Source organism: Lygodium microphyllum, unplaced genomic scaffold (assembly GCF_053477565.2).
Source record: "Lygodium microphyllum isolate KBCC unplaced genomic scaffold, Lygodium_microphyllum_v1.1.10 scaffold_161, whole genome shotgun sequence".
NCBI classification, from domain to species: Eukaryota; Viridiplantae; Streptophyta; class Polypodiopsida; order Schizaeales; family Lygodiaceae; genus Lygodium; species Lygodium microphyllum.
This window is the reverse complement of record NW_028229644.1, coordinates 79689-146460: the sequence shown is the minus strand read 5'-3', so window position 1 is coordinate 146460 and position 66772 is coordinate 79689. Positions and strand designations below refer to the sequence as shown.

The window sequence follows — 66772 nt, the reverse complement described above, 5'->3', positions numbered from 1 at the left end:
AGAAAGAAAGAGAAAAAGAAAAAAGAAAAAGAAAAGAGGCCATTACCAGGAATGAAAAGAAAGAGGGCACTAGAGAAAAAAAAGATGTAAGAAAGAGAAAAGCAAAGGTTTGAGCTCCCCATGAAACATCTTGAGTTCCACATTCACTGCACCTAAGTTTCCACCTAGCCCCTTCCCCACCTCACGATTAGGGCACATCAAGGGGAGGACTACCAGACCTGTCACCCTAAGCTCTGCAGCACCGTACCCATGACAATGCAGCAAGTGGGTCCTCAAGTGTGGGACAACACCGTGGGCTTGCCCAAGCGACCCAACTCCCAATTCCACTGCCACGTGCACTGCATGTACCACGGAGAGGCAGACACACCCCTTAGGAAATGCACAACTTTGCCTTGCAGATTAAGATCAGGCCGTATCAAGGAGAAAGCACATCAACCAATGGATCCGCCCCAACACCATTTTCAATTTTAAGGGAGAAAGAGATCTTTGTTAAGACACCTTTCGGAGGGACCCAATTCAACCCCATTTTCAATCTCAAGGATGAATCCCTCCAACACCATCCTCGACAAGGGCATGTTTACAAACTCAAAAGGCCACCCAGCCACCAACACTACCACCTTCTAAGCTACCACCTATCAGTGCCATGGGACTGGCACTAGGCTAGGAGGGGGGTAATGTTTACTACAACACCAGCAACATGAAAAAAGCGGGAAAATAGAAAAATCTGAGAAGCAGGAAAAGGCATAGGGCAAGCATGGAGAAGGCACCCAGAAGAATAATAAGTCTGGAAAAAATCCAAAAGCATGGGAACAACCATCAAAAGTCCAAGGTGCAACCACCGAAGTCTGGAGGAGTTAAAAGCAAGAAAGTGCACTTTTAAATGCAAAGGCACTCTCAAATCCTTTTAAAAGAGCGTCAAGCTCCCTCCTGTGCAAATTGTAAACTTAAAGGGCTGTAGGACTAGCTAGGAAGTGAAAGAATGGAGAAAAATGGCCTAGGCCATGGCTAGCCATGTAAAAATCGAGGATGACCGCCGATGGGAAGTAGGGCATGTATATAAACTTGAAAAGTGAATGAGAAACTCATTCTGTGTGTGGCAAAAAACTTCTTCTTCTTCTTCTCTTCTTCTTGCCTTCTTACTTTGTGCTTGAGAGAGGGAGTGAGTGAGTGTGAGGGAGTGAGGGAGTGAGTATGTGAGAGTGAGGGATCGAGGAGAGGAAGCTCCCCATCTCCTCTCTTCATCTTCTTCTCTTCTCTTGTCTCGCGGAGCTATGGAGGATGGAGCTTGTTGGAGAGGGATTGAGGTTGCTTGAGCTTGCCTCAAGGATCGTGGAGCTACCGGCGTGCACGGGAGAGGAGGGTACTCGATCAGGAATCAAGGTAAGCTCACTACACCCCATATGTAGAGAGGGCACATCGACTATGTGAGAGGTAGCCATGGCTGCTCGGCTTGAAATGTTTGACCAATAAGCGGTCCGTAGGTCTTGGTGGGGGTTGAGCTTGTAGCTCCCTTCAATTAGTGACAGTCATATGCCTCTTTTTTATTGCTTAAGCCTTTGGTCATTTGGTTATGTGTATGGCAGTTCTCTGAGGGACTTGCGAGACATGTCCTGCGTGCAGTTTATGCCTATTGGGGATATGGTCTTTTGACGTAGGTGGCTATGTTAGACATGAGTATGGATGATGGCATGCCTAGACCAATTGCTCAGTTTTATTCTGACTTGTTTGCCTGTGGGAGATTATGTCTCCTTTCTCAGTTGCCTACACTTGGTTATGCTGCAGTTGTGCTAACCTTACATGCTTATGCATTCCTATTGAGGGTTGTGACTTGGATGTGGAAATTTATTACCTACAGTTGGTGCGCAACACCCCAGCTTGGTTGTTTTCCAAGCCTTCTTGGACTTGGTTGGCTCTACATGTACACTGCTTGACGGTGTTTTTTGTTGCTACTAGACTTGTGTCCACTGCCTTATGGCTTTTATGCATTGCCATGCAAGAGGGTGTTGATGCATATGCATAACCCTAGCTTCCCTATGCCTTTGGTCGCTTATTGGGACCTACCTTATGCGGCTTATATGCAGTTATGCCCACTTGCAGGTTTGATGCTTATGCAGGTCTTGTTTCCGTGCCTTCACTGCATGATGTTGACCTTTATGGTCTTGTTTGTCTATGGCATGTTTATCCCTGGGTGTTCTGGCATGCAGGATGTCTTGTTTACTCTACTCTTGCCTAGTTTAAAGACCCTAGATGTAGTCACCTATACGGTGTCACATGCCTACGATGACAACTTGGCTAGGAGTACTCTATGTGTTAAGATCTCAACGGGATTTCTGGCCTTCCTGGATGGGATGACATCTTTCCTCATCTTGTTGTCAGGTTTGTCATGATTGTAATGTATGTACATGTTGTACTATTGTTTTTTCTTTTTCTTTTCACTCCTCATTGAGGCACGTTTTCCTTTAAGTGGGAGGTTGTTGGGGATAAAGGCATATGTGCCCAATGCCCTGCCCGAGTGCCCATTTGTTACAAACCCTGACTAATAAAGGGAGGCCCCTGACACACATTGTGTTGGGTCGGAGTTCCTATTTCTCGTGTCTCTCTTTCTTGCTCTTGCTCTCCCGCCATAGCTCTCCAAGTGCAAGCTTCAATCCTTCTCACCTTTCAGTAGCAACCTAGAATAGTCCATTTGAAACCAACTAGAAATAAGATCAAAGTTTAAAGGAAGCATTGACTCGGGATGTAAATGAGATGGATGCTTTGTTGCTTTTTTATGGGAAGAAGTCAAAATGCTTGTAGGAAGTTGAAGATGCAAATTATGCAGGATATATAGTCTGTAGAGAGGTTAAAGATGTGTGTGGCAAAGCAAGGGTAGGAAAATATCTTTTACCAATTTTTCTTCTATGCAAGGTAAGCAAAGCAGGATGATAAAATGTAAACAACCATATATTTGTATGTATGATCATGAACAGGTTGAATGCATGTTTGTGGAGGGTACATATATTCAAGTTTATGATCCATGTAAATGCTTTCATGAGGTCAACTTATGCAAGAAGATAAAGTAGACTTTTGATCTTGGTGGTCTTCATGTGTTGCTATGCATGATATTTAGGACGTATGGACTAGGAGAAATTGCATGGTTTATATGTATGACTTATAGGAAAATTATGATGTGAACATTTGACTGAGAAGGAGGTTATGGAAACATGTTGATGCAGTTGATAATTTAGAGCAAAGTTGATATTTTAAAGCTAGTGTTAATCAAAGATGTTATAATGGTAGTTGACATATCTAAATTGAGCTTTTACACCTAAGGAACAAGTCTATCAAGTTTGGTCACTAACCAAGTTACTATGTGGAAGATACAGGGTTCAAAAGGTTGATGTCTACAATGGACTACATGTAGGAAAAATGAGTGGTGTTATAGGCTGCATAGGATTTTTTTACGTGTGAAACTTTCATAATTTGATCATGCTATCTCCATAAAAACTGTAAATTGGAACCTAGGATACATTTTTCCTTCAAAAAGCTCAACGATCTGAGTTATGGATCCAAAGTTATGAGTAGTTTTCTACATGATTTTCTTGATAGACAGTTTTCAGAGTAAAGAGATTCTAATCATGACAGAGGCAAGGTATTGATTGAGGATACCCATAGTATCATTTATTCTTTTTATAAATCATAAAGCTTTAAGCTTTGGCTTTAGAGGCTAATCATGCTTTTGAGAAGACAAATCTGAGAATTGTAGGGAACATCTATAAATAAGGGTAGAGATCATCTATGCAAGGTCTGGGTGATTCATTTTATGAGTTACTATAGAGATATTATAGGTATACAATGATTTACCATGATCTTGGGTACCTTATGCCTAGCAAGGCTCACTTGAGATATGTAACTTGAGTTGATAGATCATCTTGAGTTTGCCACATCAATAGGTGTCAAGAATAGGGATCTTGGACATCTTTGGAGTCTTATTTGACAAGTTTTGCATGTATCTTGGTCTCTACTTGCAAGAGAGTGGGATTAATGTATCTCAAAGAGAGAGAGAGAGAGAGAGAGAGAGAGAGAGAGAGAGTGTGTGTGTGTGTGTGTGTGTGTGTGTATGTGTGCGTTTTACGACTTCTTTTCATTATATCAAGTGTGTAGTAGGGTATTTGCTTGGGATTATTAAAATCATTGTATTGAAAGGTTCTTGTATCTATATTGAGGTCTAGGCAAGTATGTCTACAACTCCAAATTTTGGTAAAGGTGGAATGAAGAAGATACTTGAGGATATGCCTGCATGATTAGCTTTTATCATTAGGGACGCTTTGAGTTATGGGTTGTGGATTCAGAAAAAGTCAGAGGGAAAGAAGATTGGAGAGGAAAAGTCAAAGAGAGATAAAGACGATACAAGTACTCGGGAGAAACCGTCTAGAGGGGGTGAACAGTCTCCTCATCTTGCTAGACTTAGCTCTTTGAGAAAATTATGAGAGATATGCAGAAGAAAAGAGTGATTTAGGATGATGTAGACATTACAAATTCAAAAATCCTTGCAAATATTTCACATATGCTAAAAATTGAGATGCAGCATAATACTAATCGACAAAAAGAGTTGGATACTAATTTATTTCAACAAATAGAGCAAAGGGCTAATTTATTTTAGCCAAGAGAATAGGGGGCTGATGTATTTCAACCAATAGAGTTACAGAGAGCTGATGTATTTCAGCCAAAAGAGTTTGACACTGATGTATTTCAATGTACATAGTTTGGGGTTGTTCTCATGCAGTCCAAAGAGAAGAGAGCTAATTTATTTCAATTGAAAGAGTTGGGTGTTGGCCATTTGCAGCAAGAGTCGTGTTTGACAAAGAATGTGACAAAGGCATTGCAAGAGAATACTGAAGATGCAAAGATTTTGATTGAGAATATTCATGAGTTCCTTGAAGATACACAAGCACTAATGGTAGTTATAGATGCACTATTAGTAGATGGAGCTCATGACATATAAGATGCAAAATAACTTGATTATGCAAAGTTTTTAAATGCAGAGAAATCTATGAAAGAGCATGTAGATGATATGAAGATTCAGGATGAAGAAGAGCTGGAAGATGACATAGAGTTTGTGGATGCAGATGTTACAGAGTTTGATGATGCATATATGCAAACTGAAGATGTAGATGCTACAAATTTCAAAGGAATGAAAAATACTAAGAAATAGAATGCAGATAATATCAAGGGTGAATAGATAATAGAAGATATAGGAGAGACATTGATACAAGTTACAAAGAGTACCACTGTTCGAGATGCAAAGAAAGGTGACCTAAGCAGATTAAGTGGGTTAATAACATGGATATTTGATCTTGGCATATTCCATGTGATATAAAGGTTACTTAAAGCCAAAAGGGATGTCTTGCATGTATGTATGGCTTATTGGTCAACTATCCAGTGGATGTTTGACCCAAGAGGGCGATATGGTTGTAGGAGAGTGGGACATGCAGGGTTGAATTGAAGATGTCTAAAATTGTTTTAATTGAGAGAGGATTAATGGTGACTCGAACATCTAGAATGGTCTTTGATACATTGGGAAGGGTCTTACAAATTTTAGTTAACATCCAAGTTTGTATGTAGGAGATTTAGAGCCGGGAAGGTCGATGTTTGGCCCGGGATTGCATTCTGGTGAATAGTTGTAGGTTTTGTGGAAATATATAGGGGCTAAAATCTTCGAGAGGGGCTACATTTTTGCTTTTTAAATCTTGGTGATCCGAATTATGGTTCAAAAGATACAAGCAATTTTTTGTTGGATAGTCCTATAGGATAGTTTTCTGGACGAGATAAAAGTGAATCCGATGAATGTAAATTATTGCATGTGATATATGCTTTGAGACAGATGTTTGAGACTGATGTGAGGGTGCCAAGGATAGGAAAGAGGATCAAGATATATGAGAGAAGAGATGTAGAAGAGGCTATGCCATGGAGAACCTAGTGGAAGATGAGCAAATTGACACAATTGAAGAAGAGGAAGAGGAGTATAAATTGACATATAAGTTTGTGATGCCATATGATATGGGAGGAATTACAGGGATTGGGATGGTGCAAAGGATTGATGAGCTATCATTGCTAGGGTTGGATGCAAAGGGATGCATGTTAGTTGGGATCTTCTTCAACTACCCCCCAACTTGCCTTAGTGTTTCCAATACCTCTAGCTCTTTTCACCATCAACTCCATCCTGCATTTTTGGTGTTCCATATGATTTCTACCTACTCATCATCATCAAAATCAGTTGGACTCCCTCCTTGACATCTTCAGCACATGTATTTCCTTTTACAGTTGCAACCTTGCTAACTATACTTTGTGAACAACTACATTTTGCTCCAAATCAAGACCTACAACTATCATCTTGCTCATCTTAGACCATCCTACTCTAACAATTCTCTTGGTTGTTGCATTTTTGTTGCCTACCCACTTCTACATCATTAACTCTCATTGGTGGTTACTGCACTCCGATAGATGGAAAACTTTGACACCACCCTCAGTGTTAGTAGATTAGTCAATCTAAGTTTGTATTAGTGGGCTAGGCATTTATGATGCAGTCACATGATTTACTAGGGCCTGTATGTGGTTGATTGGGCATTTTTATGCTTAGCTGACTTGATTATTTTATTATTTTTAGTTGGCCAACTTTTTCATATTTATGGCATGTTTATAGGCTGGGTTCCCTCCTCAATCATTCACTTCCGTTACTTTAACATCTGCACGTCCTATTGCAGAGATGAAGCTAGTGACAGTGACTATTCAACTGATCTTTCTCTATGTACTGCTATTTGGGTGTCCTGTCCCCTGCCAAAATTGGCATGTTTCCAACCATGTGTTGTTTGTATATCTACAACAATCTACAATTTCAATTTATGCATTAGTTTATTCATGTATTGGTGCATTTAGTGCCTATATTGCTTGTGTTTTCCTAACAACTATATTTTTTGCATTAATTGTCTCTATAAGCTAGGATGATTGCCATTTTAGGTCATGTTGGTTGCAGTCTTCATTTTTTGGTTATGTTTGATCAAATTATGTCCTTTTGCATAGCAATCATTTTCTGATTAGCCATTCTCTTCATTGTGTATGAGCTCATGCAGTATGCTATGTTTTGGTTGTACTCTCTTTCTCTCTCTACCTCTCTTCTTTTCTTCATCTTCACATCTTATCCTCTCCAATGGCACCTCCATGTGTTGCTCAACTTATGATAAGCTTCATGGTCCTAATTATCTAACCTAGAGTTCGATCATGAAAGCTTGGTTTGTGCAAAAGCACATGTAGTACATGGTTTCAGGAGCTATTGTGCATCCCTAGATTCCAACTACTCTTCTAGAGGATTGGGACCGTGACAACTATGAGGAAGTAGTTCTTACTTGGGATACACATGATGCCTATGCTTATTCTACGCTTCTCTGGTGCATTTCAAAAGAGGTCTTTTCGGCAGTTACCTCCTACAATATAGCTTCACATGTGTGGGAGAAGTTACAGATATTGTACAAGGCTCCATCGACCATGTGAGCTATGGCCCTCTATAGTCAGCTCTAGCAAATGAAGTTTGAGGTGAAGGATACTATTTATCCTTTTCTACTTCATGTTACAGCAATCTAGGATCATATTCAACACATGCAGTCTGCCCTTCCAACGGCACATCTAGTGGAGACTATATAAGCTATATCCAAAATTTGATGGAGTAGCTAGTGCTCTACATGCCCAAACATCATCAACATCAATGAATTCGACACATATGTCTTCCATGTTGCTTGAGCATAAGGCATCTTTGAGGTGACAATAGAGGCATCTTTGATGTTACAATCATTCTCTCTACTATTGTTCCACCTCAGCATATTTAGTCAACAATTGTCAGCTTTGAAAGAAATAAACTGCAACATTCACAATCATAATCAGAAGAATACAAGCCACTTTACCTCCACAAAACATCAACACATTGGCTAGTCCACTAGAAAAATAAATAGTTTGCACATGCTTGACACACTTTCCACTTCTCAAGGAAGCTCCACTATTTTCATTTTCTAACACTTAAGACTTCATGGTGGAGAACACATTTTCCATGGTATATACATAGTATCCTAACATATAAGATAAATTATTAGTATAGCTAAACCAACCACACTATGGCCCTACTAAAAATAAGTCAAAAGCAATTACTTTTTTCGTGGAAACAAATCATGTCCCTTCATAACCAACATAGATTTTTGAAAAGCTATAACACCTAATGGATGGAAATTTTTCAATAAGGGACCATTTTCTTACCTTGAAAACCTCACTTTCTTCATCTTTCTTGAATAGATTGGTGAATGGATGACTACAAGCTTAAACCACCAAAACCCAACTATTTCATGGTCAACAACATCCACATGCAGCCATAACTAGAAATACCTATATAGCGATGGAATAAAGTTGTTATAATGAACTAGTAATCTTACCATCAAGAATAAGAGCTCGTTGATGTTCCGCTTATACTAGTATTCTACCCTTTATCCAAAAACTTGTAACACAGCTCCGCTCGTTAACAAATCAAGCATTGAGTAAAACACCTCTTCCCAAGCATGACTTGGCATTTGTACAAATACAATTTCTCACATCTTAAGGTGCACAAAATACCCACTCTTGAGACTACAAATTAGAAGAGATGAGCAGAATGTCAAAGCTAACATTAGTTAAGCACAAGAAACATAATAGTTTTAATGTCAATCACAAGTTGTAGCACTAATTTGCTGGAGATGGCTTTACCTAATGTTCACATGAAAGTTGTAATATAGTCATGGAAAACTCATAATATGAACACTATGCTTGAATCAAAACAGATTATATGCAAGCCAAAAAAACCTCATTTGCATTCTTCAATTTATTTCATGCTCCTTCAAAAAAGTAACATGGATGAATATGGAAGTCTTCCTAGTGTAGACTTCGCTATGCTTGCACATGATTTTCTATAACACACATGAATATTAGCTCAAAGCTATTGCAACTCTTTGACATTGTATCAAGCATAATTACAAAAAAACCGAAAAGGCATGCAACATCTTCAAGAGCATGTGCAATTCACTCTTTCCGATCCTATTACATTCTACTAAATCTTCAAATTTAATCAATGATAGCAGCAACATTCTACCCATATAATAAACATGTCTGCAATTTTCATGTTTTCGTAAGTTTCAACCCCTTATATAAGTTTGTAAATCCTTGAGTAATAACTATGTGCTCTTATGGTGACTACAATGGATGTTTGTATCTGAAATTTCAGCAAAAGAATTGTTGTACCATTTCCAAGCTTGCAATTTCAATAGCAACCTTTTTTTGAGGTGAGCTCTCAAGATTCTTTACAAGACATGTGAAAGTGGTGTTGTTGGCCCAACAAACTACCTAATTTTCAATAAAATGATACGAGAATTTGAATTACTAGTTATGTGCAATTTCTTTAAGATTATAAAAAAAAAACACACTCCTTTCTGCCACCCTAATATCTAGCACATGATGGACCAAAGGTCCATGATGTCTTTCTCTATCATGCCACCTTGATCATACTCTGCTACTGTTGTAGACACTGATGGTTTTCTAAAGATTGTTACCACCTACTCATGTGTGTTGGACCTATTGTTTGTAACCATAGGCTTCCCTACAATAGCACTCTATGAGGTTTAGATTAAGCACGTATCCAATACCCGTGAGCTAGGATAGAACTCAGTACCACATGTTCATACCGAACAATGTGACTTGAAAGCAATCAAAAAGGTAGTTGATTTGTTAGTGCTCTCACCAAAGTTTTTTTCCTCTACTTTGGTTGCAAAGCTACAATAACTAGCATGCATCACTAACACCCTTCATCACTGGAATCCCAAATCTTCATAGATGACCTGAGCAGGATCCCATAGAATCAATACTCCATCCTTTCCTCTACTAGCACAAGAGAGATAGTAACACGGTTCACATAGCCTATGTAGGCTAGGTGATTCAAAGTCAACTTGCCAGCAATTGGTAAGGTTCCAAACCTTCACACTCGTGTCCTTACCTGCCAAATCTATAGATACATCTTGAAAATTCCTACTTTCTTATTTGATACTAGTACTTTAAGAATTCCAATGCCCTTCCCGATCTCTTGATTGTGGGAACCTATTTGCTTGTTGGCACAATTCTAATGGCACCACTTGATTTGTACCGTCCAAGATTTTACCAATTCTCTGACATAGTTGGAGTCTTATTTCCAAAAGAAATTGAAGGCCACACCAATTTCTCTAGCCCTTCTATCTCCCCCCATTTAGTGAACATAAATAATCTTTGACACCTATTGGAAAATAAAAAATGATGACAACATTTATGTCCTTCACATCAATCCCACATGTAGCAACACCTGTTGCAACCAATTTCAACAACCTTCTACCTTCAAACTAAGTAACACATCTTTCAACCTAAGACCTCTTCATGATGATGATCCAAATCACCCCTTATACCAAAATCTTTGCCTACCATATCCCCACCTTTTGTAGCAATCCTAGCATGCTGCTCTCTCAAACACACCTTTCATACTATAGTGCTCCCTTTTAGAAGAAGCAACAGCCCTCGATCTCTTGGCTTAATCATTTCCTATCTAGTAGAAACCTAGTTCCTTCTTATCACTTGTAAAGCTCCCAATAAACAAATCAAGCATTGGGACTATGATGTACATCAAACTAGTGAACATGGACCATCAAAGTTTATAGAGAGTGCATGCCAAAATTTACATAACCATGCAACCTCTTGTCCAACGTGAAAGGTCTAAGGAAAATTGTTGCCCCTTTGATCATACCTTACCAATCTGCACAACAGGTTGGATTGTTATCGCCGCATGACAGGCTAGAGACCATCGACAGGTTGGATTGTTATCGCCACATGATAGGTTGGAGACTATAAGTAGTGACATGACTCAGTTGGAAGCCCCTCTATGGGTTCATGATGCTTTGGGAAGCCAAATGCTATCCACCACCAAAAGTCCAGCCTTACCAATCACTCGAAGGGTCAGCTAGTTTACACCACAAAGTGTGCATGCATTCATGCTAAGTTTGATTCCTAAGGGCAACTCGGTCTTAATTTGACTCACGCATATGGGGGGGTCTTTGCACCTTAATAAATCAATCACATTACAAAAGAAAAGGCTAGTATTTCTCTCCTCAAGCTTCTCTCCTATGTTCCCTTCTCTTGAATCACACGTGCAAGCATGTCTGTATGGGCTCCCAACCACTTCTCAAACTGGTTGGAAGCCATTTTGATGGTGGAGATAGGTCCAATGCAAGCATTCAATCAGCAAAAGGCACCAATGTTTTCTTCTTTTGTGTATAGGTAGGCTTCAAAAATTCTAGATTGAGAATTGATGACTCAAGATTGGATCGGGAGTATTAAGATTTCTAACCTATGATGATGTAAGTACTAAGTAGCTACTAGCTACTAGGACTTTAAAATTTATGGCCCTTATGAACTTTTGAGTCATGTTAAGTTGATGTGCATTTGGTTTGTGCAATCTAGTGCCACTTTTCTGATACTCCCTCTTGGTGAGAGCTTAGCCTATGATCCAAATTATGTTACATAAGGATGCAATTCTCCATTGAATGCTTTAGTCAAGCAATGTCATAAAGACATAGGTAAATAAGTATATATGTAGATACAGGTCAATTGCTTTCTAACCATGCATGGATTTTGGTGTATTAATTTATCAATCCCCTCTCCTAGGCCTCTCCTATAAAACTACCTATCATTTGGAGAAACACAAGGCATGGAAACTACCTAAGAATGACATGTTATCATTGAAAGAGAGAGAGAGAGAGAGAGAGAGAGAGAGAGAGAGAGAGAGAGAGAGAGAGAGAGAGAGAGAGAGAGAGAGAGAGAGAGAGAGAGAGAGAGAGAGAGAGAGAGAGAGCCAAGTCTAGGTATTAACTCCCCTCTCCCCACCCCACACCAACCTCTGTAGCCCCTTCTTCCCCCCTTCCCTCCCCAAAAGTGTGCTTTTGAAAATTCTTGAATTAAATTTTTCTTAATGTAAATTTTACATGATGTACATTTATAAACCCCTTCTATTTTTGGAAATTTGTAAGTCAACATAATAGAAATACCCTTTCTATTGAACTCATGTGGTACATTACATGTTCTATAAGGTGACCCCCTGAGGATGAAAGTCATGTAGTCAGATCTCCCTTTTTTCAAAACATTTATTATTAACTTTGAGTCTCATTTTCTCATATCTTTTGATAGCCCATATCTTTTGATAACCTTTATCAATGAATAGGACCATGGACCCTACCAAAAATATCAAACTTTTGAGATTTTGGCTAAAAATGAGGAGAGAACCACAAAACATAGGCACCAAAAAGAAGTCATGTAGTCAAATCCCTTGATCTTCAAAACATATAGTATTAGCTTTGAATCCTATCTTTATCATATCTTTTGATAGTCTTTGTCAATGAATGGGACCATTGGCACCACGAAATAATGAAATTTCGGGCTAAAAAAGAGGAGTGAACTATGAAATGGGCTCTACTATCTCCAATGTGGAGGAGATCAGAATACCATATTCTTGTAAATGTGGCAAACCTCTTTAACTCTTTTCTTAATCTAGGGATTAAGAAATTTCCCTTTTATTAAGCATTTTTCACCCTAATGAGGCATTGCTTGTTGCATTTCTACTAGGAGTCTAGAGAAGTGTTAGTTTTCTCTTGGATAATAGGTAGAAAGCCTTGTACTTTGTGGTAAACATCCATCTTGTGGCTTGGAGCTCTTTGTTTGATTCATAGCCACCTTACATTTACTAAGTGCCTCATTATTATGCAATCTTAAAGGTTTGTTATTCTCCCAAACCTCCACAATCCAGCTAGTAGGAATCTAGAATTGGCTCAATAGCATATTTTTGTGGAATGTGTGGCTTTGTAGGGACAAGGTTGTTTTTTGGTAGGTAGTTAACCTTGTTCTTAACAAGTAATTCTTGCTTCTATACATGGTTTTCATTCTAATTTTCTAATGCACATGATAACAGTGGGCCCCAAAAACAAACGAAACTACAAGAAGATGCAAAAGAAGAAGAAGAAAAGGAAGGAAGATGATGATGAAGAAGAAAGCTAGAAAATTAAGAAATTTAGGGTGTATGAAGAATGGAGACTAAAGATGGAGATGAGGGAAGCTTTCTTTGAACAGCAATATGGTGTTAGCAAATTAGTCAGCTCACAAGTGAGTCTGTATGTGGCTTAATGGGTTGGGTGTAGAAGTTTATTTTGTGCCTATTTTTGAGGATTTAGCAATTAGTTTATGGTCGACTAGCTTTTATGATTATTCTATTTGTTGACTGACTAGTTATCCCTTACTGACTTCTAGAGCAACTTCTCTTTGAGAGACACGTTCTCACATAGTCCATGACTCACCATTGTATGTGAATGTCTCATATCTTGGTATATGGATTTCATTTCCCTAGTATATCTTTGAGTTCTCCCTTTGCAAAGTTTTTATGCTTCTCTTTTCTCACAATCTCTCTTTCTTCTCTCATGTATTGTGCAATTTATTACAACAATCTTTTATGCTTCCATTGTTGCACCCACTTATAACATGATATCTGACATTCGTGTTCAAGCTCTAGGTACTAATTTTTATTGCTTCAAGTCTACTATCACACTACTCTATTGTTGACTAGTCCTCCTCGGTTTGCTACAATCCATGTGGCCAGTGTTTGGGTAGTTTTACTCTATTTTCATTTTTCAATATAGTTTTCATTTAGGTCTTTTACCCTACTTTTTTGTTATAAAGCTATACTTAATGTAGCCACTTCTTTCATTTTTGCACTAACTACCTACATTTTTGTTCTTTTGGCCCTTTGCAAGCTGGTCATCAATCTGCATTTGCTCATCAATCTGCATTTGCTCATCCTCTAGCTAATTATGGATGATTCTCACCTATCTAACTTGATTTTACCTTCATTTAGCAATCATTTTGGGATCAATTGTCTCAACACAATCTATGAACTCACATCAAGTGTAGCTTGTGTTGTGTTTTGGTTGTATTCTCTCTATGTCTCTCTTCTTTGTGTTATCTTATTATCCTACCCTCTCCAAATGGAACCTCCTTGTTGCTCTAATGATGATAAACTTCATGGCCCTAACTATCTTGCATGGTCCGATGTCATGAAAGCTTGGTTTTTGCACAATTGATTATGATACATTCTTTCAAGAGCTATTATGCATCCTTGTATTCTAGATCCTCTTTGAGATTATGGGATTGTGACAACTATGAGAAACCTATTCTCACATAGGAGTCCAATGATGCTCGTGCATACTTAGCCCTTCTTTTTTGCATTTCTAAAGAAGTTCTTTCGATAATTACCTCCTACAAGACCACTTTAGAGGTGTGGAACAAGCTATAAATGTTGCAAAAGGCTTTGTTAACCATCTTTGCAATGATCCTCTATGGACAACTCCGATAGCACTAAAGTTTGAGCCTAAAGATACTATTCAATCTTTCTTACTTCATGTAACACAAGTGTAGGATTGTACTCTACAAACTCCCTCTGGGGTTTGATAGAGTAGCCAATGCTTTACAAGCTTAGACATCCTCAATACCAATGAGCTTCCCTCATATGTCCTTAATGTTTTTTGGGCATGAGGCATCCTTTGTTAGCAGAGTATTTGTCAGCTCATGTGTGAGTCTGAGCTTAATCTGGGCTGGGCATTTTTATTAGGTATTTTAGGTATTTTTCTGGTGTGGCATTTTATGCCATTGGGGCATTTTTATGCATCAGTCAGCCAGCATTAATGCTGTCCGACCAGCATTATTGCTCCCCACTTTTTCAGCATATTTATACTCAGTGGCTCCTCCTCAGTCAGTCACTTCATCTTCACCATCTGCAGACTCTGTGGAGAGAGGAGCCAGTGCCAGTGCCCACGCAGCCAGTGACTCACTGTTGTATGCGACTGTCTCGTGTTCAGATATATGGATTCCATTTCCCGTGCATACATCTGAGTTCTCATCTGTATCGTGTTCTTTCTTTTCTCTTTTTGTCTTGTGTTTCAGCACTTTATTTCAGCACATGTTTATGCTTTCACCACTGCTCCACTTCTGACATGGTATCAGTTTTCAGGATTTGTGTTTCTGCTGTGTTTTCTTGCTGATTTCAGGACTGTTTTATACCCCTGCTGATCAGACGACTGCTGTCGCAGCCAAGCGACCTATTTTGGGGCTGTTTTCGGCCTGCGTTTTTTTGCAGTTTTGCCATCGCCTGCTGCCTCCGCACCCTCTGCTGCCTACGCACCCTCTGCTGCCTGCGTTTTTCATCTGTAGCTGCTGGCGACAGTTTTCTACCTGTTTTTCTCCAGTTTACAGCCTGCGTTTTGCTGATTCAGCATCTCTCGTGGTTGGGTGACTGTTACTTCAAGCCGTTTTCTCTGTTTTTGGCAGTTTTGACTGATTTTTTGACTTTCTGCAGCAGATTTTGTCTTCTATTGATCAGATTTTGGGTTCTATTGCATGTGAACTCTCTTTTTTTGTAGTCTGTGCTTGTGTTTTGGCTGTGTTTCCTCTCTAAATTCCATCTCTTCTCTACGTCTCTTCTTATCCTCTCCATATGGCTCCTCCGTGCACTTCCACTGATGATAAGTTACATGGACCTGATTATCTCACATGGAGTGCTGTCATGAAAGCTTGATTTGTGCAAAAGCGGCTATGGTACATCATATGTGGAGCTATTGCTCGACCTCTCCGTCCTTTTCCTCTTCCTGAAGACTTTGATGAGGACAACCATGAGGAAGCGGTGCTCACATGGGACTTGGACGATGCCCGTGCTTACTCGGCGTTGCTTCAGTGTATTTCTAAAGCGGTCTTACCGGCGGTTACCTCCTGTAGGACATCTCCTGAAGTATGGCAGAAGTTGCAGCAGATGTACGAGGCACCTTCCACCATGAGGGCCGTCACACTTTATGGCCAGCTCCAGCAGATGAAGTTTGAGCCGAAAGATACTATTCAGTCTTTTCTTCTTCGTGTTACGCAGGTACAGGACCAGCTTCGGCACATGCAATTTGCTCTTTCCGAGTTGCATCTCGTCGGAACGGTCCTCTACAAGCTCCCCCCAGAGTTTGATGGAGTGGCCAATGCTTTGCAGGCGGAGACATCATCGACTCCTGTCAGTTTTACACATATGACCTCGATGCTTCTTGAGCATGAGGCATCCTTGAGATTACAGGGGCGGCTTTCGGCACATTATGGAGGTGAGGCTTATGTAGCTTCAGAGAGGGGTGACGGGAAGAAGAAGACGAAGGCCCAGTGTTACCACTGTGGCAAGAAGGGACATTTGCGGAAGGACTGCAAGAAGTTAGCAGCTTCTAGGAAGAAGGAGCAGAAGACGAAGCGGGATGCTGACTCTACCGATGAGTCCTCTCCTTCATCAGACTCCGACTTCGATCCTCCGACCAAGGTGAAGTCCAAGGCGCAGAAGGGATCCTCTTCTTCGGATCGGGGGAAGGGCTTGGTGGCCCCTTCCTCGGCTACTTTCTAGTGGTGGTGATGAGGTCATCCCTCACGACTCTCTTGTGCCAGAGAGGGAGTGTGAGCGGGTGTTCAGATGGGGCAGCCGCGCCTCATCTATATTTTTATACAGGTGCACAGGTTCCAGAGAGGGACATCCCTGACGCATCGACTTCAGTCTGGCGGAATCAAATCCTGGAGCTGGGATTGACATCCAGGTTCATGATGAGCTGGTTATCTGACAGAGAGCGGGAGGCTTTCGTCTGGAGCTCACATGAGGGGACACTTTGGCGGTCTGGCCAAAGGCAGGGAATTCATGGTCACCTATGTTCAGAGGCATTTTTGACAGGATGGTCTTGTATGCTACTGCGAGACATTGGTGATGGACACAGAGACATGCTATGATCTTCTCTATTTTCAGGTGTTTGGTACGATCGACATCAACATCAGGTTCTCTCCGAGACACCTTGGTGGTGGCTTGATCACCCACTCCTTGGGTATCCATGGTTCTACTTGGTGGTTCTATGTTATATAGTTTCTGATCCCTTTTCATTGTACTATTGTATTGTATCAGATCACTCATGATCTGAGAGAGGGTGTTAGCAAAGTATTTGTCAGCTCATGTGTGAGTCTGAGCTTGATCTGGGCTGGGCATTTTTATTAGGTATTTTAGGTATTTTTCTGGTGTGGCATTTTATGCCATTGGGGCATTTTTATGCATCAGTCGGCCAGTATTAATGCTGTCCGACCAGCATTATTGCTCCCCACTTTTTCAGCATATTTATACTCAGTGGCTCCTCCTCAGTCAGTCACTTCATCTTCACCATCTGCAGACTCTGTGGAGAGAGGAGCCAGTGCCAGTGCCCACGCAGCCAGTGACTCACTGTTGTATGCGACTGTCTCGTGTTCAGATATATGGATTCCATTTCCCGTGCATACATCTGAGTTCTCATCTGTATCGTGTTCTTTCTTTTCTCTTTTTGTCTTGTGTTTCAGCAGTTTATTTCAGCACATGTTTATGCTTTCACCGCTGCTCCACTTCTGACATCCTTAAGGCTATAGGGTAGGCTTCCATCTCAATATGATGGCTACGATGAGGCAATTTTAGCTTCAAAGGCATGGCAAGAAGAAGAAGATGAACACGCCGTGATATCATTGTGGAAAGAAGGGATATCTACAAAAGGACCACCAAGAGTTAGTGACTTCACGAAAGAAGAAGGAGATGAAGAAGAAGCAAGATACGAACTCTTCCATAAATTCATCATCTTCATCCTCCACAAACTTTGAGTCAAATCCTTTGGCCAAGGAAAAGACAAAGCCCAAGGCATGGAAGGAATCGTCTGCTTGAAAGAAGGGGAAGGGCTTGGCAACCCCTCCCTCCAGTGCTTTCTTGTGTTGGTGATGTAGTCATCCCTCATGACTCTCCAATGCTAAAGAGGGAGTGTGAGAGGGTGATCTATACAGGTTTATAGATGTCTAGTAGGTTTCAAAATCTTGGAGTTGGGATTGACATCCAAGTTCATGATGGGCTATTTCTTGTCAAAGAGTGGGATTTTCTCCTAGTCTGAGCTCACATGAGGGGACTCTTTGGCAATCTAGCTGAAGGCAAGGAATCCATGATCACATATGCTTAGAGGCATTGTGGCACAGGATGGCCATGTATGCTACTATAAGGCATTGTTGATTGACATAGAGAGTTGCTATGATTCTTCTCTATTTTCATGAGCTAATATGATCAACATGGACATTAGGTACTCTCCAAGGGACCTTGGTGGTGGTTTGATTACCTACTGATTGGGTATCCATGGTCCTATTCTCATGATCATTATTGTATGCACTATGATTATTGTTATCATTGTATCATTGTATTGTACTAGATCGCCAATTATCTAAGAGAGGGTGTTAGCATATTAGTTAGAGGAAGGAACCTTGGGAATCCATGACGGCACACCCTTATTGACTTTTTTGGATAGATACACATGATACTTCATAGCATGCCCCACACCCATTCATGGTCCCAACATAAGGAGTAACCTTAGATAGAGCCACTGAGAGATGCAAAGCATGTTGCCCATAGCTTGTTGGTCAAACCACATCCCCACTCGAGGCACTATAAGGAGATACAAACGATATTGGCAGTTCATTGAGTAACTCCACCCTAATGCTTTAGCTTATCTATGCTGGATAGACCCATGAGAGGATCTTGGGATGATACTGATACCCATATTATTTACACATTGTATCAAATCCCTAGTGTCCTTTTTAGTATTTTTAGTTATTTGTTGTATCTACCTAGATGTTTCCTTTTAGATTATGGTTTCTTTATTGTACTTGGGAAACATTACAATTCCTTGAACTTTAAATGTATCTATTTTTGTCTCATAGGTCAAGTTGGCCTTTTATGGAAATCTCTCTCTCTCTCTCTCTCTCTCTCTCTCTCTCTCTCTCTCTCTCTCTCTCTCTCTCTCTCTCCAATCCCAAATACCATCTAAGCTCCTTTAGGTTACAACCAAGGATAAATGAGGCATAGAATCTCTAAAAACAAGTGGCATCACTAGATGGTGGTACAAAAGTTCTCAAAGTAAGTGGCATGACTAGATGGTGGTGGAGAAGTGATGGTTAGACAATAATATAACACACATAACAATAAGATTATGTCCAAAACAACTTAGGCATAGAAATGCCATAATTATACAACCTTAAAAGAATTGGATTGGTGAGAAGAGGCTATGAATTTTAGGAGCATGTCTCTAATTGCCCGTGGCAAGGGAGAGCCATCTCAAATAAAGAATATGGTATGAAAGTAAACTAATTATCATATGCATCCTTTATTACCGTGATATCTACCCTTTGCTAGCATAGTGAAATGGAATTAGGTGTTCAAAAGTGACATGACTTAGTTGATACCATGTGCTAAGAGGAATTAGTAGAAACGTCGAACAAAATAGTTTCTATTGATGGCATGCATGAAGGCAGAACAAGCAACTGCATAGATCATAAGGAGGACGATGAGCGTGATAAGGCTAATGGTGGAGAGGGTGTCAAGATCCTTGTGTAAGATGTATTTGAAGCGGGTGATGCACTCTTGTTTGGCGACACGGGGGTCCTCCGGGGGGAGGGAGGTAGGGTGGACAAAAGCAACATCATGATCACCATAATGATGATGGACAAGAACGTCATCGAGATGGTGATCATCATATGGATGGGCAAAACCCGCATCGTTGACATGGTAATCGTTATTATAAGTATAGGTGGTGGTAGAGTCAAAGGAGTGGATCTTGAGGACGAAGGTATAGATGGTGAAGGCTGCAAGGAGGACGAGGGCGATGGTGAGGAAGGCGAGGTAGAACCAGAGGAGGCCGGCCACCATGCGGCGGGCGCCAACGAGGCCGACGAGGGATACGAGAAGGAGAAGGGCTCCGCAGGCTAGAAGGAGGAGGTCGGCGCGGGTGCGGCAGTAGTGGTAGGGCCTCTGCGTCAGCCAGATGCCCCCTCCCACCATCGCCAGCGCCAGTACCACGCTCACCGCATTCACCGCCACCAGTATCCGTATGCTCAGAGGCACCCTCGCCACCTGCACGAGAGCCATCTCTCTCTCTCTCTCTCTCTCTCTCTCTCTCTCTCTCTCTCTAACTACACTATAATGTGCAGGAGATCTCAGACGAGTCTTACGATTCGCATGCCTTGCGTGATCCTTCATCATGCCTTCTCTCAAACTACACTCTACGATGTGGAGGAGAAGTCTATGCTTCGCATGCCTTGCTTGATCCTTCTTCATGCTTTTGGGCTCCTAGGGGTTTCTATGATAAGCGCTCTCTCTATCATTCGGCATTCATGAACGAAACATTCATATCCTAAAAGAAGTTTCGTGCACAGCACACGCACGCACACACCCTCTCTCTCTCTCTCCAATCCAAGAAGGTTTATGCCAGCATGATTTGCATGCCTTGCTTGAAGCTCAGTGCTTCGCTTTCGTAAACATCCCAATGTCTCGGTGTAATATATCTACATCCCAATGTCATAGACATTAGCGATGCACTTGACGCATTAATACCATTGGAAAAAGAGCCCGCACTTCACACTTCCAAACTCTTGATACCTCAATATAGCTATATGTGAATCATTAGGGACCCACACACAAACAAGCCTACATTATCTAGCAAATTATTTGCCATACCTCTTAGATTCTAATCTCTCAGAATGCCCCTTTGTGGTAGCTTTGTGAAGTAAAGAGCATATGCATTATCCTCCTTAATGCCACAAATTATGCTAAAGTGAACCTCTTAGCGTTACATAATGTTTTACATTGTAGATTCACATTAGTATTGCTTAGATTAGTTAGTAGTAAGCACAACCAATCAAAAGTTAAACTTGCGACTACAATTATCATAGTCTATCAAGCTTTTGATAAATTGAGAAGGCCCAGCAAGGCATCAACCAAGCTCAATGGGCTCATCAAGTATTGGATTATACTTATCGCCTATATTAATAGAATAATAGCTACAATTCATCAACGGATTCTTTTCAATAGCACATCCTTCATAACACCTAGTTGTTCACTATTCTTGAGTATCTTTGGAAATGCTCTATTGATTGGGTAATTTGTCCTTGGTCAACAACAATGATCCTGTTAGCAGTCATGTTTGTCATGCCTTGTCATCTCCTGCCTGTGAGCCTCAGTCTGAGTCAGATGAGGACTTTAGGAGCTCTGACTTGCCTATCACTTGTTTTGACGGAGAAGGTAGCTCATTTTAGAGCACTCAGTTTATTGCATTTCAGTGCATTTTCTCCTCCAGTCCGGATTTTATGTGCATTTCCCGGGGCAGTTTCTGCATTCTTCAGCCTGCCTCACCTGTCGGACATTGTCCACCCTTTCTGGGATTTTTCTGAGCATTCCTGGCATTTTTACCAGCATTAAATGCTGGTCGGATCAGCATTAAATGCTGGTCGGACATATTTATGGCCTCAAATTTCAAGTCGGCCAGTTTTTGGGTTTTTTGGCTATTTATAGTCATTTTCCACTTAGCAGTCAGTTGTATTATCATCTTCCCTCCTTCTTTGGCAAGTGCACACTCCGACTCCGTCTTCGGTGCTGCCGTCATCATCAGCCTGATCTGGTGCCCTCACTGACGCTTCGGGCTGTGTGCAGGGACTAATCAGTCCACAGTTTTGTATTCAGCATTCATTACAGTCAGTGCTGATTTTCTTCCTTCATTTTCTGTTGTCTCTCTCTCCTCCTTTGTGTTCGTGTTCTTCTTCCATTGCACACTCTCACATGGTATCAGAGCTTGACTGAGAGCACGAAGGACCTAACCTTGTGGAGAGATACCTCACCCCTCTTCTTCTGTTGTCACCTCATCTCCAACTGCCCAGGCGGCCCCTCCCGGTGGCCATTCTTCTTGCGTTTGCTACAGACGACTCCTCCAGAGACTGCCACGTCATCAAACGAAGCCCTCCTGCTTGCGTTTACCATGAGGCGGCCCCTCCTTAAGCTGGGCGACACATCATCAGGCTGCGTTTTGCAGATTTGGTGGTCGTTTCCACTCCTGGTGGTTCATCTCCTGCTGGCGACCCACTCCTAGGCTGTGTTTTGGTGCTTTCGGCTTCTGTTCTGGTGATCTTCATCAGATACCCTTGCGTTTTGCAACTCCAGGTGTTTGTAGGCTATCACAGCCTGCGTTTTGGTGGTTGGTGACTAGATTGCTGGTCATTATTCGGCATCGGCAAAGTTTTCTTTGGTGTTTGGTGTTTTACAGATTGGAAGATGTCTTCTCATCAATTTACGGGCTTTGATGACTCAGATGACGAGCTTTTGTCTCGACACTCATCTGAACGAAGGCGTGATTTTTATCATGAGGACCGTCGTCCAAAGTCTATTCCTCTTTCCCGTCCCCCTTCTATTCATGTATCTCGGTGATCCCCTTCCAGTGGGCCAAAGATGCATCCTTTGGTACCCCCTGTACAGGTACCCGTACTTCCTCAGCTGCCCAAAGAGGACCGGTTGGATGGCTCCAACTTTTCTCTATGGTCCTACAAGGTGGAGTGTATCTTGGACTCCTTCGATCTTTGGGAGCTTGTTTATGTTCCTATTCCCCGGCCTAAGGTGGATCCCGTAGATGGGACATCTATGGATCGTGCAGCCTTATGGGATCGGCTTAATTCTAGAGCCAGATCTTTCCTCTTTCTGAGTTTGCACGATTTTGTCCTTGTTCATGTTCACAGGTTGAAGACTACAGCACACATGTGGAGAAAGCTCGCGTCTCTCTATCAACAGAAGACGTTTGCCCACCGGATATCTCTCGAAAAGAAGTTGCGGATGCTCGCTATTGATGATAGTCCTTCCATGAAGGATCACATCAATAGATTATAGAATATGAGGGATGAGCTTGCATCCCTCGGTCGGACGATATCTTCTGAAGACATGGCTATGATTCTTTTGACTCAGCTACCATCGCCTCGGTTTGATGTCTTCTACACCAGCCTTCTTACATCAAGGACCCGTGAGAAGCTTCTATGGGAGGAGCTATCCCCGCTTGTCTTGGAGCATGACGAGCGACTCAGAGAGGTCAATGCTAGTGGATACGACTCCACTAGAGCCTTTGTTGCAGGTTCGGGAGGACAGAAGAAGAAGAAGACGAAGTCAAAGGCTAAGAAGAAGGACAGTTATTCAAGCTCTAACTCAGATTCAGTGAGACCGAAGTGCCCACACTGTGGGAAAGGGACACATCCCGAGGAGAAATGCTGGAAGAAGTACCCTCACCTTCGTTCGGGAGCGAAGGGTGGATCTACATCGGAGCCTTCTTCTACCTCTACACCAGCTGTTACCCATGAGTTAGTGTTCCTTCATATCCATGCTTTGGAGGAGGATCCTTCTTCCATGGCTGCAGTGTCTTCTACGCAGCCTTGGTTAGTGGACAGTGGTGCTTCGAGTCATATGACTCCCCGAGGTGATTTGTTACAGGATCCCCGTCCATCAGAGGGTTCAATCACTGTTGGTGACATTTTATCGATGCCTATTAGTGGTGTTGGTACATTGCCTTTGTTTACAGACCGACCTTCGAGCTCCTTTTCACAGGCCCTACATGTTCCGGATTTGGGCCTTCCCCTCCTCTCAGTTTATGGCCTTACGAGGCTTGGCACACGAGTGATCTTCACCGAGCATGCCGTTGTTATTGCGGATTCTTTTACAGGAGCTGTCTTATCTACAGGTTGGCAGGAGAGCGGGCTTTACATGCTCCATTCCCCTTCTTTGATGCAGGGTCCTCCGAGGCATTCTATTGCTACACCCATTCCCGCTTGTGCACCTTCTATTCCACAGGTTTCTTCCCATTCCCCACCTTCTCCTCCGGTGGTTCCCTCGTACCCCCCATCCCTTTCAGAGGGGGACGATCTCGGTGATGCAACTGTGGATTCCCTCGCCCCTAGTGTTTTAGAGGGGGATTCCCAGGATCGTGAGGAGCTCCTTCAACAGCAATCTATATCGACGAACTTCATTGACCTTGGCATTCCTCTTGCCACCCCAGGATCCGTTTCTCCCTTGGCCGTCAGCCACATCCAGGATTTGAGAGGGGGTGTTAGCAGTCATGCTTGTCATGCCTTGTCATCTCCTACCTGTGAGCCTCAGTCTGACTCATATGAAGACTTTAGGAGCTCTGACTTGTCTATCACTTGTTTTGACGGAGGAGGTAGCTCATTTTAGAGCACTCAGTTTATTGCATTTCAGTGCATTTTCTCCTCCAGTCCGGATTTTATGTACATTTCCGAAGGCAGTTTTTGCATTCTTCAGCCTGCCTCACCTGCCAGACATTGTCCACCCTTTCCGAGATTTTTCTGAGCATTCCTGGCATTTTTACCAGCATTAAATGCTGGTCGGATCAACATTAAATGCTGGTCGGACATATTTATGGCCTCAAATTTCAGGTCAGCCAGTTTTTGGGTTTTTTGGCTATTTATAGCCATTTCCCACTTGGCAGTCAGTTGTATTATCATCTTCCCTCCTTCTTTGACAGGTGCACACTCCGACTCCGTCATCTTCCTCCGTCTTCGATGCTACCGTCATCATCAGCCTGATCTGGTGCCCTCACTGACGCTTCGGGCTACGTGCAAAGACTGATCAGTCCACAGTTTTGTATTCAGCATTCATTACAGTCGATGCAGATTTTCTTCCTTCATTTTCTAATGTCTCTCTCTCCTCCTCTGTGTTCATGTTCTTTCGTTGCACACTCTCACAGATCCTCCTTAATATAAGCATGTCCTCTAAGGAGGATTTTTATAGACCTAGTATATTACATGGATTGGGCTACTTGTCCTGCAAAAGTAGTCATTACTATGTGTTTTGGAGGACCACCTCGGTTGCCATCCCCTTCACACCATGTGAATAGTACCTAATTTGAGGATAATGAAGACATGATTATTGTGACCAATAGTAGCAACTTCCTTTTGTCTCTAGAGGTGTGGTGAATGATCTCATCCAAGTGTGTAAGAACACAATGAGTTTTGCAATGCCACATAATTTCAACATGATATTTATTAATGGAGGCGAGGTAGATTTATCAAGGAAGATAAGTTTTTTGAGAGAGATTGGTATTAAAGTACATATATACAATTGTGTGTGTGTGTGTGTGTGTGTGTGTGTGTGTGTACTAAATAGAATGATCTCATCCAAGTGTGTAAGAACCCAATGAGTTTTGCAATGCCACATAATTTCAAACATGATATTTATTAATGGAGGTGAGGTAGCTTTATCAAGGAATAAGATCTAAGATAAGTTTTTTGAGAGAGACTCGCATCAATGTACATATATAAAATTTTGTGTGTGTGTGTGTGGACAATGTAATATGATATTTCATTGTTTTGTTATTCTCACAAATATGGGTTGCATTATTGAGGAAAATGGTTGGCATATGTTCCTTTACACACACACACACACCCACCCACCAGGAGTGGCAGGATGCACATCTATGTCATATTGACACCCTATACCCATGGTTATGCAAATCTAACATGTATATGCCATATAGTATAGCACATAGAAAATATGAAGCAAGCAATGCATAGACTAATGTAACAAACAATGATTTACATCTTATGTTGAAGACTTAACGACAATTTTCTATTGTTTGCATATGCAACTGATGTAATATCGTATGCCATATAAATAGGAATGAATTTTGAGAGAGAGAGAGAGAGAGAGAGAGAGAGAGAGTGTGTGTGTGTGTGTGTGTGTGACATTAATGTCCTCTAAGACACCTTAATGTAAGATAGAATGATATAACTCAAGATTTCATATACAATCCACTTCTAATGCTATTGGCACAAACAAAAAAGAACCAGTAAGGCTATAAGAGTTACTTTATAAAAGTTAACGAACCTAAAGTAGCCTAACACCCAAACCTTTTTAACTCTTCTATGATGGTTCCACCAACTTGATAAACCACCCATTAGCTCTCTTTTCTAGTTGCTTTTATCTTGGCAATCTCACTTGGTCATCGTTTAAGTTGTGCTAGTGTTACTTTATCTCTGATCCACATTTTGGTTCCCTTAAACATTTTGATTGCTTTGGAGCTTCAATTTCTTGTGTCACTCCAAGGTTGCTTGGTTCCCCTTTCTCTTCATTGTGATCAATTCTTGGTTTTGATATGGCATTTCCCAAAAAGTTCTTTCTTTGCACTACTTCCTCTACTCTCAAGAGCAATCCAACCCCGTCCCACAATGAAGTTCTCTGATCAAAGATACCTTGATGGGAGATGCTTTAGAGACAAGACAATTAAGATGTTGGGCAATAAATGGACTATCGTGTACTGCAATAAGTATGATCATAAATGATTTTACTGCACACAAAGGTTTGCATATCCTCTCTCTTTTCATCATGATCATTTCTTGCTTTTGATATGGCATTTCTAGAGGGTTCTTTCTTTGCGCTACTTTCTCCTCTCAAGAACGAACCCTATCCAAGGCCCCCACTTAACAAGTGGATCACATCACTTGAGCATTACAAGCAACAATGAAGACATGGGAATTTGCCATCTTGAAACATCCAACATCTGAGGGCACTATCTACCACAATCACCTCTTCCACACTCCATTGCTCTGCACAATCAAGTTCCTTGATCAGTGAGTAGTATCATCACCTCTTTCATGTCCCACAACTCTCCACAATGAATTTTTCTAATTAGAGATACATTAACAAGAGATGTTGTAGAGACAAGACCATCAAGATGTTGGGCAAAACATGGACTATCATGTACTGCAAAAAGCATGACCATAAATGGATTTGTTGCACAAAGATTCATCGTTGTGCTACACAATGGGATGTTACAAAAGTTTTAAGTTTGGTGGAAGCAATGGTTAAAGCATAAGTAAAACAGACATCGCATTTTTCGTAAATATAATATCTATCTACTTTATCTCATAAGCTCATTTCTTTATGCCCAATAAGAAGACATAATTTCACATTATCCCATGTAGAATCAAGACTTTTATAATGATCCTAACCACTCAGATCACCAAACTTTGGCATCCCTACACCACTGAACATAGCAGGGATGTACTCCTTCCCCCTCATTATCCATCCCAATCTATAAAGAGCTCTCCACTATTGTTTCCCTTAGGCTACACTCTGACTAATCATGGATCCATCTCGCACCTCACAAGTAATCTTCCACCTAATACTGTGATCCAACAGTCCTCAATAGACATCACAAGTGGAACTGGGTACCTACATCAAACAGCTATATTAATAGGTCCCAACCAGAGGTTCCATCTACCATTCAACATCCAACACCAACCTCTGTAGTTCTTACGTGTCTCAGTACAAAACCCAAGTTGAAGAAACTAGGTGGATTTACACTCGTAACATTATATCGATGTGATCCCTTAAATTATCCCAACCACAGGTCCCATCTACCATTCAACATCCAGCACCAACCTCTGTAGCGCTTACTTGTGTCACTGGAAACCTGAGTTGAAGAAGAAACTTGGTGGACTTACACTCATAACATTGTATCAATATGTTCCCTTAAATTACATGATCCATGGAAAAGCCAAGTCATAGTGATCCACAAGACTTTGTTTAGATCACATTTTCACAAACCAGGCAAGTAAGACCAGTTAAGATCTTAAGCTAACAGAGGAGCATTTCACATTAAACCTCATTCATCTCCTTTAAATAGCCCCAAAACTCAAAGTTAATGCTAATGAGCGTATCTATGCCCCATAAGTGAACTCCCACAATTTGGATGATTCCTCATCTATAAATAGATGGTGTGCTCAGCCACATTCCATCCACTGCATCCATTCACTCCAATCTTCATCACATGGCTGCTGCCTACTTCTTCAGGCTACTGCCCACACATCCTCAAGCTCGCCAGCTACTACACTACACTCAGGCGACCTGCCCAAATGCTAGTGACCTGATTTGGAGTGCTGCAGACTACTGTGTTGCCACCTCAGCAGACCACCCTGCTGTCCAGCCCATTACACAATCGACTTCTCCCAGCTATCACTCTCGGCTGCTGCTTGTGACCAGCTTCCGTCATTTTCAGGGAGTTCACTGTTGCATTCACCATCTCTGGCCCCAAAGACTGCTGCATTTCGATTTACAGCCTCATCTTAGCTCCAACTAGTGGTTACAGCACTCGAGATCGGTCTCACAGGACATGACACTCCAACTACTCCCTCAGCCTGCTCCCATAAGAGTCACTGGCCATTGGACAGCAATACTTTTGAGCATTCAGTACACATTCGTTCATTTACAACATTCATGCATTTACTTCTGAATTATCTTTCTTCTCTGTTTGCATTTTGAGCATTTTTATCAGAGTTATTGTGTTTTAGCCATGTTTGTACATTTTGTGTTTTCTCAATGCAAACCCTAGCATGTCTCCACCATAGGACTGTAAATCAATAGTAAAATCAACCTCTGTATTTAAATACATCCATGGCCCTCATGCTTTGAAACAAAGCTCGTCGGCTAAATTCCAAGTGCGCTAAGCTGCCCACTCTTCATAGTCACAAATTCAGCAGTCTCTTGCACCCTTAAGTCTCTCTTAGTCTTTCCTTTCAGCCAGTTAGTAAGGCCTTCAGAAATGCTCCTATTTTACATTGTCAACCAACGGTTGCAAATCAGAGGTGACAGTAGCATCCTACAGATGTCTCTTGCATATTATCTATGACACCTGCAAAGAATGTGCCAGAAACACTTATGTCCCTTGTTAACAAAGCAATGACTCTTGTATGTTGAAAACACAGATCAAGTGCTTCTACAAATACTCAATGCAATGCAAAAGAGCAGTGACATCTCACCAAGCCAAACTGCTCTTCATGGGCATTTGTCCAGCAGTCTCCATCCACCCTCAAGCTATCATAGTCTTTCTTGCCAGCCTTGTAAGGCCATCAGAGATGCTCCAATTTTACATTGTCAGTCGACTCTAGCCCACAATCATGCCATTGACTGGGCAAACAGTAATCTTGCACTATGCTCATTCCGAATTTGTAACCTCAGAGTAGGCTGCAGCAAGGTTTCTTTTGCTGAACCATAGAAGAGTAGGCTGAAGCAAGGTTTTCCTTTGTTGAGCCATAGAATTTTGAGGACACTTGTATCCTGTGTTGCTCCAGTTTTGAAACTGTAGCAACTCATTAAACCGCCCAAAGAAGGGAGCTCCACTAGATCCCTTATCCTTTCCTTAAAGATATTTAAAGGTGCAGAAAGACCACCACTTTACTATTGCACAACACCCTACTTTTGGGTACCAAGTCCACCTAACTCAATGCAGTAGAAATTATTATCCCTGCATCCAACAAATATCCTACCCCCTAACATTACTGGTGAAGAAAATACATCACCTGGAAGCTGGAAAGCTGCTATAAGTTCACAACTTTTCATTTCCTCATTCTTGATGTTTACATGTCCTGCACCTGCTTTTAAGTCCTTTTGTTCTTCATTATTCACCGCCGCCTTGTCTTGCTTCATATATCTCTCTCTTTTCAATTCTTCACCATTGATGCCACCTTCAGCAACATTATTGACATCACAAGAATCAGATAAAGCTAAACCACTATAGATTTTGAGTACATGGAGCTGTCCTGATGACCCACAAGCACACACCAATCTAAAGGTATGATTGTAAACAAGTGAGTCTTTGAGTTCTCCATGCATGAGTTCAATGGCCTCATCAATGCATGCAGCAGAAGTGATAGGTTCACCTAAACAGTGCTTCCATATGCATGCACCGTCCATCAGATCCAATGAATAAATCCAGCCATCCCTAGAGCATATCAACACTTGAGATGGAAGGGCTTGTGACAGGGTGGCCCCTGCAAATACTGGTCCCAGGGTGGTGTATTTCCATACAAGTGTACCATCTGGTGTAAGAGCTAATATAGAACCATTTACCAAACTGCAAATGACATAACCTGTTGAATAATCCACATTTAGGGACCCAAAAATAGGCACAGAGCTTGAATAAGTCCATAGAACCTCGGAATCAGAGGCATCTGATTTTATTGCAATAATTAATCCACTGGTGGTAGCAGCATAAATCAATCCTCGAGTAGAATCATGAACTGGGGCAGAAAAAATGCTCCCCTTACAGTCATACTTCCAAATGCACCTTTGTTCTAGAGAATCAATAAGATACAAATAATGATCATGAGATCCACACCAAATATTTCCTACAGTATCAAAAATGGGCTGGCATTTGACCTCAGCTCCAGTGGAGAATTTCCACATCAGGGCTCCTGTTGCAATATCCAAAAAATACAAGTAGCCATCATAGCAACCAACAGCCACCTGTTTGAAATCAGATGCAATAGTTGCAGTTGACTCTATACGGTCTCCTAAACCCCTTTCCCATATTAAACTGCCATTTAGAGCATCTATGCAGACAAAATTGTGTGCATGGGAGCCAATGAACAAATGCCACATTTCCCTTGACTGCACTAAAAGAGGTGATGCATCTACACAAGCTTTCAAAAAAGTTTTCCATAGAACAACAAGCATGCATGAATCACTCCCACCAGTCAAGATAGCATGGGGGGCACAAAGTTCACTACTTTCAGGCAATTGAACCAAAGAAACAGATTTATTACAACGTAGCCATGCCATAGGTCCTCTGACTTTTATATAAGGCCAGACATAGCTAAGTGTGTGATGACCTGAGCCATCATCTGATTTCCCTAGAACTTTCCCTTTCATGGATGACTCTGAAGAGAAGTTTGTGCTGGATTCATCCCTTTCATGTATACAGGCACTGAAGCTGGTATCCATTCTCATGTATTTAGTATTCCTTGTAATTAACGTGCCCTCTCCCCTTTTGGTAGTTGAATTATGTTTGGTGTCTGCCTGCTGAGTTTTTAAAACAGCAGTTGAAACATGTTCGGTGTGTGCCTGCTGACTCTCTAACACAGCTTCTAAAGCAACAACAGAACTGTGTTTATATAAACAGTGCATATCTATCCCTAGAATATGGGCTACATGTGCCGCAGACACAGATGTCCCACCCAGAGAAAAAAAATCATCATAAATAGAGACGTTCTCTACAGACAGTGTGCACTCAAAGACCTGTTTGATGTATCTTTGCACACGTGTCATTTCTGGGTCTGTTTTATGGGATTCATGGTACCTATCCATTTCAATTCTTGAAAGAACCTGGTAATCCACTTTAAGAGAGTCAACTGAAGGTAATGATGGAAGAAAATTGAAAATTGTAGGTATCATTGCTGCAGGTAACCTTTCTGTCAGCCAATTACGTAAAGAATCTTCCATTGCAGGACTGGACCAAGTTTTAGCAGAAACTTCTGAGCTTGAAAAAGACATCTGCAGTGAAGAACTTGAGGAGCCAGCTTCATGCTGCAACTTTGGTACAACAAATGCTACAATTTGGTGGTCACCATCTACAGTTGGCTGGGCAATCACAGCTACATGAGCTACATCAGGATGCATCTCTATGTTACTTTCAACCTCTTGAAGGGAGACCCTATGGCCATTTATTTTCACTGTGCGATCTTTTCTCCCCAAGTAAACTAGATTTCCATCTTCCAGCCTCTTGACATAGTCACCTGTTCGGAACATACGTTGAGTAATCTGTGCATTACCAGCATCTAAACTACTCATTAGATTCACAAATTTCTCACTAGAGCTCTCACTGTCATTTGAATAACCTAAGGCAAGTAACACTCCGCCAACCCATAGTTCTCCCTCTTCAGTTTGGTCAGAGCTTGTTGGTGATATCCAAACATAACTATCTGGCAGAGGTTTCCCAAGTGGAACGCTATTCAAACCTTTCAAGAACTGATTCTGCTCTTTCCACAGTGCTCCACAGTCGAAAAACAAGCAGTCCCCTGAAAGCTCAGTACTTCCATACAAGTTTAAAATAGTGGCTTGTGGAGCAAGTCCATGTAAAACTTCCACGAGCCAAATGGGTAACACTTCACCACTCAGCACCAGGACCCGTAATGACTTCAAGGCAGTCCTTCCATCAGATGTCTGTAATACTGGAAGCAGTGCACGTATCAAAGATGGAACAGCAGTAAGCCTGCTGATGCTGTATGCTTGAAGAAAGGGAATAAGTGCCAAAGGATTTCTGAACAGATCTGTAGCAGGTGGCACCAACAATGATGAACCACTGATCAGGGGCCCAAGGAACTCCGTTAGATGATCAATGAATGATACAGAAGTCTTGAACATTGTAAGATCACATTGAAAGAAAGGAAACTCATTTTGCATCCACAGCAAGCGATTCAACAGACCCTCTTCAGTTCCAATGACCCCTTTGGGCTTGCCTGTAGACCCAGATGTATACATGAGATAACAACCATCCCTTTTTTGCTGGCCATGGCAAAAGCACCAACAGCTGCTACGGCGCTCAAGCTTGCAACAGTTCATTACAAAGTCTGATCCAAGGGAGAGGAGAGGAAACTTGGCTGAAGACAATGCATCTACAAAAGTAGACTTCTCTTGTGCGTGCGTAAGCAAGAAGCAGGGCTTCGCATCAGCTAGCACTCCCAACACTCTCTCAACAGGCCAAAATGGATCAAGTGGTACAAGAAGAGCACCACATTTAAGGACAGCAAGAGTTGCAACAATGTATTCTACAGATGGGCTCATCAATATCCCCACTCTCTTCTCACATGTCCGTTCAAGGCAGAGTTCATGTGCAGTGACACTGGAAGAACCAACACCCATGTCCTCAGAACTGGTGGAACTTGACAGATTCCCATGCTGACAAATGTAATGAGCTAATTTATCAACTAAGTAGCATAATTCAGAATAGGAGAAGGCCACATCACCATGACACAACTTCACCTGCAATGAAACAGGCTTAGCAGGGACCCCATCCTCTGAAGTCCCACTTGTGTCTGATGCATGTCCCACCTGCTTTTCATCCTGTGAGGCTGAGACACTCTCTTCTTGCACGCTTTCATTATGGTCAAATTTTTCCGTAGTTCTGCCAGATTCGACAAAAGCACCATTGACAGCTTCTTCTTCCTCCGGCCTTGATTGATCACCTGTTTGATATGCAGTCACACTTGTAGATGCATGTCCCACCCGCTTTACATCCTGTGAGGCTGAGACACTGTCTTCTTGCACACTTTCAATACGGTCTAATTTCTCCGTGGTCCTGTCAGACTCATCAAAAGCACCGTCGACAGCTTCTTCTTCCTCCAGCCTTGATTGATCACTTGTTTGATATGATAATGGAAACACGATCACTTCTTTCCACTTTCCTGTAGCAGACAAGCTACTGAAGGCATTCGCCACTGGTTTGTTGGTAAGACGTGTTGGAAGCCTAGAAGCCGCTTGGACAACGGCTATATGGTCGGGGTAGAGCGACGCGATGCGAGCGAAGGAGCAATACAAGCAGCGGTCAGCAGAGCCGCACTCTTGTACGGCCATGGCGGTGAATTCGCATATCACGATGCAAGAGAGCCTCGGAGATGTCAGGGACGAAAGAAAGAGAAAAGCAGTCCCCGTGGGACCAGAAATGACCTCCAGCCGCTGTGACCATTGAAAACTCTCTTAACGATTTACACTTTAGAATGGTCACATTGGGTAGAGATGCCCCATTTATAAACTAGGTTGACAAGTGTAATTCACTAAAGGAGTATGAAGTTCTATACGTAGTTTTAGTATATTTGATATGTAGCAGTTTAACTAATGATGTTTAGACCTGCGTCATGTTTTGAAATATATTTGTTGATAAGTTTTTGTGTTATTTAAATAAATGGAGGATGTTGAAAGGAGAATATGTATGCATATGTAATTCAAGTCACATATCGTGATTTTGAACATTCACACTTCTTTTGGTATGTTAAATGAGGTTTCTTCTCTTCAAAAAATAATACTTTTTACATCTTGTTGGATGTCCTTATATGTTGTTGTACCCTGTCACATTTATGAATGGTGGCCTGCTCAAAATTCCTAGCTTTGTTTATGTTATGTTAACCTTGAAGTTATCCTCAAACGGTTGGAATGTTTCTATGTCTTTCTTCATTTTCTTAATAGGATTTCTACGGTTTTGTTGGATTCTTTTCTCGATGTCCATCGTTTGTCCTATGTATTGCTTTATGTTTTTCTTACATCTTATGATGTAGATGAAGTACTTACTTTTGTATCTTTGCATTGGTGCTTCTGGATTGGCTCGTGGATCTTGGTTGCAGATGATGCCGAACAATATGGAAGTACTTGAGCTAGTAGCAAGATGCCTAGTGATATTTTCCATACTCATCTGGTTTGTTGTACGTACCTACAATTCTACGTATATGCAAGACGGTTCTCGATAGGGTGCTAGGTATTCTTGTGGTCTTGAATGTATATCAGGAACATCTACATACATAGATGAATTTGGTTAGGTAAAGTAATCTATTAGTTTTTAAATACATAGGAAGAATCATTTGGTTTATGTGTACCTCATCCGAAGTCATCTTTGCCTTGGCAGGTGTTGTGTATCTATAAAGGAGAAAATGAGAAAAGCACATTTGTTTGTTAATAAATCTATTAGTTGGAGATAAGAATTTAGAGAACACATTGGTCTATTAACAAACAACATTTGAAAGAAGGTATAGAAGTTTGATTTATTACTTGCTACAAGAAGTGTATGGGATTGTTGTGTGATAGAATGTGTTGTGTTTAATCTTTTTTTTTAAAGTTGTGTTATTTCTTCACTTGAGTCATGGTATCAAGAAAGGTGTCGAAGCAAAAGGCTGATGGATTTGGAAGGCTGATGATCCGTGAATTTCTTCTTTCGGTTAAGCAAGAGAGCATTACATACACAAGTCCTAGCATGTAAATGCTTCTAATGTATAGAAGTGCTTTTTGGTTCATGGCAGCTCCTTGCGATTTGTGACCGGTGATGGTGTATGTGAGGGTCAAAGAGAACGTAGATTTGTGGTACCACTTGCTATTCAGTGCCTTGCATTGATGCTTGTTGCGCCACAGGGTGAGCTGTTGGTTCCTTGAAAGGATCGTGACTTGGATTCCTAATATCATTTTTTCAGTTATTGTGTCAATAGGATTGATCTTACACATCGAACTGTTTGTTGCACCTATGGTGAGGTCAATGTTCTCAGTTATCATTGCAGTCACCCCAATTGCTATCTTATCTATCTTGTGGAATTTCTTGTCATGTTTTTGTGTCAATATGGTTGATCTTACATATCGCACCATTGTTTGCTGCACCTATGGTGAGGTCAATGTTCTCAATTATCATTATAGTCGCCCCAACTGTTATCTCGTCTATCTAGTGGAAGTTCTTGTCATGTAGCCAGGTCTACAATGTTGGCTCGTCGTTGCATTCATTTGAATATTGACGGTCTAGATCTGTTCAATTGTGTAGCATTTGTGTAGAATCTACTTGTTGTACTTGCAAACATCTTCCTTGTGTGTGCATATGATTGTGTTTTTTGGTCGATGAAATCTAGGACATCCTTCTCATCGATCATGCACTGACATAAGCATTCATGTATCTCTCGCTTTGTTGGACAACGATGTGACTGAACACTTGTAGAAACTATAGGAATGGCAAGTCACGTGCATGTCGAACTGCAGTTTGGAGAGTGTGTTGCTTTTCATATGCCTAGTACGAAGAGGACATGATGTGACATTGTTCATAGAGCTCGGTTTGATGGTTGCAAATAGGCAATAGCTGTGCAAGATTGCCAAATAGTATCAGAGCTTCTTGCTGAATGGATTAAGTAGCAAGCCTTGGCAGACACTCACTATCTGATGCATTATTATATCAAACATTGTCCTTGTTAACATGGACATCTAATCAATGATGATTGTGTCAGCTTCTCTTATTGCAATGTAGTGTTTTTCCATCTCTTGCAATTATACTCGATATTGCTATGCATGTACTGGTATCTTGAACTAGTGGTAGACCGTGGTGGATAGGCTGCAAAGTCTAGTCGTAGCTGCTTCTATGCTTGTTGTCAACAGTACACTCTTATTCCTGGCAATGAGGTTGTAACTGTAGTAACATATGAGGAAGCTTTTTCCACTACTTGGTGTGCCACTGACGATGTGTAGGCCGTATGTCGCATTGATGAGGTGGTTGTAGATAGCTTGTCGTTCTGTTGTTAGAGTACTTTCAGGAATTGTTTGGAACTCTTTTATGAGCTACAACATCTTTATCTGTATTGATGCAACAACACTTTCGCAATCAAAAGCTATTGGAGGTACTGTGAATGTCACTAGGTTGTCTTTGATGAAAGGGATCTTTTGAATGATCATGCTCATGAGTTGGTGGGTTTGGTATGAGGCGAGCAAGTTTCTTTGCGTACAATCCATGATTATGAACATTCTGAGGTCTTCCTCGTCGAACACAAGACCACGGAATTGGCGCTCAATATAATATGATTGTGTCGTGATCTCAATGCTTATTAGTTCGCTCTCTAACCTGACTGTTTTTTGTTGCAATAATGTGTTGAAGAAGAAACCTTCAATTTGGTGGCCCAGGTGAAAATCGATGAAATGTACCAATCTCGTATACTTTTGCATCGTATTGCCGTAAGTATCATGGAGAGTGGGTTTGTGATCAGATGCAGTGGTGGTTTTGGTGATGCTATAGTTTTTGTGGTAGTGGTAGAATGCTAAATGCTCTAAGCTCGATGGTCGAACATAGTAAAGGTCTACAGGGTGCATGATGATATTCCGTGTCCTTGTGAGATTCCGCTATCATATTTGTATAGGGGAGCTGTCAATGTACTCAACAGACTCGCTTCTTATGACTATCGAGATCTATAAGCAATTTAATGCCGCTTCCGGGAATGACACTAGCTTGCATAATATTAATTTCTGGTTGTTAGAGTCCAAGTCCTGCAATCCAAGTCTATTGGCATCTTCTGTCTGGATGTTTATCTTCCCAATCAGCTCCACCTTCATTGTGTACTTGAGCAAGTAGTAAGAGATGGAAGAGTTCGTTACTCATTGAATATTCATGTGTGCTCCCTATAGGGGCGATAACATTGGGTGATAAGACACAACATTTCGGTGCTCATCTCTAGGACGGTAGTAGATGTATCTTTGAGTTTCAAGGTCTATTGTTGGTTCTAGATGATCGCATGAGGCGTACAAAAACCCGTACTTGCATTTACCATGGCTGCTACTTTTTCTTATGTAGTAGGCATGACATCACCTATGAATTTGCTTTGCCATGATGTGGGTTCTTAGTTTTCTTATTGAACTGCACCGATCATCATTGGATGGAATGTACGTGCATATCTCGTTAGTCATATTTGCAACATCTGCCTCATGTAACTATAGGATTATGTGTGCATGTAAGGAGCCCCTATGTTGGATCTCATACTTAATGACATGGTGCTGGATGCACCCTACATATGTAGGTCTGCCAAGGATGTACTGGTTGAAGAAAAGATGGAACTTAGTGTGGAAGAGGATGGCGCACTCAATAGGACAGTCTTTCCATGAGAATTTAGGATTGAACTCCTTTGCAATGCATTCCAACTTGTTGATCTTGGCCCAACTTGTACTAATGACCTCATCTATAGTAGTGAATGTGAGGAAGAAATGAGGCATTCCCCATGTGTCGACCATTGTGATAAGGTCTCTAAGTTACGCTGGTGCCAAGATAGGGATCCCAGTATTGAGGTGGGAACATTGTTTTGGAGGATGTGCTTGACGATCTCTTCATTGGAACTGTGCTTGTTTGCATGCTTGTAGTTGTTAATGTCCCTTTACAAGCAAGTCGTGCTTGTGGTGTTTGCAATCAAGACAACATGTTTTAGCTGGTATAGAATTAGAATGTAAGGCTTGTGTAAAGTGTATACAAAGAACAGGGTTGAAGCGCGCATCTTGATGTATTTGGTAAGGTAGATGTTGCCAATGTAGGCACCATGACCAATGAGTTTAAGCCTACATCTTGATGTATTTGGTAAGGTAGATGTTGCCAATGTAGGCGCCATGACCAAGTGGGAATAAGAACAAAAACACTACATTTTCCAAGGTGTTATCTAGGCAGGGTGAGGTTCTTGCAGGCAAGCCATTTGTCATGAGTGTTGTTGTTCTTTCAACGAGATGGTTATTATTCTGTCATATATTACATACAAACCCATGCTGATCGGTTCGTTGGAATGCCTGGCTCAACTTCTCATGATCTGCTTGGAGCATTGGGTCAAATGGAGAGCTTTCAGGATGGAGCTCTATAATTCTTTTGATGGATTTCTTGATAAGGATAAAAAGCCATGTCCTTGGATTAGATGTTCTGCTATAGCCATGTACTTCTAGATCAATGGATCATGTAGCATGTTGAAAGCAAACACATCTGCAATATCGGATGTAGTCGAGTTAATTCTAGTAGATGAATGTGAAAGTGATCCATCATTCCAAGAGACTAGAGGGTTATCAAGAATAGATCAATGGTCCAAGGTTTTGTTCACAATCGGTCTTGTCATTTTGTAGACCAAGATGGATGTATCAATGATGCTGAATAGTTGAAGTTGTAATGTCTTTTCATTGAGAAATCGTTTTGTGTAGTTTGGTAAGAGTGACACCATGTATTTGTTTCTCTCTTTCTTCGCAAGACGTGGCCGCATTTAGTTATCATTATGTTGACTCCGTGTTGATGGCATGCAAGGATAAGAATAGTGCTTAACAAAGCCATTGTAACTTGAATTTCTTCTGTAGATGGATCGTTCTTTTGCAAGTTGATAGCATGATGTTGCATTGTGACTATACCACAGGATGCATGCATTGTTAGTCTTCCAATGATGCTTTCATATTCTGTCACCCAAGATGATTCGGAACTTTTCTATGTCGTACCAAGTTGCAGCAAACGATTTTAGTGATATTTTCCTAGAAGCCATAGTTTTCCTTTTTTTAGAAGTCTTGAAGGATGCCTTGTGACTTTGTTTCTTCACAGTATTCATTGATGTTGATGAGAATAATATGTTTTTATAATAAAACTACAGTATACTTGTTCATGGAAAAGCATGCTATACATCGTTATATTTTTTTAAAGGATAGTTTATTTTTCGACGTGCAAGAATGATGTTTTTTTTCTTCTTAATAGTAATTCTAATAAAATAAATGAATGAAATCCATAAACAATAGCAGTACTTCAAAAACTTAAAAAAACTAAATGAAATGAGAAAAGATGCTATATAGTATGCCGAAGAGTTGGCACAAATCTCTTCATAATTAAATAATTATGAAAGAAGGTGTCATTCCCCCATTCATTTAAAATATCCGATTTGTTGAATTTTTATGTTTTCATTTTTTTCAGTATGTTCAAAAGTTTGTTACTTTTTCGCCATACGTTCAAACGATCGTTAATAATAACAGTACTTCAAAAACTTTTAAAAAAAACTAAATGAAATGAGAAAACATGTTATATAGCATGCCGAAGAGTTAGCACAAATCTCTTCATAATTACAGTTCTTCAAAAACTTTAAAAAAAAATAAAATGAGAAAACATGCTATATAGCATGCTGAAGAGTTGGCACAAATCTCTTCGTAATTAAATAATTATGGGAGAAGTTGCCATTCCCTTGTCCATTCAAAATATCTAATTTGTTGAAGTTTTAAGTTTTCGTTTTTTCAGTACGTTCGAAAGTTTGTTACACTTTCATTTTTGGCATACGTTTAAAAGATCGTTAACAATAATAGTACTTTAAAAACTTTAAAAAAATAAATGAAATGAGAAAACATGCTATATAGCATGCCGAAGAGTTGGCACAAATCTCTTTGTAATTAAATAATTATGGGAGAAGGTGCCATTCCCTTGTCCATTCAAAATATTCCATTTGTTAAAGTTTTATGTTTTTCGTTTTTTCAATACGTTCGAAAGTTCGTTACGCTTTCATTTTTGCCATTCATTCAAATATCGCTTTCTTTCATTTTCGTTTCACTACTATTTAACTATTAACTAACATAAGTCTATTAACTAATACTACAACTATTAATTACATACTAACTATTACAAATACTATTGATATTACAAAAGTGTATCTAATTTACTAACTGCAACAGAACTATTAAAATTACTAATAAGTCTAACTAATGAAGCACTACTAATATTACTAATAATTTTAATTACTAATACTAGAACTGGTAATTAACTATTAACTAGTATAAATACTACTAATACTATATAAGTCTATCTAATTAACTATTACTAATACTACATTAGTCGAACTAGTAGCCCCTCACAGCACCTCGCTAGCATCCAAGCGATTCGCTAGCTTTGCCTTGCAAACACTACTGATATTACAAAAGTGTAACTAATGAACTAATTATACTACAACTATTAATATTAATAATAAGTCTAATTACTAATACTGCAACCACTAATTAACTATTAACAAGTACAAATACTACATAAGTCTATCTAATTAACTATTACTAATACTACATAAGTCAACCACAATGGTGGCTATTGCTACCCCGTTGCCTTACAGCTGGCCCGTGAATTCCTTATCTCCATCCAACATCTAATTACGTATACTATGCCTCTCTCTCTCTCTCTCTCTCTCTCTCTCTCTCTCTCTCTCTCTCTCTCTCTCTCTCTCTCTCTCTCTCTCTCTCTCTCTCTCTCTCTCTCTCTCGTTCTTTGTCCTCCTTCCTCTCATGTTGTGTTGTCCCCCTCTTGCTCCTTCTTACTCGTTCCTCTTGTGCTAACCCCTCTACGATCCTTGCCCAAGGTACAATACAAGTACATGAATCAGTTTGGCCTACTCGAAAAGTTGTGGTTGATGTTGCCCATCTCAAGGTTGAGGCTAGAAGGATGTGTGGGAGATGACTTGGCCACTAGTGAGGTTCAACCGGACCTTGCTGAGGGTGACCTAGAAGTTTTATGTTGCTGAGGAGGATCACATAGTCGACACATTAGGATGATGAGACGTCAAACCACTAGAGGATGCTGCAATCATTCTTTGCTTCCTGCTAGAGGACCCCAAAGCGGGGCATCTTCCTAGTGTTGCACACTATAGGCGAGTGCCCTAGGGCTGACACAAAGCGCGGACTGCAAACCACTTGCACGTCTAGGAAGACCATGAAATTCTCTGTTGACTACAAAGTCATGCATCATGGATGGCACTCTCATGGTCAAGTTGATGCCCTTGGAGTGAACACCTTGCTTAGAGATGTGAAAGTAGGTGAGGTGCAAAGTGAAGAGTGGGTTATAGTCAAAGGCTACCATCTCCCCCATGCGAGGCTTGATCTTGGGGGTGGTTGGTCATGGCCCAAAGTGAGGCCAGTGGAGCTAATTCTATGTTTTTGTCCTACATGGGGGTATACCTTCCCACTATTTCTAGATCCCTCCCTGTCTGCTTGATCTACCCGCACTTTGTGCAGTAAATCATCCTTCGAGGAGAGACAACAATTAAAGCTTTTGTAATTTACAAACTTGAAAGCCCTAAAATCTTTCAAACATTTAAGCTTTTCCTAAAAAGATTTTCTTCAATTTTGGGCGTACACTTATTTTTTCCTTCTTTAACCCAATTTAAAAAAAAAAGATAATTACAAAATGTCACATAATTGCACTTGTAACTAGGTTTCACACGTTTGAATGGTTGCACTAGCTAGAGGTCCTTTCTAGCCCCCTTGAGGATTCCTCTTCTCTCTCTTTTCGTTACTGACCTCTCTCGCATAGTGATCTCACATAGTGATATGCAAATAACTTAAAGGGCCAACTAGTTTACACAAATTAAAGTGTATATGTGTTTAAGTTGAGTTCAATTCCCATGGACAACTCAATCTTAATTTGCCTCGCCCACATGGGTGGACTTGGCATCTTAATAAACCAATTGCATTACAAAAAAAAAGAATAGTCCAACTCAGCACCCACTTTTTGCTTATTAAGGAAGCTAATGATAGCGTGGGGAAAAAGGATCATTTCCATAGCGATCAAAGGTAACCAACCACATGGTACCAATTTATGGTTAAACAAGGGTATATTGGCAAGCATAAGAGTATTGTCTTTTTTTTCTTTTAATAAACACACTTTCGGGGTAGCTTGATTCTACTTGCTTGCTTGCTCATTTATCGTTTTTAGTATCCTCGCATTTAGAAAACGTGTATTATTTTCCTTTGTAAGGATGCTAAGAAACAAAAGGTATTGTGGATTAGTGTACTACAAATCTATGCAAGATATCAACAAAACATCAAAATTTTGAAAACAATATAGATTCCACGTTCTGATATTCCATCACAAATTATTGTAGACAAGACCTTCAAAAATGAAAGATAGGTTCTATGGCTCAAAAGGTAAGATTATATAACTATAAAAAGGCTATCAAATCGAAGTTTGCATTATGAAATGTTTTCGCACTTGTTTTTGAAGCACCATTGCAGCAACTTAAAATAGTATTACACAAATAGACAAATGCAACATGATGCATTGATCTATGATCCCTTTCCATCATCAAAGCAATATGCATGCACTTTAGCATAGGTGGGGTGGCCAAGCTATGAGGGCTAGGTATGCCATGCTATGGTGGCCTACACCTATCATCCATGCTGCCAAATGCCCCACCATAAGAACTGACAGGTTTGCCAATGATGTCTTGGCCCCTTGATTGAAGCCATGACTCAGTGTCAACCTTATTGTGTGCTCAAACATCACCGATGCTATCATGATCACCCAAATTGAATGGCTACCCACTAATGTACATATGTCATGCGCCATAAGCTACGTCACATGAATGATGAGATAGGTTGGCCTCTTGTTGGTGGAGTATCAATCCAGCATAAACTAATAGGTAGGGCAAAGATAGATAGAGAGAGGGGGGGCAGAGGCAAAGACAAAAACAGGTAATGAAAGAGAGAAGGAGGGAGGGCACATGCTAACCAAAAAGGAGAAATGGAGGAAAAGAGAGGGATGAAGGGCACAAAGAGAAAGTTGCACAAAGCAAGAGAATCTAACCTATCCAACTAAAGTCAACTTTAACTACAAATGTAAAAGTAGGTCATTTAACTCAAGTTAACTAGGGTTAATTTTTTATACACGAACCACCTTGTCACAACACCATTGTAATAGCATATGCCCTAATGGGCAATGCTAAAAAATATAAATGAACTATGGAAGTTTGCAAAAGAAAGGTGACTTGTTGCTCATGTGCATCGGACATGTCCTTTGTAATGGCTCACTAAAAGTCCTTTCACTTTTAACTCTTCCTCATGTGTGTAAGGTATTAGCCTTTGCACATGGCTATGATGGTGAAGGTTAGGTCATCTTTTTCTTACATGAAAATGGCATGTTAGTAAAGATAATTCATCTCAATTCAACAGTGCTAGTCATCAACAACTACAAGGAAAAAGTTTCTTAAGGAGTCTCATCTTGTTAAGACTTGTCCTTTAGGACACATGGCCAAACCTCATTTGTCTCTTCTAAAAAGATGGTTTATCCTTAACCAAATACCATAGTTTCCATGTGTATTCAATTTGCTAATTGAACTACCATGGTTCATAATTGTAACCTTCTACCACGATTCATCATATGCAATGGCTAACAATGAGAAAAGGAAGCACTAATGACATATCACCAAATGAGATTGGAATTTCACATCTAGATGGATGGAAAAAAAGGATTTATTTATGTGGCACACGAAGCCATGATCCAAAAATAGAAAATTTTAAAGAATAGCAGGATGTTATTGCATAAGGAGGCAATTATTTGTTCAGCCAATCACATTTCTAACATTCTCTCTTAAGGGTAGTCACATTGACAATTGGTTAATGTCATCAATAGGCTTTTCCTTGGGATTACTCAATTGTCATAGCAAACAAATCTTGGGATAGTTCCAATGTATATTAGCATTTGTATGATAATCTCTCCTCCAATCTATTTAATTGTAGCTACATCTATCTATGGGTTGTTCAAATGTGTTTGTCAATTCTTCTACATGTCTATTGTTTCTTTTTTCCCTTACTACCTAGCACCACTATTGCTACACTTTGTTTACTAATTTTGATGTTTTGTACTTAGTTCAATAAGGCCTTTCCCTTCCAAGTGCACCATAGCATCTATATGATTGTCTCTCCTTTAGTTTGTTCAATTGGATATCAATCTGGCATTTGTTTAGGTACATTTGTCATGTCTTGTTTGTGTTTGTCATTTCTTATTTTTTACCTAGCATCACCATTTCTAATTACATGGTGAGATCCATAGACTTCAAGCATTGATGGCCTTTGTCTCCTTAATGCATGTGCTTAAGTCTAATAAAGCTTTGCTATCCATCTTGAGTTACTTCTTGATCTCTAGGCTAGTGATTCATGCTTGCATGTGTTGCGCATAAAATGAATGAGCTTTTAATCAAGCTACAATCCAGAGAATCAACTTTGATAATGAAACATCATGCCATTCTAACCTTGATGTGTTTTGACATTCTATGGATGATATGCCCAACCACCAATAGGTGGGGCATGAGTGATTTCATTTTGGCAAATCATGCCCATGCGATAATTTATGTTTCCAATTTTGATGTCACAAATCATGCAACCATGAGTTGCAACTTGGGCTCAATAGGTATCAGCTTTCTAGGGATGCATCATGGGTGCTTATGATGATAAGATACATGAGCAATTTGCTCCATTTTTTGGGATCTTTATGATGCTAAATTATTGTCTTAGCTCCATTGTTTAGGATTGTTGTGATGCTAAATTATTGTCTTAGCCCCATTGTTTAGTATCTTTATGATGCATGTCTTTGTCATCAATCATGTTGATATTTTACTCCTTTGCATGTGCAAAAGTCTAATAATATGGCCACGAAAACTTCTTATCCAATCCCATGTAGAAGAGGAGATGTGGACCTTTAGTTCTCACAAATTTTTGGCTCATAGTCCTCATGGATACCCTTTACCCAACCCTCACCATCTCAACCACAATATTATAATCCTCTTTAACATCTTGGAGCACAAATGTTTTATGGGATACATGGTCATTTTGTTGAAAACATGTCCTCTCTTTCATTCCCAACTATCAACATGCCAATTTACGTATAAGCTGGTTCCACATGATTGAACCAAAACCAACTTGTAGAGTGCACATGAAATGGATGCAACTTTAGCCCTTACAGCTAGAAAAAGGGTTAAGAGAGGTAGAAAGTTGTCAAACACAATAATGTCCAAGCATCAACATGTGCTTATAAGAAGTCCAAAAAGGAAAAGAGAAGACAGATTAAAAAGTTATTGAGCTGGAAGCAATGGAAGAGACTAGCAAATAAAAGTAATGGAAGGGTATTGGGTCATTAGTTTTTGCCACCATGAGCATGGTGCTCTCAATGACGAGTTCAGCTAGACCCAAATAAAGATATATACTTGTAGTCCAAACTTGTAAACAAGTTGGCATCCACATTTCTTCATTTTGACAAGGGTGGTGAGATGTGTCAAAAAAATGGGGGCATAATTATGACCCTTATCAGGCTAAAAGGCTTCATAATTCCATATCTTGCAATGAGCTTCAACATTCCTACAAATGCTATGATGTTCTTGATGAGTACATGCACGATCATGGAATGTGAATGTGTACACTCATGTAGTGGCAATATGACCCACTCTCATATTATAAGAATTGGCTATTGAAATGGAAACCAACCTTGGGCAAGGCACTACTTCTTCTAGCATTATGGTGAGAACCTTCTTTTGTGCCCAAAAGTGTGATGCTAAAATGGAAAGGTTTATTTCTCATGTTATAGAAACCAAATGTGGTATCATATCCCATCTTGAACATGTCATTGAAAGGGGAGAAGCTATTGAGGCTTGGAGGGAGGTCTTTGAAGCTCAAAAGAAGCAAATGAGGGCAAAAAGCTGTCCATTTTAGAAATTTGACATGTAATACATGACATGCTTCATCTCCTTATCGTTTTTTCTTTTGTGATTATTTCTATGCCAAAACATTGATTTGAACAATTGCTATTGTAGAACTACTCTTTTCTTGGATAATATCAACATGTAAATATTTATTATTGTATAATTGTGTATTGCCATGAGTAGCCAATGCATTCATACTACCATTCTTTGATATGTAAGTTTTTGTGGGGTTGTTTTGTCTCCATATTCTACTTTATGTAGAAACTAAAACAATGCTTGGGATACTCTTGTGCTCTAAAAAGATCATTATCATTATGGCATTGTCATGTTTGGCAGCCATGATATGTGCTAGTATTTCTGTGAGGTTGATTGGATGCCTAATAGGATAGGACACTAGAACATATGGACTTTGATCCAGATGGAGAAGAGGAGCACAAAGAGTTGTCATCAAGATCGAATTTCAACTACTTACAATCACAAATGTATTATTACTCTCAAGGTCATGAGTCATGTGTTTGTTAAGTGTATGATAGACCACAAAATTATGTGGAGAGATGCCTATTGGGTTCCTACTTAAACCAAATGTTCAAGCACCACATGTGAGTTAACATAGGACCATTCTAATTTATATATAGCAAATTGGCTCCTTCAATGGTAGGTAAGAGCATGCATTTTTAAAAAATAATACCATCAGAGAAAGAGGTCTTCATTGCACTACATAGACTTACAATAGGGGCTTGGGGGGTTCACTATATGTAAACCCTTACTATCATCATGTGCATTCAAGTATCCCAATTGGATTATATCCTTTTGTATGTAAAAAATGTCTAAAAATGGGATTTTGGAAATCCCTACTTACAATCACAAATGTATTATTACTCTCAAGGTTATGAGTTGTGTGTTTATTGAGTGTATGATAGACTACAAAATTTTGTGGAGAGATGCCTATTGGGTTCCCACTTAAACTAGATGTTCAAGCACCACATGTGAGTTAACATAGGGACATTCTAATTTATATATAGCAAATTGGATCCTACAATGGTAGGTAAGAGCATGAATTTTTAAAAAATAATACCATTAGAGAAAGGGGTTTGCATTGTACTACATAGACTTACAACAGGGGCTTGGGGGGTTCACTATATGTAAACCCTTACTATCATGTGCATTCGAGTATCCCAATTAGATTATATCCTTTTGTATGTAAAAAACGTCTAAACAGGGGATTTTGAAAATTCCTACTGTTTAATTCATGTGATAGACTTACATATTCATGAACAAACCCCCAAGAATAGGGGCAAGCCAACATATATGGTTGTGCTATGACTTGTGAAATAGTGAATGATTTTTGTGTGGTGATGTAGAAAAGTAGACATTGTGACCTTGGCCATCAGATGAGGGGTGATGATAAGGATATCATAAGGGTTTGAAGCCATTCATGTCATGCCTCTTATGCCTCTTTTATGTGGACTACTTTAATCAAAGGGCTTGCACTCCATCAACTGACTACTATCATGGTTAATTTCCACATATGGAATTATGATGTATGTTTGGTATGTACTATACAAGATTCAAGTTTTCTTTTGTTGAAGCAAACTCTAGATATAATGCATGTTAGGTGGACTAGGTAGGGATTGTTTGCTTGGTGATTGCACAAATCCAACAAAGCATTGCATGTTACCTCCTTCCAAAGGCTCAAAGAGCAGATTGAGTAGACATAAAAACCATTAATATGTTATAAAATTGAGTTCTCATATGTCAAATGAAAGGGAATTTAGAATGTTAAAGTACAAGTTCAAAATTCTACTAAAAATGTGTGATATTGAAGTTAAGAATATTCCCCATATGGTTGGAACATGTCTAATGATGCACAACATGTGCATAGCATATGGAGATTCATTTACACATGATAAGAGACAATGACTAATTTAGGGAGGCTTGATATCAGGGTAGAGGTAGATGGCCAAAAAAGAGAAATGGAAGCACAAATCGATCACCAAATCAAAAGTGGGATTTCACATATGAATGGATGGACAAAAAAGGGCTTGCTTGTGCGATAAGCTCATTCATGGTCAAGAAATAGCATTCTATGCATCACCCAAGGGAGGCAATTCCTTGTTCAACCAATCATAGGAATCTCTTCCTTACGTTCTCTCTCAAGGATAGCCATACCAATAGTAATTGATGCCATCAACAAGCCTTTGCTTGAGATTACTCAACTATTGTGTAGACAATTGTTGATACTATCGACATGCCTTTATCATCTCCTTGGGGCACTACCTAGCACACATCAACATCTATATGATTGTCTCTCTTGAAGTTCATTCAATTTCATCCACATCTATCTATGGATTGTGTAGGTCCATGTGTTATTTCTTCTACATTTCATTTTTTCCTTACTTATCACCAATGTTTTGATTTGCATGTTGAGCCCCATAGCCTTAGAATGCTTATTGCTCATTGTCTACTTTTTCTATTATTCTATACCTAAGTCTAATGAATCCTTGCTCTTCTTAGCACACAATAACATTTTTATGATTACTCTCCTCTAGTCTATTTGTAACCACATCTATTTTCCATTTGTTTAGGTACTTTTGTTGTGTATTCTACTTGCTTGTTGTTTCATCTTTTCTTGCCTAGCACCAATATTTATAATTGCATGTCAAGATCCATAGCCTTCAAACATAGAGCTCTTTTGTTTACTAGTTTTGATGTTCTATATTAAGATTAATAAAGCCATGCTCTCAAACGACTTCTAGTTTTTTGGGCTTGTGAATCATGCTTACACATGGACTTGAAATGCACAATCTTTTAATCAAGTTGCAATCAAATGGTCAAAATTTAGATTTCTTGATGCAATATCATGTCATTACAACCTTAATATTTTTTGACATTTTATGGAGGATTCTCTATTGTTGTAATTACTAGCAAGTGGGGTAGGAACCAACAACAAGTGGGGCAAGAGCACATCCCTATTGGCAAGGGATGACCAACTTATAATCTGTGTCTCTAATATTTCAATCTCCCACTTCATGCAACCATGAGTGCCACAACTCAGATCTATTCCATAGACAATAGCTTTTACAAGGATGTATCACAAGCACTCATGTGATAAGGGGCATAGTAGCTTGCTCCATTATTTGGAATGCTTATGGTGCTAGATTATTTTCTTAGCTTGATTGTTTAGTATTTTTATGATGCATGATGTTGTCATCACAATCATGTTGACATTATCTTCTTTGCATAGGTAAAATTTGACAATAGGCCATGTAGCACTTGTTGTCTGATCCTCATTCAAAAAAGGAAATTGTGGACCTTTAGTAGTCATAAGTAATGGATCATTGTTCTTTTTTATACTCTTCAGATACCCATTCACCTTTTCGGTCACAAAATTACAATAATTTTTACCCAACTCCCGCATAAAGGTTTTACGGGATGAAGAGCCCTAATTCTAAATGCGCATTCACTCTTCAGGCTCAAACTATAAATGCCTTCATTGACTCATAGGTCGGTTGTGCATGACTCAACCAAAACCAACTCCTAGAGTACACGCATTTCATTCCAATAAGGGATCTAAGACAAAAAAAAAGTCCCCATACATAAATATGTGTTGCAAATAAATCTAAAAAGGGAAAAAATGGAAAAATGAAGATACATTGAGCTAGAAGTTGTGGAGGAGATTTGCGAACACAATAGTAATGGATTAATTGTTGGGTCACCAACCTTTGCCACACAAGCATGGTGCTCTCAATGATTATTTCAATGATCCCCAACAATGACAAGGCATTGACATGTGATCTAAAATTGCCAAAAATAGGTTGGTATCCACATCGCTTGTTTTTTACAAGGATAGCGAGGCATTCTTGCAAATGGTATGATGTGGTTGGTAAGTACATGTATGATCATGCACATGTAAATGTGTACAATCATGCATCTACAACAAAACCCATTCTCACATTGCAAGATTGGCTATTGAAATGGAAAGCAACCTTACATAAGAGACTTATTCTTCTAGTGTAATGGGGAGAACCATCTCAGCAATATCAACTATGGATGAAGTGCATGTTGTAACATTAGAAGATGTTGCTTAGATGTTCAACAAGGGCAAGTTGGAGGAGACAATCCAAAGGAGAAAATGGTTGAAAACAAAAGACTTTCAACATGCACTGAAAGAGGGGGCCATATAGCTAGGTCTATGTACAAGTACTCCAAATGACATTTTATCTTCATGCAAGATGAATGAAAGTTATCGAGATGATGTAAACATGAATTGATACCTTTGTAAGGAATAACGAATAAAGACACACATGATTTTTATGTATAGCTTAGGAAGATGTTTCAAGAATTTTGTACATGCAATATGTGTAGGATATTATAGTTTTCTAGTTCTATATTTCATTTGTTTATTATGTTTTGTTTTGGTTTGCAATAGCAATGGCTTATATATAATAATTCATCCGCCTATAGCATTGAGCTTTGATTTTTAGACAATTTTCATGTTTTGAATTATTTAGACTTGGTATTGACATGTATTTTGCAGCCGTGGTGGGGGGAGGCTATTTGTGAAATGCAATGGTTTACATTCTCTCTCTCTCTCTCTCTCTCTCTCTCTCTCTCTCTCTCTCTCTCTCTCTCTCTCTCTCTCTCTCTCCATCCACCAAAGCTCTTGCTTTGCTCTCACTTGTGCTTGTGTGCTTCCAATCAAGCTCTACCTTTCAACTGGTATTAGAGCAGGAATTTGAGGAGCTTTATCCATCATTTGTTTCAATCCATGAAGAAGCTTTAACTCAAGGATTCATGGCAACCATTGTTTCTTCCTCTCAAGGTATGCATTGAGCCTTTCCTTATCTTGGCTTGTCGATGAGCATTCTAGGGCTTAGCTAAACCTTGTTGAGTGTTTATTAAGCTTAGAAGCGGCCATTCTATCTATTTTGAGTGGATATAAAGCATGCTATAGAAGTTATGGATAGCTATTCTATCCATTTTGAGTGGATTTAGAGCATGCTATAGAAGTCTTGGGTGGATAGTTATGGCAACTTGATAGCACTTTTGTATTTTGGCTGTAACTTTTGCATACAATATTAGATTTAGGTATTCTATAGCTAGAAAAGAAGAGCACAAAGAGAGCTACATATTTGAGTACTTATAGAGTTGATTCTATTTAGTTTTTAATTTTTTATTTTACACAAAATAAATGAGTTACCATTTGATTGGTTTATACTCCACTAATGCTTATGGAGAATGTTTGCAATGCCCAAATGATGCGTTGATGCCCAAAAGGATTTCGGCCTAATTAGAGCTTGATTAGCTCAGCCATTAAAGTGTTTATTCCTCTAATAACTATTTGGAAAACAAGCATAAAACAATGAGCTTCATGCTTCGAATGTCTATTGTGCCTACATGGTATTTTAGGTATGCTATATGTCTATGGTAATGTCTAACATAGACATATGACCCCAAATATCATTATGTCATGCTTTGGCACTTGGATTTGAGCTACATTTGATTTACTTAGGTTTTGGTCTATTGCTTTGAGCTTTTATGCATACAAACTTCCTAGTATTGAAACTTCATTAGATACTTATGCTCCCAAATGTATTTGTGATATGTTGGGCTTCCCTGATGCTTTAACGTATATATTTTGAGCTTTGTTTGCTCAATTTGCATTTCAAATTTTCTTCCAATGGGAGACACTTATACTTACTTGGTAGAACTCGGTTCATTGAGATAGTGGAACTCTTGATTCATCTATATGTTTGCTTGTATGCTATTGGAATGGGTATTGGACATAGTTACCTCCGCCTATGGGTTGATTTGATTTCATATGATTTGGACATCGGCACTTAGATCTATCAACAGTTTGTCGCTAGTGTATACATGCATATTGGTTATATACTGAGTACCATTGCTCTTTGCTTAGCCAATTGTGCATTTGACTGATCTCTATAGTTGCTCTTGACATCTTCTATATGCATGATATCTATAACTATATGATGTATTGTTTACAAACACTTTGAGTTTATGACACTTTAGAATTGTGGTTATATGTCTATTCATTGCTAGTTACTTTTATATATCCCAATTGTTACCTAGATATTATTGGAAGTGGGAGCTTGGTACTTTTTGATTATTTGCCCACAATGGTCTTGTTGAGAGACAGGCATGTGAACCCTATGTATGCAAGGGTGGATAAGGGTAGTTGGGTGTGAATGGATTGGAGGACAACCCTATCCATCCAGAGGATATTTAAACATCCTAGCGGTCACTCTCAAATGTAGAGAGAGTGTACCAGTTGTACTTGTGAACAACTCATTAAGCAAGATCTTCTTCTTGTACTTGAGCTCTCTCTCCCTCTTCTGCACACCCTCTCATGCTCTCACTTTGATATTCCAACATCGTATCAAAGCCATCTCTGATCCAAAAATCTTTCTTCAAATTCATCTCTCACTAAGTGCACATGAGCATGTCATTTCCTCACTTGAACACCTCAACCTCCATAGCCAAACTTGACCTATAGACCTTGGAGGAGCCGGTGTGGCCAAAGGAGGGTATGTTTTGCCTTGCTTTCTTATAGAAAATTGCTCCTCAACTCAAGGAATTTTAGCGTATCATATCAAACCCCAACATTGGGCAATGAGGAGCACAACATTGTGTTTTTTCCCAAAACATGCGTAGTCTGGGGGGCAACATGGAGTTTTTCGACCTGGCATGATTTGCAGTAGGCAGTGCAATGATGGCGGTTCTCATGGGGCTTTGCTAGCCCCCCAAGTGTGCCTTCTAACCCTAAATGGGTTTGCATGATTCTATACTTATTGCTCACATAAACAAAACCCTAATTGTGTGGTGGTAACCCATAGCCCAAGCTTGAAAGCTTGGTTTTTTCAAATTTTCTATTCATCATCGCTAAAATCATCAACAGTGATTCTAATCATTGATTTAAGTCTTGAGAAGTCTATTCTAGATCTGGATGGTCCATCTCGGGTCCAAAAACACTTGGTGGACATCATTAAGCTCGTAAAAAAGGCAACTTATAAACATATACAATGAGATGAGTGCTTGTAAGCAAGACTACTATATTTCACAGTCAAGATCTTGTTTCTAATCAGTATGTGGAAGCTGTTTTACACTAAATCTTAGGCTTGAGGAGATTAGTCTCTATCTTAAGCATATTCATTGAGTGCTTAATTGTCATTGTGAGGCTATGTGTAGGTTATAAACACATAGACCATTGTCCTCATCCCTCATCGCATCTTGTAAGACATTACATTTGAGCATGCTACTTCTTCATCATCTCTTTTGCTTCCACACTTATTGGTCGTTATGTAAAGGACTAGACACTCCCATTGCCTAATGCAATCAATAATGCCTTCCTATCATGGCCATAACATATGCCGATATTAGACCTCACATTCATAAGTTTGATGGAAAAGACTTTCATCCATGGTAGATATTAGTGAAGTATAAAATGATGAAATGGGGCTACTGGCCCTTCATCAAAGGGACCAAGATTATTGACCCATCAAACCCACTTGATGTAGAAGATGATGAAAGAGCCCAAGCCATAATCATGCTTCATTTGGATGAATCTTTGATTCATCACATTGACCAACTCTCCATTGCCAATGAGAAATGGGATGAGCTTGAAAAGCTTTATGGGGCTAAAGGAAATAACTCTAAAATTTTCCTTAAGATCTAATTTTTAAGCTTGGAGTATAAGCGAGGAGAAGACTTGGGTAAGTTCATCTCACACATGAAGGGGCTCATGGTACAACTATCCTCAGTTCAAGCTCCAATTCATGATGAAGATGCTATTGCACTTCTCTTAAAAGCTATAAAGAATGTATTCCCAACCCTTGTAACTACTCTTACAAATATCCCTAATCCAACCTCGGAAAGCATCATCCAATCTTGTTTAGACGAGGAGAAAAGAAATCAGAAAGAAGGCAACACTAGTCAAGCATCTCCTTCAACAGCTCGTGAACAACTGTTAGTTCATACTGTCACCAGCAAATGCCCCTTTTGCAATAAAAATGGACATCTTGTAAGGAACTATTGGAAAAAATACCTTGACAAAATGAAGTGCAACAAATGTAAGAAGATAGGGCATATTACCGATTTGTCGTATCACCCCTAAAGTACCAAAAGAATTGGAGGCCAAATCCTCTACCTATAAACACTCTTATAGCCTGATTTATAAAGGCATCCCATTTGGTTGAGAGGCAGAACATTAACATGTCTTGTAGTCCAATGCCACTCTAGCATTAAGGGGGGATGTTGAGAGATAGGCATGTGGACCCTATATATGCAAGGGTGGATAAGGGTACCTAGGTGCAAATGGACTAGAGGGCAAGGGAAAACCCTAACCCTAGCCATCTAGAGGTAAACAACCTAGAGGTCACTCTCAAATGCAGAGAGAGTGTACCCATTGTACTTGTGAACAACTCATTAAGCAAGATCTTCTTCTTGTACTTGAGCTCTCTCTTCCTCTTGTGCATACCCTCTCATGCTCTCACTCTAATATTCCAATAGGTCTTAGTCATACTACTGTATTTATTACAATACTGTTGTAATTATATTTTTCAACATTTATTTAAAGGGTAGACTTTTTACTTTGGAGGGCAATTTTTTGATTGCGGTTTGTGGACATCTTTAGTCTCATTTGTTTCTGCCCTTTTTGCATTAGTTTTGGGACTTGTTTGCTAAATTTATAGCAACATGTACTCTTGTCATTTGTAGACATTTACAATCATTAAAATAGGTTCATTAGCTGATAGTGTTATTTTTAATATTGAGAATCTTGATGGCAATAACTTCAAATACTAGAAGATGCAAATATAGCAAGTGTCGGTGCAAAAGAGGCAAGTTAAACCATTAAAGTTAGAGGACATAAAGCCTAAGCTCTATGATGTAGAGAATTGGGAAAAACTTAATGAGCTATGTAAATCTACTATCATTCTATCATTAGCAAAGCAAGTATATTTTAATGTCATTGACATTGAGGGTGCTTATGCATTATGGAAAAAGAATTGTGATATTTATGACAAACAAAGTTCTTTATCTCAGTTATAGTAGTTGAAGAAACTTGTGGACCTTTGCATGAAGGAGGATACGACTATGTCTACTCATTTGAGCGAGTTTCATTCCATTCTTAGCTAGCTTGTATCGTAGGGCATTCATTTTGAAGATAATATCAAGTCTTGATTCTTACTTGTTACACTGCTGCCTAAGTCATGAGACACCTTTCACACTGCTATTAGTGCTCATCCACTTGAGGGTGGTTTTAAATGCAGTGATGTAGAGAGTGCTCTACTAATCATCGAAGAGGTCAATAGGAAGAACATTGATGCAGCGTGCACTTCTCATGCATTGATTGTTAGAGGTAGAATGGTAATAAGAACCACGATAGAGACTCTCAGCCAAACTAGGACAAGTCTCAATCTCTTGGGCAATCTCACAATAAGTCCAGTGGAGGTAAGTCCTCTTTGAAATGTCACCATTGTGGACAATAGCGTCATATTCGGTTGTAGTGCCATAAAATGTGTAATGATAGGTGCAATGAGAAAGACAATGAGAAAGCACGGGATAATGCAAAGTTTGATGATCATAGCATTGTGCTTAATAAGTCTAGCATGAAGATTGAAGAGATAAATCTAGTGTAGATTGAGTCTGATCATGATTATATCTTAGCTGCTTTTTCTCTTGATGCTATTGAGTTGATTGATGCTTCATCTACTTATTCTCAATGTTTCCTACTTGATTTAGGAGCTTCTTTTCATATTAGCTCGCATCAGGATTGGTTTCATACCCATCACAGTAGTACAAGTTCTATGAGACTCAAAAATGATATTGCATTGGATATCATTGACATTGGGGATGTTAGACTACATTTTACTTCTATCAGCTCTTTTGTTTTGCATAATGTATACCATGTGCCAGCTTTGACCAAAAGCTTATTCTTTGCTTGATAGTTAGATGATGTAAGTTATCATGTCTCTTTTAGTGATTTTGCTTGGAATATTACCAATGTTCACCTTGTTTTTAGTCAAGGTGCCAAGGCTAGTAGTCTTTATTCTTTGTTTATATTTGGGTCTAGTGACCATGTATTAGCTATTATCAATTTATCACATGTATCTTTATGGCATTGCCACCTTAGGCATATGTCTTTGAAAGGAATGAAAGTACTTTCTCATTTGCAGTATCTTTTGCCTCTTGATTACTCATATTTTGATTCATGTGATCATTGTCTTTATGGGAGGTAAACTCGTAACTTGCTTAAGAAGTTTTCTTCTACGTGCATGGCTGAGTCTCTAACTCTTATGCATGCCGATATGTGTGGTCCCATACCTTGTAAGTCATTGGGTGGCATGAAGTACTTTGTCAAATTTATTGATGATTATTTGTGTAAGTTCCTCATAAGGTTTGGGCTTATCCTATTAAGCAAAAATCAAATGTTCTTGCTACATTTTAGTGCTTTGTTACTATTGTTGAGAACTAGTCTAGGTATAGGCTAAAATGCCTAAGGTATGACAATGGTTATGAATATGTCTCTAAGGAATTTGAGTAGTTTTGAAATGAATGGGGTATTAAGTGTCAATTGACTGCCCCATACACCACCCCACCCCATGATGGTATTACAAAGCACATGAACATGACTATTCAAGAAAGAGTCAGTAGTTAGTCAGACAAGCTTACTGTAATATTTTTGGGTTGAGGTAGTTATTATTGTCGTGCATCTCATTAATAGATCCCCATGCACTACTCTTAGTTGTTAGGTCATAGAGGAGATATGCTCCAAAAAACCTCCATCATATGCTCATTTGAGAGTCTTTGGATGTGAGGTTTTTTGCCATGTTCCCAAGAACAAGCACAACAAGCTAGATCTAAAGTCTGTCAAATGCATATTTCTTGGATATGGTGATGCAAGTAAGATGGGCTATTGCCTTTGGGATCCACAAAGGTTATCCGTAGCCATGATCAAGTGTTTCATAACAAGAGGATACATAAGTAGCATGAGCAAGTAATTGAGGTACATAGGGTGATGTTTTAGGAGGAGCCCCTTTTGTTACTGTATAACTAGCCCTAGTGAGACAACTTGCTGTAGTTATTGATGATGTAATGGCCCAAATTTGCCCATTTTATAGGGTCATGCTATTAAATAGAATCTATTTATACATGGCATGCCATCATTATAGTTGATGGCTTGCACCTTAAAGCTAATGGATCCCTAGAGCTCAGTCATCAAATGCATCAAGAAGGGGTCACCCTAGACAAGTTTGTGTTTCCATGTGTATTGAGAATATGTGCTAGCATAGGTGCCATTGAGTAGGAATAATATTTACATGATTAATTAGTGACATAATTCTATGAAATTGATGAGGTTGTCAGCAATTCACTCATCTTCCTATGTGCTAATGCAATAATAAAAGGGAAAAAAACTAGACTTATCACAACTCTTCAAATTCTAATGTGTTTTCATTGAGCACTACAATAATTGGTCTTGATGAAAATGGGCTCTTGAACTATACCAAAAATGCATGGGCAACGGCTAGAGCCACGTCGTCTAATGTTTTTGTGCATCTTTGAAACTATGTGGTAACTTGGGCACCATGGGTGTAGGCAAGATTGGTAATATATTCAAGTCAGACAATTCTATTGGCAACTCTTCCACTGACATGCATCTGAAATGTTGTGGCATAGAAGAGGTTCCAAATATATTTTTAAGTAGATGACATCATGGACAAATGATTATGTATCAAGAATAGTGAGCCATCCTATGGAAAAGAAGTACACAATTCAATAAAAAAATTTATGAATGAAAGCAAAACTTATGGAAAAGCAAGTTGGAAAATCAGTTAAAACATTGACACAATAGTAGTACTAGTTTTTGGTACCTAAAACACCAATTTAGATGAATATAGAAGGATATAATATAGTCTAGAAGTTTCAACTAGAGAGTTGGTGAGTTGCATAAACTATACTTGACAGAGGGGGAAAATGTAGGAAAATTGTTGAATCATATCATATGCTTATCATCAAGCTATATTTAGGAACAAGAAACAAGTATAAACTGAATACTTCTCATGAGTGTTAGGAACATAACTGAGTAGCAAAATATGCTCATTATCTAGATGCATATAGTGCTATGAGAAAGTTGAGCTAAATAAATGGCTCCAGACTAGAGAAGAAGTTATCACTCTCATCCAATACATGAAAGCTCATGTAGAAGGTATCTGGAGGACCTTGCCTAACATTGTTGGTATTAGTAGTACTTAGTTGTGGTCAAATTTCTTATTAACCTATATAGAAAGTATGATGACGATCAAATACCTCTCATCAATGTTGAAAACATAATTCTTCTGATATCGTGGACATTGTGATTAGTGTAGAAGTTAGCCTTGAGGTTGAAACATGATTCATATTCCTTAATGTTAATTATAGTCACTGCATTGTAGCTCTTTGTGAAGGGCGATAGGTTGATGTAAGAGGGAAAGGAAATGAGCTAGGTAGTTGAAGATATTGGTTTGTAGTGAAAATATAAACAATGTTTAAGGTGTTTGTCTATGGGAAATGTGTAAGGGTGGGATGGATGACCTAAAAGTCACATTTTTGGATTGTTTGCAAATAATGTGAAAGGACTTCTCTAACACTTTTATGATGGCTACCAAAACCCCATGCCTAGGCAAAATGGAGTTTTAAGCATTGTCTACTCTTGTCCTTGGTAGATCATAGCAACATTTCTTTGCATTTTAAGTCACAACATCTACACATCTTTCCCTTATGTTGCAATCATATTCATGCTCCTTGCTTTATCCCAAAAGCACGTGATCTCATTGTGAGGAAAACTATGTTAACTTTGACCTTTAGAGAAATTATATACATATGGACAGTTGAGTGGGTGCCTCATTAATTGTATATTTCTTCCAATAGTTGGGGTTGATCTATTAAAAAATAGTACTCTGACTTAGACCTTTTTAGTAAGTTGATAACCATACATCTTGAAATGCATGTACGAGGCTCATTGAAATTTTTTACTATTCACTAACTTGGATAACATATCCAAGTACATTATCTTACTTTTGTAATTATTTTGCATAGTATACAATAGCATCGCATGCATTTTTGGGGAATCTATCAATCTCCATTTTTCATGCTCTCTAGCATATCATTTTAACCAAAGCATGGAACTCAATAGGCTAGCAACCAGTTTCCAAAATAAAGATGGACCAAAATACAAATCTCAAGGTATCTAAATGTATACTATGTGTATAAAAGATCTAATGAGAAGCATAGGCGAATGATCAATTGTTGTGTGTGCACCACCACAAACTTAGTTTTCCCTATGTTGAGCCCAATTTAAGCAATGTGCCTCAAGTAAGCTCCACCTCTATAGTGTCAATTGTTGTGCAAGCTTTCCTTTGAAGAGGAGGAGGAGGAAGCGAGTGCTTCTCCCACAACACACACACACACACACACACACACACACACACACACACACACACACACACACACACACACACACACACACACACACACACACACACACACACACACACACACACACACACACACACACACACACACACACACACACACACACACACACACACACACACACACACACACACACACACACACACACACACACACACACACACACACACACCCGCGCGCGCGCGCACGCACGCACTCACTCACTCACACTCTCTCACTCTCTCTCACTCACTCACACACACACACACACACACTCTCTCTCTCTCTCTCTCTCTATATATATATATATATATATATATATTAGAAGCAAGATGCAACCAAGAAGCAAGAAGAGAGCTCACAAGATTGCATACCAAAAGAATGCATTTATCATTTCATTTTTTTGCTTTTATATATGGCCTTGGTTTTCTTGGGCACCCTCTCATCTCTAACATTAAATCAGTCTTCTCTTACCTTGCATGTACTCTAGTTTTTTTACAACTCTTTTCCAACTTGTTGGGCCAAGATTTCTATACTCATGCCTTACTTAAAACGTTATTATAATTTGTGTGGGAGTGAGACCGGCTCTCTACAAAATAATTTTCTACCAAAAAATTACAAGTGCTTGAGAGGCGCTCTAGATTTTGCTTCCCTTTTCATTCTAAAATGTTGCCTTTCTTTTTGCATCTCATTTGTCATGCCTTCCTAAAAGGGGTTGACATTGCTCCCCTCCTAGACTTGTGATAATCCCATGGCACTTTGTAACTTGGTGGATATTACTGTGTGGCCGGTGTTGGTGGATCATATAGAGGGTAACTACTAATGATGCTGTAACTTTGGGCCATTGTTTGTGTGGATGGGATTAGATCTTACTCTAGTCTTTAGGGGTTGGCTTGCTATCAAGGGAGAAAGAGGGTAGGATGATGAGGGCCATTGATGTCATTAGGTTAATCAAGTCAAGCTTCAAGCCATAATCTTGCCATAAAAGAAAATGTGCACTCCCTAAGGGCGTATATGCCTACCTTATTGTGGTGTGACTGTTGTGCAAGTGCGAATGTAATTGGGGGATGGGTCAAAACCCAAGCAAGCTTAAGATATTGTCCCACAATTGGCGGCCTAGTTGGTGCAAGGGGAGGTGTGGTGCAAAGCTTAGGGTGGTATGTCTATCTATGTCCTTGGGACATCCTACCCTTGAGGAGCCCTGAGTCTATGAAGTTGGGAAGTCCTAAAGGGATTGCAAAATGGAGCTCATCGGTTGTTGCCATGAGACATGCCCAACTTGGGGACCCTTAGATGATGTGATTGTGAGTGTTCTAAAAAGTCTTTTGTTTACTTTATTTCTTTTACTTTCTTTTTCTTCTCTTTTTTTGGTTTTTTTTCTCTCCTCTTTCTTTTCTCTCTCTCTTTTCTTAAATGGAAACTTCATTGTGGCTCCATATGGTTCCTCAATGTTGGCTAAGGGAGTGATGGTAGTGATCCTCGCATGCATGCCTTGCTCATCATTTAGGTTGTTAGTACCCTTGCAACAAGGGTGTAGATAGAAGAAAGGGGTGACTGCAACTAATGAACTTGTTAGTGTTCATATCCTCTAATAGGTTTAGCTTGAAGCAATATGTAGGTAATAGAGTAGATTGAAGAAGTATTCTGACATATCTATCTATTCTTGCATTTATGTTGAATATGAGAACCCTCTTCTTCTACCACCTTCTTTTGATTGGGTAGTTAGAGAAGCAATCCTCAGTAGTTGCATGTGGTAATGAAAGTAGTTTTTGGACAAGCTAAGAAGTCATCCATGAACTACATGAAAGAGGGAATCATCCTTCTCATGAAACTTGAGGCTATCTTCTGGCTTATCAACATTAACATTGAAGATTAGAGGATAATCATACTCGACGTGCTTTTCAGAGTCATAGTCAACCCCGTACCTCCTAGAGTAAGACATGTAATTGAGAACCCCTCTTTTAAAGAGTACTGCACTACATAATGCTACCTTTGCTTCCATATTGTCATTTGAAACATTCCTTCTCCATGTTAGTTGGGAGTCATAGACCTTCATAGTCCTTGGTACCTTAAACAGTTTGCCATGCCGGTGGTCGACTGGTTCTCACTACCACATTCCAAGGACTTGAGTTTTCTACTCCATCCATAATTAGCCATTTCTTCCCCAGTCATGATGATATATGGATCAGCTTTGCAATATAGTGAGTTGGTAGAAATTTTCTATGTTTTTGTGGAAAGGAAAGAGAATTACATTGGTAATACTTAAGTCTCCCACTTCTCCCACACATTGATCTCCCTATTCCAATGGATTGAGATATACTCCCTTCTTTGTGGGTAGGGCACATCTAGTGTTAGCTACTAAGGTGTAGCAATGATCCTTCTTCTACTTCTCTCCAACTTCTTCTTTGCATAGACTCTGTAGTTCCTTTTGAAAGAGTGGGTTCACCTTTAGCTTCTATAGTGGCTTTTGGTTGTGGTGACATTAGTCCCTTAGGTTCTTCTTCTGGCTCCTAGTCTAGCTCAGGTGTAGGAGGTGATGGTGGTGGCTCTTCCATGGTTGGACTAGATTCTTCACTAGCCATAATCCCAATTAGCCTTAGATATTTTATTGAGGATCATGCTTTGTTTAGTCTCATAGCATTTATCTTCCTTCATCATCTTATATCGCAATTGGGATACTTCTATTTCCAGATTGTGCTCGAGTGATTTCCTGGTATGTTGCCTTAAGATTGTTAATAGTGTCCCCTCCACATGGCTTCCATACTTCAAGTAGTGTGTAGGTAAACCTTTGCTATTGTACTTGCATCATATCTTTTATTGCTTTAGTATTTTTGAATGTCGAATTCTTTTCACTCTTGGCTTGAGCTAAGGCTTGAGCTAAGCGGGTGGCTAGGTCTCTGCTAATGTTAGCATTTCTCTCTTTCCATTGATTTATCTTCTCCTTTGTCTTCTATAGCCATTTTTTTTGCTACTTTGTAAGGACTTCTAGTATGGTTTTGCTATTTCCTCTAGGTTTGACTCAAGGTTTTCCTTTATTGCATTTTGTATTCTTATTGCTTTTGGAGTTGTGTGTAGTTATATGTGGCTTTTTCTATTTTATTTTTTGACACCACAAGCTTCTTGGTCCTATCTTGTGCCTCCTTCTTTGTTTATTTTGCTTCTTTCAACCTCTCATTAGTTGCCCTTGTAGCTATTTTAGCACCTCTAGCTCTCCTTCCACCTTGGCCTTCTCCTTTATGGCTTGGGCATATTGACTCTTGAGCTACACTTGGTTTTCTCTTTTGACTTCACATTGCTCCCATAGCTTCTCATATCCCTTTCCTTTTTCATTGCTCTCTTTTAGCATGGCCAAATATATTTTTTAAACTAAAGATCTCTCCGCCCTTTTGTTGCCAATATGGGCTATGAGTTTCTTTCTCTCTTTGCAATATGGCTACAACTATCTTTCTCTCTTCATCTAATTGATCTCTTTACTATTTAGCCTCCTTTACTAGCTCTTCAAAACCTTGTGTCATGTGGCCATAGGCATGGAAATAAATAATTCATCCACCCTAGGCATTTTGGGATACTTTTTCCCAAATTCAACATGTGCACTTGTTGATCTCTTAGTGCTTGTGAGTGTCGCATCTTTAGAACTTGCTTGAGAAAGTGTGGCAACTTACGTTGCTAGCTCATAGACCATGTTCTCATTCTTGGCCTACTTCTAGTCATGTCTTCTATTGTAGGAACTAAGATGGAAGGTGTGGTTGGCATAATTGGTGGAAGAGGTGTTTCTAATGGAGCCTTGCCTTTGCCTATGATTGGTGGCTTATTGAAGGTCCTACTATGCTAGTACCAATTCTAATGAGTTTCTTAGGTTAAGGCTTATCAATGTTGGTTCTTTTGCTCTTGAGGGTTGTTTAATTGATTGTTTGATGGCTAGATCTGGCTAGAGTTGTGGCTAGAGTTGTGTCCTTCTCTTCTTTGTTTTTTGAGTCTCTCCTCCTCTTCTTCCAACTTTAGCCTCCATTCCCCTTCTCCCTTCCTTGATTCTTTTGTACCTCTTTCTAAGTCCTCGTTTTTTTGACACTTTAATGACAAGCTTTTCCCTTCCTTTCTTATCAAAGGTGGCTAACGTTGGCACTTATGATTTTACTTTTGGTTTGCTACTGGCTTTCTAGACTTACCCATCATCAGTCATGGAATATTTTTGTTCTCAATTCTAGTAGTTGCTCTAGTGCTAGAGATTGAATGTAATATTTCCATGCAATTAAAAAAGTAAGTTAGTAAAGTTTGTTAAGAGTTAGTAAGTAAGTAAGTTAGTTAAGTTAGTAAGTTAGTAAGGTTACTAACTAAAGACTAAAAAAATAGTTACTAACTAAAGTAAAAACTAACTAATGTTAATAACTAACCAACTAACGATTTAAAAAAAAACTAACGTTTAAAAAAAATTAACAATTAGAAAAGAAATAAGGGGGGGCCATTGAATTGATGTCCGCCGTAAAGGTCGCCCCCCCAATCATCATCATCATCGTTGTTGTCATCATCGACATCATCACCTTCTTTGTTGTCGTCATCCTCATCATCATCATCATCATCACGATCGTCATCACCATCGCCATAAAAATCTTCTTTACCATTAAAAAATCTTATTTATTCCCATACATAGGCATCGATAGACTCACAACACCCCCTTTTCTTGCATTAAATTAAACAAAATAATAAAATAAAAACAGAAAGAGAGAAAGAAGCTCCCCACTCTGAGTGGAGGAGCTGTCTTTACCCAAAGAGGGCAGAAAGAGAGGGGAAGGGAGAGGAAGCATGCACTCCCTTCTACCTATATAAAGGCATGCCCTCTACTCAGTTTGTAGGGAGGTACAAGGAGATTCTGAGAGGCTGTGAGAGGGAGAGAGAGAGAGAGAGAGAGAGAGAGAGAGAGAGAGAGAGAGAGAGAGAGAGAGAGAGAGAGGTAAAAGGATTCCCCCCGGAGAGGTTGTGAGAGGGATCTAGAGAGGGGGAGAGTTAGAGAGAGAGAGAGAGAGAGGGAAGAAGATCCCGAGAGGCTGCGAGAGAGGGAATTAGAAAAAGGGTTAGAGAGGAAATGAATTAACTCAACCTCCCCCTATCTCGGTTTTCAACTCGGCAATCTACTCTCACTCTCTCCCATCCCGAATTCATTCCACCTTCTCTATCCCTCAAACTCACTCGCGAACGATGGCTCCAAAGCAATGAGGTACAAAGACCATGAGAACCATCGCAACCGGTCGAAGAATGGGTATTGCCAGAAATATGGGATTTCCTGAGGTTGTCGGAGTTGCCACTACCAACGGAACAACGAGTGTGGTGAATGCAAGTGCAAGCAAAGACAAAATTCCCAATCTCATTGTGCCAAACCAGGTTGTTCACAACTCAGAATTAGGCTATTATTTTCATAGCACCACATAAAATAATAAGGTTTTTATCGAAATTTTTCATAAAATATTAGCTTCCATATTTACACTTACACTAAATGACAATTTCATCTAAGAGAGCGTATTAATACATGCACAAACGATTAACTGCTACCTATGATTTGTAGACAGATTAATCGAGATTATAGTTCGTAGAATCATGATGAAAATAGTTGCAAGAGGTTATTGCATGAAATGAGTAAAGGACGTTATGTGCACCCAAGATTAGTAAAATAACTCGATATATTTATTAACGCGATAATGGTTAAGAGTTGATTAATGCTTAAAAAGTAAAAACCTATTTAAAGGTCTTGTAAATCATCTCGTTAAATTATTGTTGTAATATTTTTTTGAGTACCAACTAAAGGAGATTCACTTATGTTAGGTAAGTTAGTTCTAAACTGAAAATTCATGTCTTGCTTAACAAAGTTGAAATAATTATACTCAATACTTCTTTATGGGGAGGAGAATCCTCATTAGAATGTAAGGTTACCTTAGGTTAAGGATCTACTTTGGCTATGTGAAGCTATGAACTACACGATGGTGTGATTGTCATTGTTTAAAAGGATTGTTTATGTTTGTTAAAATCGAGATCCTTGATTAAAAACATTGACAAACAAGATAAAAGGAAAGATCGTGCTAGGCTACCCCCAAGCTAGCTACGAGACCCTACTCCAAGGGGGTCATGGTTATCACTTTGAGAGGCTTAGACTGGCTCCGTAGCGGAAAGGTTTGTGCGTAGGGATAGTCTCGAGCAATAGAAAATGTGGATGCCACGGGGGGCTTTGGCCATAAATTCTTCATTACTCCTAGGATCCGACGAGCCCCTTAGTGACCCAGGATGGGATCCTAGAATGCTAATACTAGTTATAAGGGAGGAATCTTGGTGGACAGAATACCCTCGTGGAATTCTATATATCTTTCACAGGATTGGAAAGATGGAAATTGTAATAATCTTCCAATATAATAAAGGAATTTGTTTTTATTCAAGGGTTGTTTGAATTGTATGCATTTCCATGAGATAAATTATGTGAAGGAACCTGTGATTTAATAGAATAATTAAGGAAGATGGTTGTATATATTTCAAATAAATGTGTTATAGGTAACTAAAAAACTAAACATGATATCATTATGAAAGGAAAGCGAGAAGGTGTGACCTCTCACGACGGCAGGTCCGTCCAATGGTAGGGTGGTCCCAGTTAGTATGGAGCTTTTCTAAATCGGTGATAGAAATAGGAAGATGTGACCAACTAGTCGCTAGGTAGCACCAATTTGCATTGTTTTAGGGGGCTGGAATGGGATTTTACCTTATGGGTAGGAGGGTTGATGTACCACACTCCCCTTTGTCTCCCATTCTCTTTGAACCAAGGGTAATGGCAAGTCCGCTTAACTTTGAGTAATCCAACAGGAAATGGGAGCTTAAAACTAGTGATGCTAGCTGGCCGCTAGGAGACCTGTCTGATTTAGGAACTCAAAACTTCAGGTCGATCCTAGTGGGTTCGGAGCCGGAACTCTTCTATTTGTGATATAAACTCAGTAGGGCCTAAGTGACAAACCCCGTGATACTCCAAGGGAGTGTCGGGCACTATCATTTGGAAAATCCATTGATGGACTACAAAAAGGTGCGCCTTGGATTGAGCCTGGTGGACACCTCACATTGAAAAATAGTTATTGTATGCTCTATTTGATTCACTTCCTCTTTCTTGGTTGGCCTTGTCCTAGGGATCTAGGTTGATGCCTTCTTGCTAGTGTCAAGTCTTAAGCTTTTATTGTATTGATGTGAGGCTTTTGGTGATTCTCTCTACTTCTAGCTACTGTTTTGTGATTTACAATTCCCCTAGGTCTCTTGAGGGTTCAAACTATGATGTTCTTGCATATGTGGAGGATTAGCTCAAGTATTGGCATGCTCGGGTTTTGGAATGCAAGTTTCTCTCCTCCCTAGGGATCTTGATAACTTCTTGTATGATTTCCATTAATACACCTTTGAATCTTATTAGTGTGACTTTATTTGTAGCTTTTTTCCTCTTTGCTTTTGTACTTGCTATTGGTATGGGTATTAGGATATTAGTGTAAGTTACTTGCTTTATTAGTGTGACTTTATTAGGATATTAGTGAGG

General features: G+C 39.6%; 2 protein-coding genes across 2 annotated transcripts; both read right to left on the bottom strand.

Moving 5' to 3' along the window:
* Positions 1 to 19094: 19094 nt before the first annotated feature.
* LOC148008365 (uncharacterized) lies at positions 19095 to 20110 on the bottom strand. The gene has a single exon (XM_087674279.1). The coding sequence runs from the start codon at positions 20081 to 20083 to the stop codon at positions 19418 to 19420; it is 666 nt and encodes a 221-aa protein (XP_087530405.1). The 5' UTR covers positions 20084 to 20110; the 3' UTR covers positions 19095 to 19417.
* Positions 20111 to 26688: 6578 nt separating this feature from the next.
* Positions 26689 to 33472, bottom strand: LOC148008364 (putative acyl-activating enzyme 19). The gene is made up of 2 exons (XM_087674278.1): positions 28798 to 33472; positions 26689 to 28670 (listed from the first exon to the last, which is right to left on the bottom strand). The coding sequence occupies exon 1, from the start codon at positions 33386 to 33388 to the stop codon at positions 29231 to 29233; it is 4158 nt and encodes a 1385-aa protein (XP_087530404.1). The 5' UTR covers positions 33389 to 33472; the 3' UTR covers positions 26689 to 28670; positions 28798 to 29230.
* Between the last annotated feature and the right edge of the window lie 33300 nt (positions 33473 to 66772).

What these genes read in the sequence shown, in the direction of transcription:
- LOC148008365 (XM_087674279.1), bottom strand. Translation starts at nt 20,083, where the DNA reads ATGGCTCTCGTGCAGGTGGCGAGGGTGCCTCTGAGCATACGGATACTG.
- LOC148008364 (XM_087674278.1), bottom strand. Translation starts at nt 33,388, where the DNA reads ATGGCCGTACAAGAGTGCGGCTCTGCTGACCGCTGCTTGTATTGCTCC.